This window comes from Heterodontus francisci, unplaced genomic scaffold, assembly GCF_036365525.1.
Source record: "Heterodontus francisci isolate sHetFra1 unplaced genomic scaffold, sHetFra1.hap1 HAP1_SCAFFOLD_113, whole genome shotgun sequence".
NCBI lineage: Eukaryota > Metazoa > Chordata > Chondrichthyes > Heterodontiformes > Heterodontidae > Heterodontus > Heterodontus francisci.
The window spans coordinates 4,966,854-5,038,942 of record NW_027141007.1 but is presented as its reverse complement, the minus strand read 5'-3'; the positions used below and the strand labels follow the sequence as shown (position 1 = coordinate 5,038,942).

At 45.9% G+C, this 72,089-nt stretch overlaps 1 protein-coding gene across 1 annotated transcript; it reads left to right on the top strand.

Moving 5' to 3' along the window:
* The first annotated feature begins 11,474 nt into the window (after positions 1-11,474).
* On the top strand, positions 11,475-48,897 carry LOC137361812 (probable G-protein coupled receptor 139). Its single transcript, XM_068026424.1, has 2 exons — positions 11,475-11,613; positions 47,972-48,897. The coding sequence occupies exons 1-2, from the start codon at positions 11,475-11,477 to the stop codon at positions 48,895-48,897; spliced, it is 1,065 nt and encodes a 354-aa protein (XP_067882525.1).
* The last annotated feature ends 23,192 nt before the right edge of the window (positions 48,898-72,089 follow it).

The window sequence follows — 72,089 nt, the reverse complement described above, 5'->3', positions numbered from 1 at the left end:
ATGGCCTCAATGCTCTAATTAGTCCCATTCCCCTCTAAGTTCCCATATTCCTACAACTCTTTTGCCTGAAAGACTTTTCTTCAATTCCCTTGAAAAAGTAACTGTTTGAAAAGGCACTGTTTGAAAATTAGGGGTCACCCTTTTCGGATAGAGATGAGGAGACTTTATTTTTTCCTCAGATGGTTGTGTGATTTTGGAAATCTCTGCCGTAGAAGGTGGTGGAGGGGCTATCAGTGTATATTTTTAACGTGGAGGTAGATATATTTTTGTGAGGCAAGAGAATCCAAGTTTATCGTTGGTAGATGGGGGTGCGGAATTCGAAACACAAACAGATCAGCCATCATATTATTAAATGGTGGAGCAGGCTTGACGGGCTGAATGGCCTACTTCTGCTCCTAATTCATATGATCCTGTAGTCGTTCTCTGTGTTTATCTACTCTGGCAATGATTTTCGGCTCTACAGCGCCACTGGGCCCACCGCCATGTAAGTGTGGATCCATAAAATGATACGATCTGAGCTGCCGGTCACTTCAAGTGTTCCATGCTGGACAGGGCTCTAGCTCCCGTTCACCAAGCATTTGCTGGTAGCGTGAGGAGGGGCCTGAATATGGCGTCTATTAGCCATTCCAGCAGCTGTACGTCTTTGAAACATGGACTGTCCACGGTACGCCTGTGTCAGTCACTCTCAGCTTAATATATATTCTGCAGCACGAGGAAGCCCCTCTAGTGTTATTTGAAAGGACCAGGCATCAAACTTACAGGTAAGGGTTTTTTGACTTACTTTTGTCAAGTTAGTGGAGGTGCTTTGGATGGTTTTCTGGAGGTTGTGTTGTGAGACATTCAAGGAGGACAGAGGATTTGGTGACCCAACTTTGGACTAGGTATGGGGACTGTGGTTGCTGTGTCTCTGGGTGTGTAACAAATGGAGAAGAGTCGGCAGAGAAGGGAAGCTCTGTAAAGAGGGAGGATGAGGGGGCTCTGTCCTAGCCACCCCCTGTTTTCCAAGAGCACTTTTCCTACCTACACCTATCCCAGGAGCAGTGTGTGAGGTGACTCTGATTCAATAAGGAGGTGGTCACAGAGCTGTGCCACCTCCTGTAACACAACCTGGAGCCTCACACCAGGGTGAGGACGGAGCTGTCAGTGGCTGTTAAGGTCACAGTTTAATTGAACTTCTATGTATCTGGATCTTTCCAGACAAGAGGAGGAGACGTATCCAACATCGAGTCACAGAGACTGATAGAGCCATTTACGATGTAGAAGGAGGCCATTCATCCCATCATGTCCATGCTGGCTCTCCATGGAGCAATCCAGTCAGTCCCACTCCGCCACTCAATCCCTGTAGCAAATTCGTTCCCTTCAGGTGCCCGCCAGCTTTCATTTGAAATCAATGATTGTCTCTTCTTCCAACACACTTGTGGGCAGTGAGTTCCAGATCATTAACACACGCTGCATAAAGAAAAATGTTCTTCCTCATATTCCCCCTGCATCTCTTGTCCAAAACCTTCAATCCTTGCCCCGAGTCCTTCTTCCATCAGTTAATGGGAACAGTTTTTCATTGTCTAAATTATCTAAACCTGTCATAATCTTGTAACCTAACCTTGGAACTGAAATCCTCCATCCTTGGAACCATTCTGTATAATGTCCTCTTCACCATTACAAGGACCTTCACAACCTTTCTGAAGTGTGGTGACCAGAATTGGACAAACTTGTCCAGCTGAGACCTAACCAGAGATTTTTAAACGCTCATCATAACTTCTCTGCTATTGAATTCAATGCCTCACTTTATGAAATACAAGATTATATGTGTTTTACTATCCAATCTCTCAATATGTCCAGTCACCTTTAAAGATGGATACACATGCACCACAGGTCTCTCTGTTCCTGCACACTGTGTAGAACTGTGTTAATAAGCCTATATTGCCTTCCTATCCTGTCTGTCAAAATGCCTCACCTCACACTTGTCTCACACTTCCATCTTCCACTTGTCTGCTCATTCTACTCACTATCTATGACCTGTCGCAAGTGGTTCTGAACATCCTCACTGTTTGTCACAGCTTCACGTTAGGTATCAGAGGCGGATTTTGAAATTCTACTCTGTATTCCAAGATCCAAGTCATGTATACACCGCAAAATTAAACAGTGGCCCAGCACTGACCCTGGGGGAACACCCACTGTCTAACATCCTCCAGTTTGAAAAACTGTCATTTACTATTACACACTGTTTTCTCTATGTAAACCTTCGTTTTATCCAATTGGACACTGACCCTCCCGTTCCATTTGACTCAATGTTGGTAATTAACCTTTTATGTGGTACTTCATCAAACACATTCTTCAAACCAATCTAGACAACATCCATCACATTCCCTTCATCAACCTTCTCTGTTACATCATCAAAAGTGCAGTTAGATTAGTCAAGCATGACTTCCCTTTTGTAAATCTATGCTGGCTATCCTGAATTAACTCAAACCTCTCCAAATGTCTGCTGTTTTATCCATTAATTATTGTTCTGAAACCTTTTCCCACCACTGATGTTGGACTAACTGGCCTGTAGTTGTGAGGACTGTGTACTGTCCATTGATGTATCCGCTAGGTGAGACAGGCCATCTATGTTGGGTGAAGTTAATACATCATTTTCTCCCTCAGCGGGGTGAAGCAGGATAAGGGGACCACTGGCTTTGTCAGGATAGCCGCATTCCTGATGGTCGAGGTGTCTCTACGGTGTCCCCATGTCAACGGGTAGAGGTACAGGAACTGAAAGAACTCTCAGTCCATTAATGTACAGTTGGTGTGTGAGCATGCCCAGTACATCATGTTGGTGAATGTCCACTATCCTGGCAGCAGCCACCATACCTTCATTCTGAAGCAGTCAGCCGGTCCCAACACATCGTGCCCCCATGCAGAACCAGATTTTGTCTCCTCGGAGACAAATGTAACACCCCCCCCTCCCACCGCACCCCCTCCAGACACAGCTCATGTTTCTACTCCCCCAAACCTCCTCCCACCGCCAACCAACTTCACACAATTAATATGTGTATAACGTGAACAGTGAAGTCCCCAGGAACATGGTGGAAGAGACCACTGATGTGATGAAGCAATGCTTCCACTGTCCGAACTGCCCGGGAGGAGCCCTCCAGTACACACTGGAGCAGGTGTCCAAGCTCATGGTGCTCTGCTGCACCCTTCATATCATCACCATCATGAGGACACAGGCACCAGGAATCCGGAGCACACATCAGGAGGAGGAGGAGGGGGCAGGGAGGATATGTCCTGGATGCCTTCGACCCAGAAAGACCGTATGAGAGTCCCGGCTAATATTCTGTTTCCCATAGGACAACTTCCCTTTCCCACGTTGGATTCCCCATTCTCCACCAATACACCCATCTGAGACGCCCCATCACAGCGTCCCGTTGGTCACCATCCTGCAATAAAAAAACACCAACAAAAACCTTTTTCACTAACATCTTTATCCAACAGCACATCCAATTATACAAACAAAACTGAACTATTCACCCTTGTGCATTCCCTTAGTGCCTGTCTTGTGGGTTCCCTCGACTTGCCTAGTGCTCCTACACAGTGTTTCCCCAGTGACTGTAGCATGGCTGGTGGAAGGCTGCTGACTTTCACTGGGGGAGACTGCATATGGCCTTGCAGGACGTCCTCGAGCAGCTCTGGGCCTTGAGGGCTTGGATTCGGACTGCACCACGTCGAATTGGGCAGCAGCCTGGACTGGCTGATGGGTAACAGCAAGGACACTGGTGGAGTGACAGTGAAGGGAGAGCAAATACTGCAGGTTCCCGCTCCACGGAGACACTGTCACTCTCACGGGGCGACACCTCAGCATTCCTAGTAATCTACTGGATCACAGATTGCTGGACTGCTGTGAGAGCCTGCAAACCCCTTTGAACACTGAGATCCACAGCCATGATGACAGCAGTCTGATCCTGCATGGCAGGAAACATGGATCTCATGACTTCAGTCTGAGCTTCCACATCAGCACTGAGACGTCATATAATTCTGGTCTCTTGAACATCCCGTGTTTAACTACTCTACCATTGGCGGCCGTGCCTTTAGCTGCCGAGGACCTAAGCTCTGGAAGAGAAGAGCAGAACTTCTTCAAGGTAGGCAAATCCTGGAAGAGAAGTGACAGTGAATTAAACACTAAAATAAAAGCAAAATACTGCGGTTGCTGGAAATCAGAAATGAGAAAACAAAATGCTGGAAATACTCAGCAGGTCTGTTGCATCTGTGTAGAGAGAAACAGAGTTAACGTTTCAGATCTATGACACCTCATCAGAACTGGAAAACGTTAGAAATGTAACAGATTGTCATTTAATCTCTCCCCACTCCGTCCCATCACAGTCCTTCCTTCGTGTTGTTCGTTCCCCTTCCCCTCTTTCACTTGCACAAAGACTGTTACATTTCTAACGTTTACCAGTTCAATTGACTATTTCCTGTCATATGCTAATAATATTGTATTTCTGGCTTTACTTATTCTAAACTCTCTTAAGGTTCCGCTTCCCCCACCCCGCATCGCAACTCTTATCAATGAACACACACGTTTGATCCAGTGTAAACTCTCTCTGTCTCCAAATCCATTTTGGCAGGAATATTAAAAACCAAGCATGTTATCTGAATGGTGATGTATTGAAGATCTCTGAGATCCAGAAGGATATGTGTATCCTGGTGCATGAATTGTATCAGGTTAGTGTGCAGGTTCAGCAAGAAATCAGGAAAGCGAATAGAATATTATCATTTATTGCGAGCAGAATAGAACATAAAAGTAGGTGTTTATATTTCAGTTATACAGGTCATTGATGAGACCTCATCTGGAGTGTTCTGTACAGTATTGGTCTCCTTATTTAAGAAAGGATGTAAATGGGTTGGAAGAAGTTCAGAGAAGTTTTACTAGACTAATACCTGGAATGGGCGGGTTTGTCTTATGTTGAAAAGCTGGACAGGCTTGTCTTATATCAGCTGGAGTTTACAAAAGTAAGAGGCGACAAGATTGAAGAACATAAGACTCTGAGTGTGGGACAGAGCAAGTGAGGGAGACAGAGAGAGAAACAGGGAGACAGAGAGAGAGAGAGAGAGAGAGAGAGAGAGAGAGAGAGAGAGAGAGCTCAGCTCATCTGCTGCTAAAACCCTCATCCATGTCTATGTTACCTCGAGACTTGACTATTCCAACACACACCTAGCTGGTCTCCCACATTCTACGATCTGTAACCTTCTGATCATCCAAAACCCTGCTGCCATCTTCTAATTTACACTAAATTCTGTTCACCCAACATCCCTGTGCTCACTGACCAACATTGGCTCTTGGTGCAGTAACGCCTCAATTTTAATTTTCTCACTCATGTGATCAAATCCCTCGATGTCCTCGCCCCTCTGATTATCCCAATCCCCTGTCCATCATCAATATTCCTGAAACTTGTTCACAGAACATAGAACAGTACAGCACAGTACAGGCCTTTCGGCCGACGATGTTGTGCCGAAGCTTTAATGTTGTGCCTAACCTTTAACCTACTCGAAGATTAAACTAACTACCTACCCTTCATTCCACTATCATCCATGTACCTATTCAAGAGTCGCTTAAATGTCCCTAATGTATCTGCTTCTACTACCACCGCTCGCAGCGCAATCCACGCACATTCTGTGTAAAGAACCTACCTCTGACATCTCCCCGAAACCTTCCTCCAATCACCTGAAAATTATGCCCACTGGTGATAGCACTTTCCACCCTGGGAAGAAGTCTCTGGCTATCCACTCTATCTATGCCTCACATCATCTTGTACCCCTCTATCAAGTCACCTCTCATCCTTCTTCGCTCTAATAAGAAAAGCCCTAGCTGCCTCAATCTTTCTTCGTAAGACATGCCCTCCAGTCCAGGCAGCATCCTGCTAAATCTCCTCTGCACCCGCTCTAAAGCTTCCACATGCTTCCTATAATGAGACGACCAGAACTAAACACAATATTCCAAGTGTGGTCGAACCAGGGCCCGATAGAGCTGCAGCATAACCTCGCGGCTCTTAAACTCAATCCCCCTGTTATGAAAGCCATACGCCTTCTTACCACCCTATCAGGTTGGGTGGCAACTTTGAGCGATCAATGGACTTGGACACCAAGATCCCTCTGTTCCTCCACACTACCAAGAATCCTGTCTTTAAACCTGTATTCTGCATTCAAATTCGACCTTCCAAAATGAATCCCTTTACACTTTTCCAGGTTGAACTCCATCTGCCACTTCTCAGCCCAGCTCTGCATCCTGTCAATGTCCCGTTGCAACCGACAACAGTCTTCCACACTATCCACAACTCCAGCAACCTTCGTGTCATCGGCAAACTTGCTAACCCAGCCTTCCACTTCCTCATCCAAGTCATTTATACAAATCAAAAAGAGCAGAGGTCCCAGAACAGATCCCTGCTGAACACCACTGGTCACCGAGCTCCATGCTGAATACTTTCCATCTACTACCACCCTCTGTCTTCCATGGGCCAGTCAATGTTATATCCAGACAGCCAACTTTCCCTGTATCGGATTCCTCCTCACTTTCTGAATGAGCCTACCATGGGGAACCTTATCAAACGCCTTGCTAAAATCCATATACACCACATCCACTGCTCTTCCTTCAGCAATGTGTTTTGTCACATCTTCAAAGAATTCAATAAGGCTTGTGAGGCATGACCTGCTCCTCACAAAGCCATGCTGACTGTTTCTAATCAAACGATGCTTTTCCAAATAATCATAAATCCTGTCTCTCAGAATCCTCTCCAATAATCTGCCCACTACCGATGTAAGACTGACTGGTCTATAATTCCCAGGGTTATCCCTATTCCCTTTCTTGAACAAGGGAACAACATTTCCCACCCTACAATCATCCGATATTACTCCAGTGGACAGTGAAGACTCAAAGATCATCGCCAGAGGCGCAGCAATCTCTTCCCTCGCTTCCCGTAATATCCTTGGGTATATCCCGTCTGGCCCCGGGGACTTATCTGTCCTCATATCATTCAGAATTTCCAGTACATCCTCCCACTTAACCTCAACCTGTTTGAGCATTTCAGCCTGTTCCACTCTGTCCTCACAAACGACCAGGTTCCTCTCACTAGTGAATACTGAAGCAAAGTATTCATTTAGGTACTCCCCTACCTCCTTCGACTCCAAACACAAGTTCCCTCCATTATCCCTGATCGGCCCTACCCTCACTCTGGCCATCCTCTTGTTCCTCACATACGTGTAGAACGCCTTGGGATTTTCCTTAATCTTACCCGCCAAGACTTTTTCATGCCCCCTTCTCGCTCTCCTAAGTCCATTCTTCAGTTCCTTCCTGGCTACCTTGTAACCCTCTAGAGCCCTGTCTGATCCTTTCTTCCTCAACCTTAAGTAATCTTCCTTCTTCCTCTTGACTAGCTGTTCCACATCTCTTGTCATCCAAGGTTCCTTCACCCTACCATCCCTTCCTTGCCTCATCGGGACAAACCTATCCAGCAGTCGCAGCAAGTGCTCTCTGAATAACCTCCACATTTCTGTCGTGCATTTCCCTGAGAACATCTGTTCCCATTTTATGCTTCCCAGTTCCTGCCTAATAGCATTGTAATTCCCCCTTCCCCAATTAAAAATTTTCCCATCCCGTCTGCTCCTGTCCCTCTCCATGACTGCAGTAAAGGTCAGGGAGTTGTGGGCACTATCACCGAAATGCTCTCCCACCGAGAGATCTGCCACCTGGCCTAGTTCGTTGCCAAGCACCAAATCCAACATCGCCTCCCCTCTAGTCGGCCTATCTACATATTGAGTCAGGAAACCTTCCTGGACACACCTGACAAAAACTGCTCCATCCAAACTATTTGCAATAAGGAGGTTCCAATGAATATTAGAGAAGCTGAAGTCACCCATTACAACAGCCCTGTTACTTCTGCACCTTTCCAAAATCTGCCTCCCAATCTGTTCCTCCGTGTCTCTGTTGCTGTTGGGGGGTCTATAGAAAACTCCCAACAAAGTGACAGCTCCTTTCCTGTTTCTGACTTCCACCCATACTGGTTCAGTAGACAAACCCTCCTCGACGACCTCCCTTTCTGCAGCTGTACTACTATCCCTGATTAGCAATGCCACTCCCCCACCTTTTTTACTTCCCTCCCTATTCCTCTTGAAACATCTAAATCCCGGAACATCCAACATCGATTCCTGACCCTGTGATATCCACGTCTCTGCAATGGCCACAACATCGTAGCTCCTGTACTGATCCATGCTTTAAATTCATCACACTTATTCCTGACACTTCTTGCGTTAAAATAGACACACTTCAACCCATCATACAGGCTGCAACTTTGTCGTGTCAAGTGTCTAACCTTCCTCACAGACTCGCTGCACTCGGTATCTGCCTGTTCAACAGCTATTCCATCCACTGATCCGTGGCTCCGGTTCCCATCCCCCTGCCAAACTAGTTTAGACCCTCCCGAAGAGCGCTAGCAAACCTCCCGCCCAGGATATTGGTGCCCCTCCAGTTCAGATGCAACCCGTCCTTCTTGTACAGGTCCCACCTTCCCCAGAATGTATCCCAATGATCCACATATCTGAAGCCCGCCCTCCAACACCTTCATCTTAAAGTATTTTTCTTATTCTCTTTTTGAAGTGAGTTTCTTTCCCTCTGTCTCTCTCCCTAACCACACATTTCATCTCTCCAGCTCCACTGGTGCTGTGCAAGTTTGGATCCATAAAATGGTGTGAGCTGCACAGCCGGTCACATCCAGCACATTGTACAGGACACCCAGGCTGGCCGGGGTGTTAGCGTGGGTGTAACGTGTGTGTGTCTGTAGTGTGAGGACGGGTCTGATCATGGTGTCAATCAGCCATTTCAGCAACTGTGATGTACTTCTTTGAAACTTGGTCTGTGATGTTCACTGACCACCTGTGTTAGTCACTCTCAGCTGAACATACATTCAGTAGCACGAAGAACCCCCTCTCGTGTTATTTAAAGGGCGAGGGATCCAACCTACAGGGTGAGGGGCTTTTGACTTCCTTCAGCTATTATAAAGTTAGTGGTGGTCCTGTGGATGGTGTCGTGGAGGTAGTGCTGTGAGCTGCTGCAGACATTCAGGGTCGACAGAGGATTTGGTGACCCAACTCTGGACGAGGTATGCGGACTGTAGTTACAGTGTCTCTGTGTCTGTAAGATGACCAACAAATGGAGCAGAGGCTGCAGAGAGGGGAAGCTCTGTAAAGGGGGAGGAGGAGGGGACTCTGCCCTACCCACCCCGGCTTTTCCAAGAGCGAAAAGGGCAGGTGTCCCTGGGGAACACCACTGTCTACTGCCATCGAGTCTGAACAGCAACCTTTCACCACTTCTCTCTGTTTACTGTTCCTTAGCCAATGTTATAACCACACTGTCACCATCCCTTTAATCCATAGGGTTCAGTTTTCCTAACCTGTCTATTGAATGTCACTTGATCAAACACCTTTTGAAAGTCCATATATATAACTTCAATCACACCACCCTCATCAACCCTCTCCATTGTTTAATCTAAGAACTCCATCAAGTTTACCTCACCACCACCTCTCTCCACTCCTCCACTTTTGTGAAATTATCAGACTGCTTCTCCGACATCCAGTACTGGATGAGCAGAAATTTCCTCCAATTAAATATTGGGAAGACAGAAACCATTGTTTTCACTCCCCACTCCAACTCTGTTCCCTTGCTATTGATTCCATCCCTCTCCCTGATGACAGTCTGAGATTCAGACAGTCTGTTTATAACCTTAGTGTCACATTTGACCACAAAATGAGCTTGAACCTCATTTTCGGGATATCATTACAACCGCCTACTTCTACCTCAGTAATATCGCCCGACTTCACCCCTGTATCAGTCCATCTACTGCTGAAACCTCATTGATGCCTTCGTCACCTCTAGATGTGATTATTCCAACTCACTCCTGGCTGATCTCCCACATTCTACTCTTTGTAAACTTGAGGTCACCCAAAACTCTGCTGACCATGTCTTAGCTCACATCAAGTCCCGTTCATATCTCACTGACCGACAGTGGCTCCCAGTCAAGCAATGTCTTGATTTTAAAATTCTCATCCTCGTTTTAATATCCCGCCATGGTCTCTCCCCCACGCACCCCCATATATCTGTTATCTCCTCCACCTCCACAACCCACTGCGATATATGTGCTCTTTTAATTTCAGCCTCTTGTGCAGCCCTGATTTTAATCACTGCACCACTGGCGTCCGGGCTTTCAGCTGCCTCGGCCCAAAGTTCTGGAATATCCTCACTGCACCTTTTTCTTTTTTCATTCGTTCATGGGATGTGGGTGTCACTAACAAGGCCAGCATTTGTTGCCCATCCCTAATTGCCCTTGATAACTGAGTGACTTGCTGGGACATATCATAAGTCAGTTTAGAGTCAACCACATTGTTGTGGGTCTTGAGTCACATGGAGGCCAGACCATATAAGGATGGCAGATTTTCATTGCTGAAGAACATCAGTCAGCCAGGCTGTGTTTTTTTTAACGATGATCAATCATAGTTTCATGGCACCATTGCTGAGAATAGCTTTCAAATGCAGATTTGTATTAATTGAATTTTATAACTTATTGTATTTTAAATTGTACCAGCTGCCACGGTGGGATTTGAACCCATGTCCTCAGAGAATTAGCCTGAGTCTCGGTATGACAATTTAGGTAGTATTACCACTACGCTACGGTCACCGCCTTTCCGTCTCGCTTTCCTCCTTTTAGGTACTCAGTAAAACCTATCTCTTTGTTCAAGCTGTTGGCCATCTGACCTAATATCTCCTGTTATGTCTCAGTGTCATACTTTGCTTCATAATGATCCTGTGAAGTGCCTTGGGATGTTTTATAACATTAAAAGCACTATATAAATATAAGTTGTTGTTGAAGTTTGCCAGACATGCTTTGTCATTACCATATCCCTACTGCTGTCTATTTATTATTCCATGTTTTTCAAAGCAATGAATATATTTGTCCTGGGTTATGAAATTTCCCCATCAGTGACATTAAACTGTCTGGTCAGTAAATACAGTGTCTACTCCATCTCTCCTTTCTTCAAATAGGGTGTAACATTTACAACCCTCCAGACCTCTGTCACGACTCCCATATCCAAGGAGGATTGCAAGACTCTGTCCAGTGCCTCTGCTATTCCCAGCTTTCCTTCCCTCAGCATCTCTCATACAGACCGGATAAATGTTCTACGTTATTGTGGTACAAAAAGTGCTGGACTGAAAGGGGTTAACTGAACCTGTTTGTTCAGTGACTGTAATTCATGTCAGTCTCCACGGACCCTAATTATTTCACTGGAGGGTTTCCATCGTCGATCAATAAGGGACTCCTTTCAATGACTTATCACATAGTGTCATTGGGAGTATCACATCACTCCCGGCAGTAAAAGGGATCAACAGCTCCAGACAGAGGGAGAGGATAGATCAGAATCTGAGAACAATGGATTGGAATGTTACAACAATGGACAGGAGTTTCATCTGGCAATTTGACGCTCTTTCCACATATTATGACTGGTACTCATTCGACGATCGAATCTGTTTTGCTCTTCAGATTATTCAATATATTTACCATCCCATCCTCGCTATTGTTGGTGTTCCTGGTACGAATCTTTATCCAGCTATTAATTCTATAAACCGTATTTAACTGCCTTACTGCTCTTGTCATTTTCCCATCCAGCTTTGTTGTTGTTACTCCTGGTGAGTCTTTGATGCAGGCTGTAAACTATACGAAGCATTGCTAATTTTTTTACGGGTCATTTAATTATTTTCTCTCTTGCTGTTGCTTCTTTTGATGTTCCTGGTAAGTCCCTGCATAGAGCTATAAGATCGTTGTTGTGCCTAATCTGCACTTACTCTTAAAGAATTCACAGAAGCGGACTGGTGGAAGGTATATCAATGTTTATTCGCGCATTAAATCATCAGATACAAGCACTCACTCCTTGCACGTTATACTACCCGTCAAGACACGAGGTGATCAGTCCCGGAATAGCAGCTGCCCTTCTGTTCTCTGAGTCCTTGACACAGGGAACTTTCTTGAGTGTTCTTCCCCGGGGTTCTCGTGGTGTCACCAGTTTCAGCCATTGTCTACTGTGAGTCTAACCATACCTCGTGTCCATAGCAACTCCTTTATCTGGTTTGTACAAAGATACTGTCTGGTAGAATCTCTCTCTTGTTTCAGCCTGTTTTTTCTGTACTGTGTACAATTCCTTGGCCATCTGTTTGCTGTGTTCCTTTCTATCCAACCCCCCCATGTTTCAAATCGTTGTGTATTGTTGTGTGACGAGCCCCTTTGTTTCAACTAAGTTCTTACATGTTCTTACTGAGACTACAGCCACCCCCCCTCCCGCCCCCCTTTGATCCTGCAGGGCCTGCCCAGCGGATCACACTCTCACGTCTCTTAGGTAGTACACTTGTGCAATTGCAATTTCATTGTTAACACAAGATCACAAGCAGTGTAATGTTAAAGAAAGCACAATTTGAACATCATTGTTACATAATTAACCACTTGTGTGATCATAATACAGTCGCAATTTAATTTGTAGAATACATTTGTCATTCATTAATTCATTTCAAGTATGTACCAATAGTTATGCAACTACCCTCGTGTTACATATTTAATTGTCTATCTTTTTATAGAACAAGTTTGAATACTGATTGCCTTTAAGGTAGCTGTCCAACCTGCATTCATATGTCCTCTCATTCTTTAATCAATTTCTTAAGTTTCCAAATTAAGTATGTCACATATATCACCATGATACCCGAAACAACTATCAGGACATGGGAGATAATTCTAAACCAGGGGTATATCTGCACGTTTGACCCCCAGTTCCATAAGCCCTCCCACCAGGTGGAATCATTTATCTCATCAATCTCATCTTGTATTATCTTCCACTGTTGTTCCAGATTGTAGTACACGACAGCAATGGTTTCTAGTTGCTGCCTCTCTTGACCCAAACGTATGGGCAATGGCTGAATAGTATATTCATATTCCCGGAGGTAATTTATCAAGTCATCCTTAATACTTTCTGTCACAGTTATCGTTTCTGTCTTTCTTTTATGTATTCTACAAATCCATCTTCTCTACTCTAGTTGGTATTTGTGGATAGAAAAGAAACATACTGTTTCTCACCAGACAAATCTGGTTATGTCCATACTGGTACTCCTTCATCGTGGTGGTTAAGCAATATCTCCCCTTTGCCTTATAGGCCACATGGGTTAACCCTGGCAATGCCTTCCTAGTTTCCATGGTGCAATTTACAGTGGTAATAAATCCACACTTTTATTCTGCTGTTTTATATGTATGTATATATATATATATATATACATACATACATATAAAACAGCAGAATAAAAGTGTGGATTTATTACCACTGTAAATTGTACCATGGAAACTAAGAAGGCATTGCCAGGGTTAACATATGACCACCTGGTTTTCCAGACTACACTTATACAAGCTTGTCCCAATTATCTCCTTTCCAATTTTCACAACATAGGGCAATATATCATCGTATTTTCTTTAATCCTTTCCCCTTTCCTCGCTCCATCTAAAATTCTCAGTAGTAATAGGACAGATGGAAAAGGTTTGTCATCTGTTGACACAAAACCTCTCGCTTCCCACAGAGGTAGGAACTCGGTCAAACTGTTACACTCGTACATACTGTCAGAATTTATATCAACCAGTGGGGGAAGCATGTGTGGTTGTCTCACCACAAAGTGACTGCAACTAGTTCTGCACGCTGCACACTTAAACTCGCCAGTAACTATAAGGCAATGTCTTTATTAGGATTTCCATTGTGATCCTGTACATGTAATCCGCACTTTGCCTGCCTAATCCCATCCTCCACTGTCGAGGAACCGTCAACAAAAGTGTTGAGCGCTGGTTTGATTTCTGCTTTCTTCCTTTGTACACCACCGCCCCGCAATGATTTTGACACAAAATGTCCCTTGAGAGCCTTTTCTGTCAAAACCTGACACTCATGGTGTGCAGCCTTGGAGATTAAATTGTCTGCAAAGCATGTCAAAGTATTTTCCTTTTTTGCTGAAATGTCTCTACCTTGCAAGAACAAAATCCACCGAGCAATACGATTCTGACTACCATTACCGTCCTTCAGTCGTCCATCCACTAACAACTGGAAGGGCGTGTGTTCAGTTAGGATAGTCACAGGGCTCAGGCTGACAATATAACATTACCGTCCTTCAACCGTCCATCCACTAACAACTGGAAGAGTGTGTGTTCAGTTAGGATAGTAACGGGGCTCAGGCTGACAATATAACATTACCTTCCTTCAGCCGTCCATCCAGTAACAACTGGAAGGGTGTGTGTTCAGTTAGGATAGTAACAGGGCTCAGGCTGACAATATAACATTACCGTCCTTCAACCGTCCATCCACTAACAACTGGAAGGGTGTGTGTTCAGTTAGGATAGTAACAGGGCTCAGGCTGACAATATAACATTACCGTCCTTCAACCGTCCATCCACTAACAACTGGAAGGGTGTGTGCTCAGTTAGGATAGTAACGGGGCTGAGGCTGACAATATAACATTACCGTCCTTCAGTCATCCATCCAGTAACAACTGGAAGGGTGTGTGTTCAGTTAGGATAGTAACGGGGCTGATGCTGACAATATAACATTACCGTCCTTCAACCGTCCATCCAGTAACAACTGAAAAGGTGTGTGTTCAGTTAGGATTGTAACAGGGCTGAGGCTGACAATATAACATTACCGTCCTTCAGTTGTTCATCCACTAACAACTGGAAGGGTGTGTGTTCAGTTAGGATTGTAACAGGGCTGAGGCTGACAATATAACATTACCGTCCTTCAACCGTCCATCCAGTAACAACTGGAAGGGTGTGTGTTCAGTTAGGATAGTAACGGGGCTGAGGCTGACAATGTAACATTACCGTCCTTCAGTCGTCCATCCACTAACAAGTGGAAGGGCGTATATTCTTTTAGGATAGTAACGGGGCTGAGGCTGACAATATAACATTACCGTCCTTCAGTCGTTCATCCACTAACAACTGGAAGGGCGTGTGTTCAGTTAGGATAGTAACAGTGCTGAGGCTGACAATATAACATTACCGTCGTTCAACCGTCCATCCACCAACAACTGGAAGGGCGTGTGTTCAGTTAGGATAGTAACGGGGCTGAGGCTGACAATGTATGTGAAATTTTGAATCACCCAGAAGACGGCCAGCAAATGTATGTCACACACTGTGAAGGCCCTTTCTCCTGACGTTAACAAGCGAGATGCGTACACCACTAGGCAGAATCAGCCATGTTTCTTCTGAAGCAATACCGCTTCAGTATTCAGGTGGTATCTGTGATAGCGACCTGGAGGGAAAAAGGTAGAGGTGGGTTCGGCACCTGTAGCACCTGAGCTATGGCCAGCACCTGTATTAATTCTGTAACCACTGACGTACCCTCTGGTGTCTATACCCACTCAGAATTATGTTTCAGGAGATCATATAAAGGGACGGCCTTTAAGGCAACTCCATCAATATGGTCCCTGCAATAACCAACGAAGCCCAGAAATGATCTCAGAGCCTTAATATCTTGCAGTAGGGGGAGTTTGAGGATTGTCTGTTCTCGCATCTGCTCTATCTCATGCTTTCTCTGTGTTATCACCATTTCCAAATAGGAAATCTTTTCTTTCCTTAGCTGTGCCTTTTTAGGTCTAACTGTCACTCCGACCTTCCAGAGGAGATGAAGGAACTCCTCCAGTAGCTCTAGCTGCTCCTCCTTACTCTCCGGTTGGAGCAGTAGCTCATCCGCATATTGTATCAAACATTCTGATCGGGCAAAAGGAATTAACCCCTGTGCCAACTGCTGGCGGAATATCAACAGACTATTATGTAATCCCTCGGAGAGACACATCCAGGTGTACTGTTGTCCCTGGAACGTAAACACAAATTTATTTTGACACTCTCGTGCCAGTGGTATTGACCAGAACCCATTGCTAATGTCCAACACATTAAACCACTTAGACTGCCACTGTTTTTTTTTTGTTTTCTAAAACCTTGATTGTCCACTTAAATGTCAGATAAATTTCCCTTTGAATGCTTAAAGTAAACACTCATATCAATTAAATTGTGTTTATCGATTCCAATTACTTATGCCCAGACTTGGTGATATTGCATTTTTTTACATTAAAGGCAGAAGTACTTGCAACTATCTTTCCTTCTCAATCATTTTGATCATTGATAAAGAGGTTGTGACGTTTGTTCCCTGCAATTAAATTATTAAATTCTTACAGCTACTGGATCTCTTGTGTTGGCATCAGTTCTCATTTGGCCTTGGAACCTACCATCATCTGCTTAAAAAAAACAGAAAAAATCCATTGTGGCTCTGCCCCTGAGCCCATTGGGTCAATTTGTCCAATTTTATCTGCTAATTAAGTAATTTGAAATGTAATAATGTCCTATGTATATATATATTACTCTCAGTGATGCAAAAATGGTGTGGTCGATTCAATGGAAAAAACATCAGCTGCAGCAGGGTCATCTTTTTTTACTCGTCTGCAAGGGGGTGGGGCAAAATATTTTCCGCTGCGTCACTTTACATAATCTTTTTTTCTGATCGAAAAGAACTACACTCCATTTAAACTGTTTTTGTCAATTCCTTAGGGTTTGGAAACAACAAAATCGTTAGTAACATTATCAACTTCAAAGGAAAGCATTTCCATCAGGAAAGACAGCATTTTAGATTAAACTCCAATTGTTTCCAAGCTTTTAGCATCTTTATTAAGAGGTTTCTAATCCAAGGATTTTTGTAATATATAACAAAGATGACTGCAAACTCCAATTCACGGCAATAAACTTTTAAAAATCAAAACTGCCAATGTTGTGTGAGCGAGTCCTATGTCTGGAAATAAAGACTCCCTCAAAACTTGACACAATAAACTTGAAAGTTCATTGTGGCCACAAATGAAATTCCAGTTTTCTCAACTTAACAGGTCAGTTAACCTTAATAGTACCAACTTAATTCAGACTTATTAACTCATAATGCTCACTAACTACGCACAGAGCAGAATAGCACGTGTGTTTTTTAAGATCGGTAAATTACGTCATATAAAATAAAAATAAAACTTTAACTTAAAGTATAATTTAGTTTTATACCCCACTCCTGGGAGCACAATTTTAAACTGAAATGACGACACCCAACGGCCACTTTCACAGCCATTCAATTCCAAATATAGAGAAATGATTCCTGGAATGGGTTATGAATACAAAGTAACACAATCTCTATCAATTTCCCTATCTCGATGCCAATGAACACACGCAGGTTCAAATGCTTCACAACCAAAACATGACTCAAGGTTCCCACAAAATATACACGTGTAAAAATAGAACAAGTAACAGATTCAGGCTTTCAACATTAAGTCCAGACAGCAAAGAGTTGACAACGGTCCGTTCAACAGAACGCAAGCCGCACATTCCAAGGACATTAATTTCAAGGAACAAAGAACAAAGTACAGTACAGCACAGGAACAGGTCATTCGGCCCTCCAAGCCTGCGCCGATCTTGATGCCAGTCTAAATTAAAACCTTCTGCAGTTCTGGGGACCGTATCCCTCTATTCCCATCCTATTCATGTATTTGTCAAGATGCCTCTTAAACGTCGCTCTCGTACCTGCTTCCACCACCTCCCCCGGCAGCAAGTCCCAGGCAGTCACCACCCCTGTGTAAAGAACTTGCATCGCACATCCCTTCTAAACTTTTCCCCTTGCACATTAAACCTATGTCCCCTAGTAACTGACTCTTCCACCCTGGGAGAAAGCTTCTGACGACCCACTCTGTCCATGCCACTCATAGCTTTGTAAACCTCGAGCATGTCGCCGCTCCACCTCCGTCGTTCCAGTGAAAACAATCCGAGTATTTCCAACCTCTCCTCGTAGCTAATACGCGCCATACCAGGCAACATCCTGGTAAACCTTTTCTGTACCCTCTCCAAAGCATCCACATTCTTTTGGTAGTGTGGCGACCAGAATTCTACGCAATATTCTAAGTGTGACCTAACTAAGGTTTTGTACAGCTGCAGCATGACTTGCCAATTTTTATACTCTACGCCCCGACCGATGTAGACAAGCATGCCGAATTCCTTCTTCACTACCTTATCCACCTACGTTGCCACTTTCAGTGACCTGTGGACCTGTACGCCCAGATCTCTCTGCCTGTCAATACTCCTAAGGTTTCTATAATTTACTGTGTACTTCCCAACTGTATTAGGCCTTCCAAAATGCATTTCCTCATATTTCTTCGGATTAAACTCTACCTGCCATTTCTCCTCCCAAGTCTACAACCGATCTATATCCTGCTGTATCCTGTGACAATTTTCATCGCTATCCGCAACTCCGTCAACCTTTGTGTCATCCGCAAACTTACTAATCAGACCAGCTACATTTTCCTCCAAATCATTTATATATACTACAAACAGCAAAGGTCCCAGCACTAATCCCTGTGGAACAACACTAGTCACAGCCCTCCATTCAGAATAGCACCCTTCCAATGCTACCCTCTGTCTTCTGTGACCGAGCCAGTTCTGTATCCATCTTGCCAGCTCACCTCTGATCCCGTGTGACTTCACCTTTTGTATCAGTCTGCCATGAGGGACCTTGTCAAAGGCTTTACTGAAGTACATGTAGACAACATACACTGCCCTTCCTTCATCAATCATCGTCGTCACTTCCTCACTAAACTCAGTCAAGTTAGTGAGACACGACCTCCCCTTCACAAGACCATGCTGCTTCTCGCTAATAAGTCCATTTGTTTCCAAATGGGAGTAAATCCTGCCCCGAAGAATCCTCTCCAGCTATTTCCTTACCACTGACGTAAGGCTCACCGGCCTGTAATTTCCTGGATTATCCTTGCTACCCTTCTTAATCAAAGGAATATCATTGGCTATTCTCCAGTCCTCTGGGACCTCGTCTGTAGCCAATGAGGATACAAAATTTCTGTCAAGGCCCCAGCAATTTCCTCCCTTGCATCGTTCAGTATTCTGGGGTAGATTCCATCAGGTCCTGGGGACTTATCTACCTTAATCTTTTCCAAGACGCCCAACACCTCCTCCTTTAAGATATCGACATGACCCAGTCTATCTACGCACCCTTCCCTATAGTCATCATCCACCAAGACCTTCTCTTGGGTGAATACTGAGGCAAAGTATTCATTTTGTACCTCACCCATTTCCTCTGGCTCCACGCATAGATTCCCTCCTATGTCCTTGAGTGGGCCAACCCTTTCCCTGGCGGCCCTCTTGTTCTTTGTATACGGATAAAAAGCCTTGGGACTTTCCTTAATCCTGTTTGCCAACGACTTTTCATAACCTCCTTTAGCCGTCCTGACTCCTTGCTTAAGTTCCTTCCTACTTTCTTTATTTTCCTCAAGGGCTTCGTCTGTTCCCAGCCTTCTAGCTCTTATGAAGGCTTCCTTTTTTTTGACTAGGCTCACAAAATCTCACATTATCCAAGGTTCCTGACACTTGCCAAACTTATCCTTCATCCTCACAGGAACATGCCGGTCCTGGATTCTGATCAACTGACGTTTGAAAGACTCCCACATGTCAGATGCTGATATACCCTCAAACAGCCGCCCCCCAATATAAATTCTTCAGTTCCTGCCTAATATTGTTATAATTAGCCTTCCCCCAATTTAGCACCTTCACCCGAGGACTACTCTTATCCTTATCTACAAGTACCTTAAACCTTATGGTATTATGATTACTGATCCTGAAATACTCCCCTACAGAGACTTGGATCAACTGGCCGGGCTCTTTCCCCAATACCAGGTCCAGTACAGTCCCATCCTAGTTGGACGATCTGCATATTGTTTGATGAAGCCTTCCTGGATGTCCCTTCCACATTCTGCCCCATCCAAGCCCCTAGCACTAAGTGAGTCCGGTCAATATAGGGAAAGTTGAAATTATCCACAACAACAACACTGTTGCCTTTACATCTTTGCAAAGTATGTCTACCTACGTGCTCCTCTATCGCCTGCTGGCTGTTGGGAGGCCTGTTGTAAATCCCCAAAATCGTGAATGCACTCTTCCTATTCCTGAGCTCTTCCCATATTGTCTCGCTGCATGACCCCTCCGAGGTGTCCTCCGCAGTACAGCTGTGATATTCTCCTTCACCGGTAATGCAACTCCCCCACCCCTTTTACATCCCCCTCTATCCCGCCTGAAGCTTCTAAGTCCAGGAAAATGTATCTGCCAATCCTGGCCTTCCCTCAACCAAGTCTCTGTAATAGGAAAAACATCATAGTTCCAAGTACTAATCCAAGCTCTAAGTTCATCTGCCTTACCTGTTATACTTCTCGCATTGAAACAAATGCACTTCAGACCACCAGTCCCGCTGTGCTCAGCATCATCTCTTCCTGCTTGCTCTTCCTCTCGGTCTTACTGGCCTTACTCATTAGTTTCCCTCAGTTATTTCACCTGCTGACCTACTGCGCTGGTTCCCACCCCCCGCAACACTTGTTGAAACCATGCCGAGTAACGCAGATTTGTTCCTCCACGTCCTTCCCACTAGCTCGTGACATATAGACAACAAGGAGCAATGTAACTGCAACCTTTTTGCTCCTTCGCTCCAGCCATTTAGATTCTGTCCCTTACCCACTCCCTCCTACCCCCACCCAGGACATTCTCTCTCTCCAGCACTAAAATATTCTCCTTAATCAATATCTCCACCCCTATCGCTATTCTTCCTTCTATCTTTCCTGAATACCTCGTATCCAGGAATATTTAACACCCAGTCCTGCATTTCTTTGAGCCAGGTCTCTGTTAGAGCCACAACACCATATTTACACATGGCAATCTGCGCATGTACCTCACCAGTCTTATTCACCACACTCCATGCTTTCACATACATGCACATTAACCTTCATGTAAATGTTATTACTTTCTCCCATTTTCAGACCCCACCTAATACGTTTCTAAACCCTACTATAGTGCTATCCAACTCTTCCCGTATTCTGTGTACCTTGGAACTCCTCTCTGTTGTTTACTCCTGGTTCCCACACCCCTGCCAATTTAGTTTAAACCCTCCCCAATAGCACTAACAAATCGCCCCACAAGGTAATTAGTACAGCTCTGTTCAGGTGTAAATCGTCCAGCCTGTACAGATCACACATTCTACATAACTGGTCCCAGTGTCCAGGAATCTAAACCTCCCCGCTTCTGCAGAATCCTTCCAGCCACACATCCATCTGTACTATCCACCTATGTCTCTACTCACTCGCATGGTGTACTGAGAGTAATCTGGAGATTATGACATTGAAGTCCTGACTGCAGGACAACCTCACTCTTTCTGCCTCTGTCGTTGCTTCTGATGTGGACCACGACTGCTGGCTGTTCACCCTCCACCTTCAGGATGCTCCGCAGCCACTGGAGTGATATCCTTGACCCTGACCCCAGGGAGGGAACACACCATCCTGTATACACATCTGCGGTTTCAGAAACCATTGTCTGTTCCCGTGACTATCGAGTTTCCAATCACTATCAACATTCCAGTCTTTCCTGTAACCCCCTCTCCCCCCACCCCACCAGTACAGCTGAGACAGCCCTTGTACCATGGCCTTGCCTGTGGCTGCAGTCCCCAGATGATCCATCAGTATTGAATACTGGTTGGAGAATGAGATGCCCTCAGGAGTCTCCTGTGCTACCTGCTGATTCTTCTTGACGTGCTCTCCACAAATTACTCACCCTCACATATACACTACAGTGACATCCATGGCCCCGCCATCTGCAGCTTGGAAATCATCCCAGACAGCAGGATTAGGGGGAGGTGGGAGTTGGGAAGGGACATAAGGCAGGAACATAACATCATTCTGAATGCTTTCTGTGTTGCCGGATGCTACGAGCTCTGTCACAGCCTGTCCCATGATGTGGAGAACCATCTCTTCCCTCAGGCTCAGGGGCGAAGGAATGCCTGTTCCTCGCTGGTTCACTGCTGCTCCCTGTGATTAGGGGCCACCTTGTCCTGTAAGAGAGAGGGCAAAATGTCAGTGATTGTGTTGCACTGTGTTTGTGTGATGTGCCTGCCATAATCCCATTTGCCAGCACTTGGCCCATAGCCTTAAATGTTATAACTTGCCAAGTGCTCATCCAGGTACTTTTTAAAGGATGTGAGGCAACCCGCCTCGACCACCCTCCCAGGCAGTGCATTCCAGACCGTCACCACCCTCTGGGTAAACTGTTCTTCCTCAAATCCCCCTTCAACCTCCCGCCCCTCACCTTAAACATCTGAGCCCTCGTAACTGACCGTTCAACTAGGGGGAACTGCCGCTCCCTATCCGCCCTGTCCATGCCTCTCATAATATTTCACAACTCGATCAGGTCACCCCTCAGTCTTCTCAGCTCCAGCGTAAACAACACAAGCCTATCCAACCTCTCTTCGTAGCTTAAATGTTCCATCCCAGGCAACATCCTGGTGAATCGCCTCTGCACCCCCTCCAGTGCAATCACATCCTTCCTATGATGTGGCGACCAGAATTGCACACAGTACTCCAGCTGTGGCCTTACCAATGTTCTGTACAACTCCAACATGACCTCCCTGCTTTTGTAATCTGTGCCTCGATTGATAAAGGCTATTGTCCCATATGCCTTTTTCATCACCCTATTAACCTGCCCTTCTGCCTTCAGAGATCTATGGATAAACACGCCAAGGTCACTTTGTTCCTCGCAACTTCCCAGTGTCAGGCCATTCATTGAATACTTCCGTTTCACATTACTCCTTCCAAAGTGTATCATCTCACACTTTTCAGCGTTAAATTCCATCTGCCACTTTTCTGCCCATTTGACCATCCCGTCTATATCTCCTTGTAACCTAAGACACTCCACCTCACTGTTAACCACTCGGCCAATCTTTGTGTCATCCGCGAACTTGCTGATTCTACCCCAAACATAGTCATCTATGTCGTTCATATAAATGACAAACAATAGGTGACCCAGCACAGATCCCTGTGGTACGCCACTGGACACTGGCTTCCCGTAACTAAAACAGCCATCTGTCATCACTCTCTGTCTCCTACAGCTAAGCCAATTTTGAATCCACCTTATCAAGTTACCCTGTATCCCATGTGCATTTGCTTTCTTGATAAGTCTCCCATGTGGGACATTGTCAAAGGCTTTGCTGAAATCCATGTTAACTACATCAACTGCACAACCCATATTTATACAAGTAGTAACATGCTGAAAAAAATCAGTCAAATTTGTGAAGCATGACCTCCCTCTGACAAAGCCATGCTGACTATTCCTAATCAAATGTTGCCTCTCCTTCAGAATTGTCTCCAATAGTTTCTCTGCCACTGACGTGAGACCCACTGGTCTGTAGCTCCCTGGGTTATCTCTTTTACCCTTCTTATATAGTGGGACCACCTTAGCTGTTCTTTTCAGTCCTCTGGCACCTCCCCCTTGGCCAGACAGGAATTAGAAATTTGGGTCAGAGCCCCTGCGATTTCCATACTCGCCTCCCACAGTATCCGGGGACACAAATTGTCTGGACCTGGAGACTTGTCCACCTTTGAGCCTGCCTAAACCTCCAACACATTGTCACTCCCTTTGACAATTTGCTCAAGAACCTCCAAGTCTCTCTCTTTGAGTTCCATATCTACATCCACATTCTCATGGGTGAAGACAGATGTGAAGTATTCGTTCAACACCCTACAATATCGTCTGGCTCCACCCACATATTTCCCCTTTGGTCCTACTCTTTCCCTTGTTATCCTTTTCCCATTGTAATGCTTAAGAATATCTTGGGATGTTACCTACTTTTACCAAACAGAGCTTTCTCATACCCCCTCTTTGCTCTCCGAATTGCTTTCTTAAGCTGCATCCTACACTTTCTGTACTCCACTAATGCTTCCGTTGATTTGCTCTCCTTGTATTTGCTAAAAGCCTCTCTTTTCCTTCTCGTCGTACCCTAAATATTTCTGGTCATCCATAGTTCTCTGGGCATGTTTCTCCTACCTATTGCCATAGAGGGAACATGTTGGGCCTGTACCCTCCCCATTTCCTTTTTGAATGCCCCCCACTGCTCTTCTGTCGATTTCCCAACAAGTCTAGCTTGGCCAAATCCTGCCTTATTTTAATAAAATTCGCTCTCCCCCAATCCAAAACATTTTTTGCAACTTGTCTATTTCTTTCTCCATAACAAGCTTAAATTGTACCATGTTGTGGTCGCTATCACCAAAATGCTCCCCAACCAATACGTCAACCTCCTGTCCAGCTTCATTCCCCAGAATTAGGTCCAGCACGGCACACTCCCTTGTGGGATCCTCTACATATTGGGCCAAAACGTTCTTCTGTATACATTTTAAGAACTCCACTCCATCTAAGCCCTTAACACGATGACTATCCCAATTATTGTCGGGAAAGTTGAAATCAACTAATAATTAATACCCTATTATTATTTTTTACACAGTTCTGCAAATTTTAACATATTTTCTCCTCAATTTCCCGCTGACTATCTGGGTGTATTTAATAAACACCTAGCAATATGGCTGTCCCTTTTTTATTCCAAAACTGCACCCATAAAGCTTCATTTGATGTCCTGTCCAGGATATCATCTCTCCTTACTGCAGTAACGGACTCCTTAACTACAGTGTGTAGAGGGACAGGGAAGTGTCAATAGAGGAAGGCAGAGAGTGGGAGGAGTGGTGGCAAACAGAATGAGAGCGACAGAGAGTTAAAAAGGCAGGGGGAGAGAGTGAGAGATAGAGATGCAGAAATGGAGAGGCAGGCAGGGAGGAAGGGACAGAGACACAAAGATAGACAGAATGAAAGAGAGGGGGACAGAGATCGTGACAGAATGAGATACGGGCAGACACTTAGCGAACGAACGGTAGAGAAACAATGAGAGACAGGTATATATCGAGATAGATGGATAGAGAGACAGATATAGAGAGGGAGAATTTCGAGAGTCAGCGTGGGAGAGGGTGTGAAAGAGAGAAGCAGCGAGTAAGATAGTAAGAGGATGAGAGAGGGAGAGACAGAAGGAGAGTGAGATGGGAAATAGAGGTATACAGAAAATGGGGAGAAAAATAAAAAAGTAGGGGATAGAGAGAAATGAAGAATGAGAAGGGAAGATACACAATGTGAGAACAATAGGCAGAGTAAGAGAGATAGGAATGGAAAAAGAGAAAGGTAGAGATTGAGACAGAGAGAGAAACAGAGAGAGAGAGGGCGGGAGAGAGAGAGCTCAGCTCATCTGCTGATGAAACTTTCATCCATTCCTTTGTTACCTGGAGACTTGACTATTCTCACACACTCCTGGCTCGTCTTCCACATTCTACACTCTGTGTCCTTGTACTCACCCAACACTCTGCTGCCATCTTCTAATTTACACCTAACTCTGTTCACCTAACATCCCTGTGCTCACAGACCTATATTTGCTCTTGATCCAGTAATACCTCAATTTTAATATTAAATAAAAGCAAGAAACGCTGGAAATAGTCAGCAGGTCTGGCAGCATCTGTGGAGAGAGAAGCAGAGTGAACGTTTCCGGTCAGTGACACTTCTTTGGAACGGGCAGAGCTCATAAATGTAGAAGACTTTAAGCAAGTAAAGTGGGGGTGCGGCAAGAGATAACAAAAAAGAAGGTGTTGATAGGACAAAGTCACAGAATAGCTGACCAGTAGGTCATGGAGCAACGCAAACAATATGTTAATAGTGTTCTGAAAGACAAAGCATTAGTACAGATAGGCTGTTAATGTATAGAAAACTGAAAAGCCACAAGCACAAATTTAAAAAAAAATCACAGTGGGTAAGCTCAGAAGAGACAAACTGAACAAATTAAACTTAAATAAAAGCAAAAAATAAAAGAAATAAAGAACACAGATATCTAAAAATAACTAAAAATAAAAGTAAAATGGGGGGACCCTCATGCTCTAAAATTATTGAACTCAATGTTTGTCCGGCAGGCTGCAGTCTGCCTAATCAATAAATGAGATGCTGTTCCTCGTGCTTGCATTGATGTTCACTGGAACACTGCAGCAATACCAGGACAGAGAGGTGAGCGTGAGAGCAGTTGGAGGTTTGGCAGGGTGGGGTTGGGTGGGCGTGGGGGGTACGTTGGTGTTGAAATGGCAAGCAACTGGAAGTTCGGGGCCATGCTTTCGGACTGAGCGGAGGTGTTCTGCAAAGTGATCACTCAGTTTGCATTTGGTCTCCCCAATGCCGAGTAGACCACATTGTGAGCAGCAAATACAGTATACTTCATTGAAAGAAGTACAACTAAATTGCTGCTTCACCTGAAAGGAGTGTTTGGGGACTTAGATAGTGAGGACTGAGGAGGTAGATGGGCAGATATTGCACCTCCTGCAGGAGAAGGTGCTGTGGCGGTAATGGAGGAGTGGGCCAGGGTGTCCCGGAGTGAACGATCCCTTCGGGATGCTGGGAAGGGAATCTTACCCTCCCTTCGTGGAACAACATCTCATTTCCCGATTAGGCACGCTGCAGCCTGCCGGACTGAACATTGAGTTCAATAATTTCAGAGCATGACGGGCCCCCCATTTTACTTTAACCTTTTTTTTTTTGTTTTTTTCTTTTATATTTTGCGTTTATTTTATTTTAGTTTGTTCTGTTTGTTTCTACCGTGCCTCTCCACTGTGATTTTTTTTTAAATTTGTGCTTGTGGCTGTTCAGTTCTCATTCCATTAACACCCTCTCTGTACTAATGCTTTGTCTTTCAACACACCATTAACATATTGTTTTCTTTTGCTCCATGACCTTCTGGTCAGCTATTTTGTGATCTTGTCCTATCAGCACCTTCTCTTCTGTTATGTCTTGCCCAGCCCCCGCTTTACTTGCTTAAAGTCCTGTACATTTCTTATATCTGCCAGTTCGGAAGAAGTGTCACTTACTAGAAACATTAACTCTGCTTCTCTCTCCACAGATGCTGCCAGACCTGCTGAGTGTTTCCACCGTTTCTTGTTTTTTATTTCAGATTTACAGCATCTGCAGTATTTTGCTTCAATTTCAATATTCTCTCTCGTGTGATTAATTCCCTCCATGGTCTCGCCCCTCTGATTATCTCAATCGACTGTCCATTTCCAATATTCCCGAAACTTGTTCATCATAAAGTCTTTTTCTAATTCCCTTTCTTAAAGTGAGTTTCTTTCCCTCTGATTCTCTCCCTGAGCACAGATTTCATCTGACAACTCTACTGGTACTGTGGAAGATTGGATCCATAAAATGGTGTGGGCTGCACTTCTGGTCACATACAGCACATTATGCAGGACACCCAGGCTGGCTGGGGAGCTAGCTGGGGAGCTAGCGTGGGTGCAACGTGTGTGTGTGTGTGTGTGCATCGTGAGGAGGGGATCTAAATATGGTGTCAATCAGCCATTCCAGCAGCTTTGATGTACGTCTTTGAAACTTGGTCCGCCTATGTCCACTGACATCCTGTGTTAGTCTCTCTCAGCTGAACATACATTCAGCAACACGAGGAACCCCCTCTAGTGTTATTTAAAAGAACCAGGCATCCAACTTGCAGGTGAGGGACATTTGACTTAGTTCTGCTATTATAAGGTTCTTGGCGGTGCTGTGGATGGTTTTCTGGAGGTTGTGTTGTGACATGCTGCAGACATTCAGGGAGGACAGAAGATTTGGTGACCCAACTCTGGACGAGGTATGGGGACTGCAGTTACAGTGTCTCTGGGTCTGTAACATGACCAACAAATGGAGCAGAGGCTGCTGAGAGGGGAAGCTCTGTAAAGGGGGAGCAGGAAAGGTCTCTGCCCTACCAATCCCGGTTTCACAAGAGCAAATAAGAGCAGTGGTCCCAACACAGATCCCTGTGGAACACCACTTGATACTCCCATTGAATCTAAATAACAACCTTTCCCCACTTTTCTCTGTTTTCTGTTCCTTATATCCACACTGTCACTGTCCCTTTAATTCATAGAGTTCAATTTTCCTAACCTGTCTCTTGAATACCACTTGATCAAACACATTTTAAAGTCCATATATGTAACTTCAATCACACCACCCTCATCAACCCTCCCCATTGTTTTATCAAAGAACACCATCAAGTTTACCTCACCACCACTTCTCTCCACTCCTCCACTGTTGTTAAATTATCAGACTGCTTATCCGACTTCCAGTACTAGATGGGCAAAAACTTCCTCCAATTAAGTATTGGGAAGAGTGAAACCATTGTTTTCATTCCCCACTCCAACTCTGTTCCCTTGCTGTTGATTCCATTCCTGCTGAATCTCCATCTCCAACTATTATCTTGAATACCATCACTCACGGTATTACAGTTCTTGTCATTTACTCTCTCATCTTTGCTGCTGCTGTCTCTGATTCCAGCTAGGAGATCTGTAAACCCTGTTTCACTGAAATAATGCTCTGGAATGTAATTTTGGGAAGACTGAAGCCAGTATCATTGGCCTACATCACAAAATCCTTCCCCTAACTATGAACACATTGCCCTCCCTGGCCTAGGTCTGAGTTTGAACCAGAATGTTTACAATCTCTGCGTTCTATTTATACCGCAGCTCAGTTCATCTCCATATTCTCCCCATCACCAACCTTGCCTACTACCACCTTCGTTATATCAGCCGTCTTCACCTCTGCCTCAGCCGATCTGTTGCATAAAACTCATCCGTGCCTTTGTTCATCCTGGTCTGATTAACCAATACTCACAGTGCACCTGCTCGGCATGGTGATCAGTATCCTCGGATGGTTTACCCATATTCGGACTCTACCAACTCGGCATGGCGATCGGTATCCCGAGCAGGCTGACACATATCCCAATGTACCAGCTCAGCATGGTGGTAATTAACCTGGGCTGGTCGACCCATATTCATAGCACACCCGCTCGGCATGCTATTCAGCATCCCCGGGTGGTTGACCATATTCGGTCTGTGTCAGCTCCGCATGGTGATCATTATCTTGGGATGGTTGACTCATATTCACACTGTACATTCTCGCCATGACGATCGGTATCCTGGACTGGTTGACCCATATTCACACCGTCCCCACTCGCATTGTTAAACAACATCCTGGGCTCCTTGACCCATATTCGCACTGTACAAGCTCGGCCTGTTGATCAGTATACTGGGCTGGTTGACCCACAATCACACTGTACCAGCTCGACGCGGCGATCAGTATGCTGGGCGGTTTGACCCATATTCACACTGTAGCAGATTGGCATGGCGATCAGTATCCTGGGCTGGTTGACCCATATTCGGACTGTACCAGCTCGGCATGGCGATCAGCATTCTGGGTTGGTTGAACCATATTCACATTGCACCACTGAGTTCCGAAGAAGAGCCACTGACCCGAAACGTTAACTCTGCTTCTCTTTTCACAGATGCTGCCAGACCTGCTGAGTGGTTCCTGCATTTCTTGTTTTGATTTCACATTGTACCAGCTCGGCATGGTCCATGGTATCCTTGGTGGGGTGACCCATATTCTCACACTCCCAGTTCGGCATGGCGATCAGTATCTTGGGCTGGTTAGTCCACATTCACACTTTTACATCTTGGCATGGAATGTGTATCCAGGGCTGGGTGCCTTTTATTCGAATTGCAACAACTCGGCATGGCGATCAGTATTATGGGCTGGTGGACCCATAGTCACACCGTACCCGCTTCGCATGCCAATTAGCATCCCGGGGTGGTTGACCCATATTCACACTGCAGCAGCTCGGCAGATTGAGCTGTATCCCAGGCTCCTTGGCCCACATTCGGACTGCACCAGCTTGGCATGGTGATCAGTATCCTGGGTTGGTTGACACATATTCATACTGTACAAGCTTGGCATGTCGACCTGGGCTTGTTAATACAGAACATAGAACAGTACAGCACAGTACAGGCCCTTCGGCCCGCGATGTTGTGCCGAACCTTTAACCTACTCGAAGATCAAACTAACAACCTACCCTTCATTCCACTATCATCCATGTACCTATTCAAGAGTCGCTTAAATGTCCCTAATGTATCTGCTTCGACTACCACCGCTCGCAGCGCATTCCACGCACCCACCACTCTCTGTGCATTTAGAAACTACCTCTGACATCTCCCCGAAACCTTCCTCCAATCACCTTAAAATTATGCCCCCTGGTGATAGCCCTTTCCACCCTGGGAAAAAGTCTCTGGCTATCAACTCTATCTATGCCTCTCATCATCTTGAAACCCTCTATCAAGTCACCTCTCATCCTTCTTCGCTCCAATGATTGATCAATATTCACCCCCGACCCGCTGGGCATGCTAATCAGCATTCTGGCGTGATTGACCCATATTCACACTGTACCAGCTCGGCATGTTGATGAGTATCCTGTCTTCCTTGACCCATATTCGGACGGTATCAGCTCGGCATGGCGATCAGCAGACTGGGCTGGTAGGCCCACAGTCACACTGTACCAGCTCGGCATGTTGTTCATGATCCTGGGACTGTTGAAACATATTCACATTGCACCAGCTCAGCATGGTCAATATTATCCCGGGCTGGTTGATCCATATTCACAATGTACCAGCTCGGCATGGTAATCAGTATCCTGGGCGGGCTGACTCATATTCTCATAGTCACAGTTGGCCATGGCGATCAGTATTAGAATTAGAACATTACAGCGCAAAACAGGCCCTTCGGCCCTCGATGTTGCGCCGACCTGTGAAACCATCTGATCTACACTATTCCATTTTCATCCATATGTCTATCCAATGACCACTTAAATGCCCTTATAGTTGGCGAGTCTACTACTGTTGCAGGCAGGGCGTTCCACGCCCTTACTACTCTCTGAGTAAAGAAATTACCTCTGACATCTGTCCTATATCTATCACCGCTCAACTTAAAGCTATGTCCCCTCCTGCTTGCCATCACCATCCGAGGAAAAAGACTCTCACTATCCACCCGATCTAACCCTCTGATTATCTTATATGTCTCTATTAAGTCACCTCTCCTCCTCCTTCTCTCCAACGAAAACAACCTCAAGTCCCTCAGCCTTTCCTCATAAGACCTTCCCTCCATACCAGGCAACATCCTAGTAAATCTCCTCTGCAGCCTTTCCATAGCTTCTACATCCTTCCTATAATGCGGTGACCAGAACTGCACGCAATACTCCAGGTGCGGTCTCACCAGAGTTTTGTACAGCTGCAGCATGACCTCGTGGCTCCGAAACTCGATCCCTCTACTAATAAAAGCTAACACACCATATGCCTTCTTAACAGCCCTATTAACCTGGGTAGCAACCTTCAGGGACTTATGCACCTGGACATCAAGATCTCTCTGTTCATCTACACTACCAAGAATCTTCCCATTTGCCCAGTACTCTGCATTCCTGTTATTCCTTCCAAAGTGAATCACCTCACACTTTTACGCATCAAACTCCATTTGCCATCTCTCAGCCCAGCTCTGCAGCCTATCTATGTCCCTCGGTACCCTACAACATCCTTCGGCACTATTCACAACTCCACCGACCTTAGTGTCATCCGCAAATTTACTAACCCACCCTTCGACACACTCTTCCAGGTCATTTATAAAAATGACAAACAGCAGTGGCCCCAAAACAGATCCTTGCGGTACACCACTATTAACTAAACTCCTGGATGAACATTTGCCATCAACCACCACCCTGTGTCTTCTTTCAGCTAGCCAATTTCTGATCCAAAGCTCTAAATCACCTTCAACCCCATGCTTCCGTATTTTCTGCAATAGCCTACCATGGGGAACCTTATCAAACGCCTTACTGAAATCCAAATACACCACATCCACTGCTTTACCCTCATCCATCTGTTTGGTCACCTTCTCGAAAAACTCAATAAGGTTTGTGAGGCACGACCTACCCATCACAAAACCGTGCTGAGTATCGCTAATGAAATTACTCTTGTCAAGATGATTATAAATCCTGTCTCTTATAACCTTTTCCAACATTTTACTCACAACCGAAGTAAGGCTCACAGGTCTATAATTACCAGGGCTGTCTCTACTCCCCTTCTTGAACAAGGGGACAACATTTGCAATCCTCCAGTCTTCCAGCACTATTCCTGTCGACAATGACGACATAAAGATCAAGGACAAAGGCTCTGCAATCTCCTCCCTAGCTTCCCAGAGAATCCTAGGATAAATCCCATCTGGCCCAGGGGTATTATCTATTTTCACACTTTCCAAAATTGCTAACACCTCCTCCTTGTGAACCTCAATCCCATCTGGCCTACTAGCCTGAATCTCAGTATTCTCCTAGACAACATTTTCTTTCTCTACTGTAAATACTGACGCAAAATATTCATTTAACACTTCCCCTACCTCCTCTGGTTCCACACACAACTTCCCACTACGATCCTTGATTGGCCCTAATCTAACTCTCGTCATTCTTTTATTCCTAATATACCTACAGAAAGCCTTAGGGTTTTTTTTTTTTAGAATTAGAACATTACAGCGCAGTACAGGCCCTTCGGCCCTCGATGTTGCGCCGACCTGTGAAACCATCTGACCTACACTATTCCATTTTCATCCATGTGTCTATCCAATGTCCACTTAAATGCCCTTAAAGTTGCCGAATCTACCACTGCTGCAGGCAGGGCGTTCCACGCCCTTACTACTCTCTGAGTCAAGAAACTACCTCTCACATCTGTCCTATATCTATCACCCCTCAACTTGAAGCTTTGTCCCCTCGTGTTTGCCATCACCATCCGAGGAAAAAGACGCTCACTATCCACCCTATCTAACCCTCTGATTATCTTATATGTCTCTATTAAGTCATCTCTCCTCCTCCTTCTCTCCACCGAAAACAACCTCAAGTCCCTCAGCCTTTCCTCGTAAGACCTTCCCTCCATACCAGGCAACATCCTAGTAAATCTCCTCTGCACCCTTTCCAAAGCTTCCACATCCTTCCGATAATGCGGTGACCAGAGCTGCACGCAATACTCCAGGTGCGGTCTCACCAGAGTTTTGTACAGCTGCAGCATGACCTCGTGGCTCCGAAACTCGACCCCCGTACTAATAAAAGCTAACACATCATATGCCTTCTTAACAGCCCTATTAACCTGGTTAGCAACCTTCAGGGACTTATGCACCTGGACACCAAGAGCTCTCTGTTCATCTACACTACCAAGAATCTTCCCATTAGCCCAGTACTCTGCATTCCAATTACTCCTTCCAAAGTGAATCACCTCACACTTTTTCGCATTAAACTCCATTTGCCATCTCTCAGCCCAGCTCTGCAGCCTATCTATGTCTCTCTGTACCCTACAACATCCTTCGGCACTATCCACAACTCCAACGAGCTTAGTGTCATCTGCAAATTTACTAACCCACCCTTCTACACCCTCTTCCAGGTCATTTATAAAAATGACAAACAGTGGTTTTCCCAGATCCTATCCGCCAATGACTTCTCGTGACCTCTCCTTGCTCTTCTTAGCTCTCCCTTTAGATTCTTCATGGCGAGCTTGTAACTCTCAAGCGCCCTAACTGAGCCTTCACGTCTCATCCTAACATAAGCCTTCTTCTTCCTCTTGACAAGCGCTTCAACTTCTTTCGTAAACCACGGCTCCCTCGCTCGACAACTTCGTCCCTGCCTGACAGGTACATACTTATCAAGGACACGCAGTAGCTGCTCCTTGAATAAGCTCCACATTTCGATTGTGCCCATCCCCTGCAGTTTCCTTCTCCATCCTACGCATCCTAAATCTTGCCTAATCGCATCATAATGTCCTTTCCCCCAGCTATAATTCTTGCCCTGCGGTATATACCTGTCCCTGCCCATCGCTAAGGTAAACCTAACCAAATTGTGATCACTATCACCAAAGTGCTCACCTACATCTAAATCTAACACCTGGCCGGGTTCATTACCCAGTACCAAATCCAATGTGGCATCACCTCTGGTTGGCCTGTCTACATACTGTGTCAGAAAACCCTGTAAACACTGGACAAAAATTGACCCATCTAAAGTACTCGAACTATAGTATTTCCAGTCGATATTTGGCAAGTTAAAGTTCCCCATAACAACTACCCTGTTACTCTCGCCCCTGTCGAGAATCATCTTCGCTATCCTTTCCTCTATATCTCTGGAACTATTTGGAGGTCCATAAAAGTCTCCCAACAGGGTGACCTCACCTCTCCTGTTTCTAACCTCGTCCCATACTACCTCAGTAGACGAGTCCTCAAACGTCCTTTCTGTCGTGTAATGCTCTCCTTGATTAACAATGCCACGTGCCCCCCCCCCCCCCCCCTCTTTTACCATCTTCTCTGTTCTTACTGAAACATCTAAATCCCGGAACCTGCGACATCCATTCCTGCCCCTGCTCTCCCCATGTCTCTGAAATGGCCACTGCATCGAGATCCCAGGTACCAACCCATGCTGCAAGCTCACCCACCTTATTCCGGATGCTCCTGGCGTTGAAGTAGACACACTTTAAACCAGGTTCTTTCTTGCCAGTGCCCTCTTGCCTCCTTGTAACCTTATCCCTGACCTCACTACTCTCAACATCCTGTACACTGGCACTACATTTCAGGTTCCCATTCCCCTGCTGAATTAGTTTAAACCCCCCTGGAAGAGCACTTGCAAATCTCCCCCCCCCCCCCACCCCCGGCCAGGATATTGGTACCCCTCTGGTTCAGGTGAAGACCATCCTGTGTGTAGAGGTCCCACCTACCCCAAGAAGAGCCCCAATTATCCAGGAAACCAAAACCCTCCCTCCTGCACCATCCCTGCAGCCACGTGTTCAACTCCTCTCTCTCCCTATTCCTCGCTTCGCTATCACGTGGCACGGGCAACAACCCAGAGATAACAACTCTGTTTGTTCTTGCTCGAAGCTTCCACCCTAGCTCCCTGAATTTCTGTCTTAAATCCCCATTTCTCTTCCTACCTATGTCGTTGGTGCCTATGTGGTCCACGACTTGGGGCAGCTCCCCCTCCCCCTTAAGGATCCCAAAAACACGATCCGATACATCACGAACCCTGGCACCTGGGAGGCAACATACCAACCGTGAGTCTCTCTCGTTCCCACAGAACCTCCTATCTGTTTCCCTAACTGTGGAGTCCCCAATGACTAATGCTATGCTCCTCTTCCACTTCCCTTCTGAGCAACAGGGGAAGACTCTGTGCCAGATACCTGTACCCCATTGCGTACCCCTGGTAAGTCGTCCCCCGCAACAGTATCCAAAACGGTATACCTGTTGTTGAGGGAAACTGCCACAGGGGATCCCTGAACTGCCTGCTGGTTCCCTCTCCTTCCCCTGACGGTAACCCATCTACCTACTTCTTTTACCTGAGGTGTGACTACCTTCCCATAACTCCTCTCAATAACCCCTTCCGCCTCCCGAATGATCCGAAGTTCATCCATCTCCAGCTCCAGTTCCCTGACGCGGTTCACGAGGAGCTCGAGTTGGGTGCACTTCCCGCAGATGCAGTCAGCAGGGACACTCTTGGTGACCATTACCTCCCACATTCTGCAGGAGGAACATACAACTGCCTTAACTTCCATTTCCTCTATTCTAAATTCCCAACAAATCTACTGAAAAAACAAAAAAAAAGTCAAAACTTGTTAGGTTAGCAATCCAACGGACAGAAATTGTCAAATAAAAAGCTTACCTTATCAACACAACAGAGTCCTTTTTTTTTGGTTAGAGGAGGAGGGTGGGTGGGAGGCACTACACGTGTAGTGTCTCGGGTAAAGCCACCACCCAAATATATAGTTTGTACTTACCCAGCAGTCCCCTGGTCCTCCGAAAACAAAAGGGAATTAACTTTTAAACTTCCACTGAAATTGACTTCCCAGCGGTCAGCTCGCTCTCGCACCTCCGCTACTGTCAAGCTGCAGTCACCAAAACTAAACGAAAGAGATTTTAAACCATCCAAATATATAGTTTTTACTTACCCAGCAGTCCCCGGGTCCTCCGAAAACAAAAGGAAATTAACTTTTAAACTTCCACTGAAATTGACTTCTCAGCTGTCAGCTCGCTCTCACACCTCTGCTACTGTCAAGCTGCAGTCACCAAAACTAATCGGAAGAGATTTTAAACCACCCAAATATATAGTTTGTACTTACTCAGCAATCCCCTGGTCCTCCGAAAACAAAAGGGAATTAACTTTTAAACTTCCACTGAAATTGACTTCCCAGCTCTAAGCACGCTCTCGCACCTTCGCTACTGTCAAGCTGCAGTCAAAAAAAGTAAAAGAAAGAGATTTTAAACCATCCAAATATATAGTTTTTACTTACCCAGCAGACCCCTGGTCCTCCGAAAACAAAAGGGAATTAACTTATAAACTTCCACTGAAATTGACTTCCCAGCTGTAAGCTCGCTCTCGCACCTCCGCTACTGTCAAGGTGCAGTCACCAAAACTAAACGAACGAGATTTTAAACCACCCAAATATATAGTTTTTACTTCCCCAGCAGTCCCCTGGTCCTCCGAAAACAAAAGTATCTTGGGATGATTAGTCCACATTCACACTTTACCAACTCGGCATGGAATCTGTATCCAGAGCTGGTTGACACATATTCAAATTGCACCAGTTTGGCAAGGCAATTAGTAACCTGGGATTGTTTGCCCATTTTCGGACTGTACCTGCTCGGCAGGGTGATCCTAATCCAAGGCTGATGACCCATATTCGGACTGTACCAACTCGGCATGGCGCTCAGTATCCTGGGCCTTTTGACCCATATTCACATTGTACCAGCTCAGCATGGTGATCAGTATCTTGGGCTGGTTGATCCACAGCTTATTTATTGTCATCTCTTTCAATTTTGTCTTCCAGTGAGCTCTGGATTTGTGTGCCCTACCTTTCCCCTTCGAGGGCACTTACCTTGACCGTGCCTGAAAAATCTCTCATTTGAAGCAGCCAGTTGTCCAGCTACCTTTTTTGTTGTAAATCTTTGATTCCAAATTATTCGGCACAGATCCATTTTTTTTGTGGGATGTGGGCGTCAGTGACTATGCCAGCATTTATTGCCCATACCGAAATGCCCTTGAACAGAGTGTCTTGCCCGGCCATTTCAGATGGCATTTAAGAATCTAACTCCATTGAAGTTGGACTTCTCCCAGTTAATTATTCTTACTCTGGATTGTTCATTGTCCTTGTCCATAGTCAGCCTAAACTTTATGATGCAATGATCACCGTCCCCTAAGAGTTGTCCTGCTAATACTTGATCCACTTGGCCCACCTCATTCCCAAGGACCAGGTCCAGCAGTGTTTCCTTTCCCATTGGACTGAAAACATAATACTGTAGAATTTCTTCCTGAACACACTTCAGGAACTTTTGCCCCTCTCTGCCCTTAGTACTACTATATCCCAATCCGTATTTGGATAATGAATGTTCCCCATTGTAACTACTCTATAATTCCTGCATCTTTCCCTAACTTCATCCAAATTTGTTTCTTCACGTCCTTCCCACTTGCGGATGGCCTATAGACAACACCGATCAATGTAACCGCACCTTTTTTGTTCCTTAGCTCCAGGTAAATTGATTCAGTCCTCGAACACTCTGGGATATCCTCTCACTCCAGCACTACAATGCTCTACTTCATCAATACTGCCACCCTTCCCCCTGTTTCCCTTGCCTATCTTTCCTGAATACCTTGGTTCCAGGATTATTTAACACCCAGTTCTGCCCTTCTTTGAGCCAGTTCTCTGTATAGCCACAAGATCATATTTCCACAGGGCAATCTGCGCCTGTACCTCATCAGTCTTATTAACCACACGCCATGCATTTACATACATGCTCAACAAGCCTATTTCAGACTTTATTGTTTTCTCCGTTACTCTGACCTCACTTGATAAGTTATTATTCAGTACTATAGTGCTATCGATCTCTCCCAGTATTCTATGCATCTTGGTATTCCTCGCGGGTATTTCGTGCTAGTTCCCTGTCAAGTTAGTTTAAACCTTCCCCAATAGCACCAACAAATCATCCCACAAGGTAATTAGACCCAGTTATATTTAGATCCCAGATTCTACGGAACTGAACCCAGTGTCCCAGCACTGTAAATCCCTCCCTCCTGCAACAGCATACCAGCCATGCATTCCTCTTTCTTTTAGTACTTGCGTGGTGCTGGTAGCAATCCATAGATTGCTACTTTTGAGGTGCTGCTTGCGAACTTCTTTACCAGCTCGCTGAATTCGGATTGCAGGACCACAGCCCTCTTTCTGCCTATGTTGTTCACACCGATGTGGACCGCGACTCCTGTCGGATTACCCTCCGCCTTCAGGATGCTCTACAGCCGCTCAGTGATATCCTTGACCCTGACACCGGGGAGGCACACACCATCCTGGATACACATCTGCAGCCTCATAAACCCTTGTCTGTTCCCGTGACTATCGAATCTCCTATCACTATCAGCATTCCAGTCTTCCGTGCACCTGCCAGTACAGCTGAGACAGCCCTGGTACCATGGCCTTGTCTCTGGTTGCCGTCCCAAAATGAACCATCACTTTCCTCAGTGTGAGATGCACACAGGGGTCTCCTGTGCTACCTGCCAGATTCTTTTTTTGAACTGTCTGGTGATCACCCATTCACTCTCTCCCTGCATACGCTTAAGCTGTGGGGAGACTACATCAATAAACGTGCTATCCACAAATCACTCAACCTCACGTCCCCGCCACAGTGACGTCCATGGTCCCACCATCTACAGCTTGTACATCATCCCAGACAGCAGGATGAGGGGGAGTAAGAAGGGACATAAGCCAGTAACATAGCATCATCCTGAATGCTCTCGGTGATGCCGGATGCTACGGGCTCTGTCACAGCCGGTCCCATGATGTAGAGAACCATCTCCTCCCTCAGGCTCAGGGGATGAAGGTATGCCTGTCCCTCGCCAGTTCACTACTGATCCCTGTGATTACGGGCTACCATGTCCTGTAAGAGAGAGGGCAGAATGTCAGTGATTGAGTTGCACTGTGTTTTGGTGATGTGCCTACCATAGCTGAATAGCTGGAGGTATGTGGAGGCAGTGAGAGGTGGGTGTGAAGCTGGTATCAGTGGAAGGTGTGTGAAGGTGAGTTGGAGTAGGTGAATGTTCGATGTGAGTCCTGAGTGTTTGGGATTGCTGATGGGTGATTGATGGGAGTGTGGTACATTGAGCAGTGTGAGAGGTTGGTGGTGTTGGGGATAGGAGATGCGATGTGGAGATGAATTCACTGACATTAACCACCCGTGTGAACTCATTAAAATCCTTCTGGCACTGCTGGCATGTCCTCGGGACCAGACTTCTTGCATTGACCTCCCTGGCCACCTGTTCCAATTCCCTTCACACTTTCTATTTCCCTTTCCCTCTTTCACACTTTCTCATTCTCATTCTCTGTCTTTTCACTCTTTGTCTCTTGCTCATAGAATCAGAGTTAATGCAACACAGAAGGCAGCTATTCTGCCGATTGTGTCAGTGCTGTCTCTTTGAAAGAACTACCTAATTCATTCCTCCCCTGTCCTCTTTCCCCAGAGTTCTGCAGTTTTCATTTTCATTTCAAATATTTGTTAAATTCCATTTTGAAAGATATTATTGAATCTGCTTCCACCATGTATTCAGACCGTGAATTCCAGATTCCAACAACTCATGGTGTCAGAACATTCTCTTCATTTTACCTCTGCCGTTTTGTCAATTACCTTCAATCGGTGTCTTCTTAATACTGAACGTTCTGACACTGGAAACAGTTTCACATTAATGACCCTATCAATACACTTCATGATTTTAAATTCTATATTACAACGCCCCTTACCATTCATTACTCTAAAGAGAGCAATCCCAGCTTTCCAATCTCTCCACTTAACTGAATTCTAAGATCACTGGTACTATATGATTAAAGTTCTGCTGTTCCATGTGTCATGTTCTGGGATATACCATAGTTTTTTTTATATAGATTTAGCATAACTTCCCAGTTTCAATTTCTATGCCTCTATTTATGAAGCCCAGGATCACTCACATATCTTTTGTTTACTGCTTTGTTAACCTGTTGTGCGACCTTCAATTATTTACACATAAACTCCTCAGGTCTCTCTGTTCTTGCACTCCCTTTACAGTTGTCACATGTATCTTGCGTTGTCTCTCCACATACATCCTTCTAAAACGTATTACCTCATACATCTGCTGTGACAATTAAAATTTGAGAAGGTTCAAGCCATTGTTTTCAGTCCACGCTCCAAATTTCGTTCCCTAGCTACCTACTCCATCCCTCTCCCTGGCAACTGTGTGAGACTAAACCAGACTGTTCGCACCTTGTTGTAATATTTGACCCCAAGATGACCCTCCAACCACATCTGCACACCTTCACTAAAACAGCCTATCTGCACCTATAAAATCATAGAAAATCATAGAATGATTACAACACAGAAAGAGGCCACTTGGCGCATTGTGTCTCTGCGGCCAAATAACGGTCCCCCATCCGAATCCCACGTTCCAGCACTTAGTCCGTAGTCCTGCAAATTACGGTACTTGAGGTGCATCAAGACACCTTTAAAATGAATTCAGCTTTTCGGCCTCAACTACCCTTTCAGCCGGTGAGTTCCGGACCCCCACCACACTATGGGTGATTTTATTCCCTCATCTCCCTTCTAATTTTTCTACCAATCACTTTAAATCTATGCCCTCTCATCACTAATCTCTCTACTAAGGTGAAAACACCCTTCATCTTCACTCAATCCTGGTCCCTCCACATTTTGTACATTTCAATCATATCTCCCCTCAGCCTTCGATGTTCCAAGGAGAACAACCCCAGCCTATTTCAATCTTTCCGCGTCGCTGCATTTTTTCCCGACCGGGCAACATCCTCATAAATCTCCTCGGTTCCCTCTGCAGTACAATTACATCATTTCCGTAATGAGGTGACCAGAACTGCACACAGTACTTAAGTTCTAGCCTAACTATTGTTTAATACAGTTCCAGCATAACATCCCTGCCCTTATATGCTATACGTCGCCTAATAAGGGAAAGGATTTCATATGCTTTCTTAACCACCTTATCAACCTTTCCTGCGACCTTCAAGGATCAGTGAACATTTACTCCAATGTCCTTCACTTCCTCAACACTTCTCAGTATTTTCCCATTAATCATGTTTTCCTTTGTCTTATTTGACCTCCACAAATGCATCTCCTCACACTGCTCCAAGTTGAATTCCATTCGCCACTTTCTAACCATCGGACCAGACCATCAATATCTGCCTGCAGCCTACAGCTATCCTCCTCGCTCTCTACCACACGGCCAATCTTTGTGTCGTCTACAAACGTCTTGATCATGTCCCCTACATTTACGTCCAATTCGTTAATCTATATCACAAGAAGCAGGGGACCCAGTACTGAGCCCAACGGAATGCCACTGGAAACATCCGTCCTGTCATAAAAACACCCATGACCAATTACCCTTTGTTTCCTGCCACTGAGCCAATTTTGTACCCACCTTTCCCTGGATTCCAGGGGATTCTATTTTGTTAACCAGTCTTCCCAGTGGACCCTTGTCAAAAGCCTTGCTAAAATCCATGTAGACCATATCAACTGTACCAACCTCAATCCATGTAGACCATATCAACTGTACCAACCTCATCTATCTTTCTTGTTACTTCTTCAAACAATTCATGCAAGTTCGTCAGACACAATCTTCCCTTAACAAATCCATGCTAACTGTCCTTATTTAATCCATACATTTCGAAGTGACTGTTTATCCTGTCTCTCAGAATTGATTCCAATTATTTTCCCACCACGCGGCGAAACTGACTGGCGTTAATTATTCGGTCTATCCCTCGCTCCCTCTTTAAACAGAAGGACAATGTTAGCAGTTCTCCAGTCCTTTGGCTCCACACCTGTATCCAGTGAGGACTGGAAAATGATGGTCAGACCCTCTGTTATTTCCTGTCCTGCTTCTTTTAATTACCTCGGGTATATTTCATCCGGATCTGGTCATTCATCAACCTTCAAGGACAGTAATCTCATTAATACGTATTCTTTCCCTATGTTGAGAACATCCAATACTCCACTCACTCTTCCTCCTTGTATACAGTATCTGCATCGTCCCCCTCCTTTGTGAAGACAGACGCAAAGTATTCAATAAGAACGAAAACAACATCTTCCTCTCTTACAGATAGGTTACCTTTTTGGTCTATTATGGGCCCTACTCTCCCCTTGGTTATCCGCTTACTATTAATGTATTGAAAAAGAATCCTTGGGTTCGCCTTGATTTTGCTTGCCAGTGTTCTTTCATGCTCTCTCTTTGCTTTCCTAATTTTCTTTTTGATTTCATCCCTCTACTTTCTATACTCTCGGTTTTCTGTTGTATTGAGATCTTGGTGTCGGACATAAGCTTTCCTTTGCTGCCTCATCTTACCCTGTAGGCTCCTTGTCATCCCTGGAGCTGTAGCTTTGGCCGTCTCACCTTTATTTTTTCTTTGTGGGATCATGTTTCTCTGAACCTCATGGATCTTCCCTTTGAATGCCTCCCACTGTTCTGACACTGATTTACCCTTCAAGTAGCTGTTTCCAGTTCCCTTTCGCTCAATTACTGCTCAGTTTAGTAAAATTGGCCTTGCCCTAACTGAGAACCCTAACTCCTGTTATATCTCTGTTCTTTTCAATAATTCTGTTAAAACTGACTGAATTATGATCACTACCACAAAAAGCTCTCCGACTGACACTCCTTCCTCCTGCCCACCTTCATTTCCAAATACTAAGTCTAAATCTGCGCCCTCTCTTGCAAGACTTGCCACATACTGAGCAATAAAGCTCTCCTGAAAACGGGCCAAAGAAGTTCTCCATAACATCGCCTGACTTCACCACGTCTCGACTCCTCTGCTTAAAACCCTCATTAATTCTTTCGTTACCTCTAGACTTGACCGTTCCAATGCCCTCCTGCTGATCTCCCGCATTCTACTGTCTGCAAACTTCAGGTCATCGAAAACTCTGCTGCTGATGTGCTAACTCACAGTAACTCCCATGTGCCCGCTGAACTACATTGCCTATAGATTAAGAAATGCCTTGATTTTACAAATCTCATCCTTGTTTTCAAATGCCTGCAAAGTCTCAGCACTCCCTGGGCTGCATTTTATGGCCCCCTGTGAGTTGAGGTCGGGGGCGGGGGCCCAGAGAATGGCGATAAGTGGTGGGGACAGAGGGCCTGACGTTACCCCATTACCAAGTCATCTTGCCAGGATCTGGGATAGGCCAGCAATGACCTTCCTGCCAAGAAGCCAATGGATGCCCTTAAGTAGCCTCTTAAGTGTCTCTTCCCGCCACCACTAGGATCTCACCAGCAGCGAGCTAAATCTGCCACGTGGAGAGTCCACCTAGTAAAACGAGTTTCCCTCCCTGCAGGCTTGTGGAGTCTCCCTCCTCCATGGGCAATCTGTGACCCACGGAGGGCACCGGCTGGCAAACGATGAATCTCCCCAGAATCCACTCCCACTTGGCTTGATGACCACCCATCCAATCCCGCTCGGCAGGGCCTTCCAGACTGGCCCTAGTGACCAGACACACACACACACACACTCACACACACACAGATCAAACACCAGGCACTGAGGTAGAGAGATAAATAAACACACAGGCACTCCGATCAGACACCAGGCTCTGAGCCAGATAGATATACAAACACACGCACACACAGACAGAGATGCAGAAGCACATACACACACACACACACACAGGCACACACACACCGTATAGATCCCAGGCACTGAGCCAGACGGATATATAAACACATACACAGAAGCACAGGCAGAGACACACACACACACACGCGCACAAATACACACTCTCGGAATGACCGCAGGCACTGAGCCAGGCCGATATACAAACACACGGACACAAATGCAGACAGACACACACACATGCACATACACAGATGTAAACATACTCACACACTCACACACACACACATAACAAACCCCAGGCACTGAGCCAGACACATATACAAACACATACACACAAACACAGACAGCCAGACATACATACACTCCGGTTAGACCCCAGGCATAGAGCGAGACAGATACAGACACTTGCACGAGCACACACACACACACACACACACACACCATAGTCCAGGCCCCTGAGATATATACACACACACACAGGACAAGACAAACAATGAGACACACACACACAGAAACAGACACACACAGAAACACACACACACAGCACAACCCAGGCCCTGATACAAACCCACACACAGACACACACAGAGGCATTTGCAAGCAGACACACACACACACACACACAGATACACGAAGATACAAAGCACAACCCAGGTTCTCAGACACATATACGAGCAAACACACATACGAGCACGCACACGCACACACACAGACAGACACACACACACACACCCACGCACAACACAGGGCACAGCACAGCCCAGGCTCTCAGCCACACGCACACACAGCACAACAGAAGCACTGAGACACAAACACCTATACACACACTCCCACATACAAACACCTGCACCCACACACATACACAAAAGCAGCACAACCCAGGACCTGAGACACAAGCACACACATAAAAATAAACAGACATATCACAACGCAAGCACTAAGACACACACACACACACACACACACAACGCAACCCACACAAACCCACACACACAAGACACAGACAGCAAAACACAGGCCCTGCAATGCATACACTCAGGCATAGAGCCACAAATAGACACACAAAAAAGCCAGGCCACGAGATAAACAAACACACCTGAAGACAGACTCACACAAACACACACACAGACAAAGACGCTCAGCACAACCCAGGCCCCGTGACAACCACACATACACAGACCTGCAGACACAGTCATACAAACACACGCACGCAAACACACAAAGGCACACACACACAGAACAAAACACAGGCCCCAAGAGACACACACTCTCACACGCATACATACACACACATAAAGACACACACAGACACACACACACATAGAGACACACACAGTACAAGCCAGGCTCTGAGAGACAATACACACAAACACACCACAGCACAACGCAGGCCTGAGACACAGAAATGAACACAGGCACAAGGACACACGCAGACACACACCACAGCTTATGCCCTGGTCAAACACACGCACACATGCACACACACAACACAACGCAGGTCTGAGAAGCACAAAGACACTCACACAGACAGACAAACAACACACAGAGACAGACAGTACAATTGTGATCCTGATACGGAAACACACAGCAAAGCACAACACAGGCCCTGAGACACTAGGCACACACCACACGTACACACAGACAAAGACACATACACAAACACACACATATATACACACACAAGAAAACACAAACGCACTTAAAAACACACACACAAAAACTCACAAATGCGGAAAAAGACACACACACAAGAACACACACACACACATACACACTCACCCACACAAATACAGATACAAACACACGCAAGCACACATACACAGACACACACACACACGCAGCACAGCCCAAGCCCTGAGACACACATAAGAAGGCAAAGCTCAACAGAACTACTGAGAAACACACACTCAGAACACAGCACTACCCAGGAACTGAGACATAAAACATATACACACATGCACACACGGGTGTGCACACATGAGGCATGAGACACACAAAGCCACACAAACAAGCACACGCAAACACAAGCACACACAGACACACACACACACATATATACAAGCTCACGCAAGCATACCTTCACGGACACACGCACACAGCACATTCCCAGGCCCCGAGACACACAGACAGAGTCAACACAAGCACTGAGGCACACAGACACATGTGTGCATGCAAACACACACACATACACGAAGGCACAAAGCACAACGCAGGCCCTGAGACATTCAGACACACACATATACAGACACGCACCCACACACCCACACACATACCAACACCTACTCACACACAAACACAGATACACACACACGCAAACACACAGACACATACAGTCCTTGCCCTGAGATGCTCACACACACACACACGCACACACACTCACAGACACACACCCTCATGCACACACAGCGTAACACAGGCCCTGAGACACACACACGCACGAGATCACATCACATGCACTGAGCCAGGCGTAGAAACAAACACACACACACAGGTTACAAATCAGGCACTGAGGAACACGAACAGACAGACACACACACACACACACACACACACACACACACACGCACACATACACACACACACACCCACACCCACAGCGACACAGGTCATAGCCCAGGCACTGAGCCATGCACAGACGCAAACACATACACATGCACACACACACATCAGCACACATCAACACAGGCACTAATTGAAACACGCACACACACACAAACACACACAAACACATAAGCACACATCACTACTGGCACTGATTGAAATACACACGCACACACAAACACAGAAACAAAAATAGACACACAGCACAAGCCAGGCCATGACATAAACTGACACCCACACACACACACATCACACACCAGCCATAGAAGCAAATATACACACACACATACACAGACAGATACACAATCACATTCACATACACACACCGATACCCGCACACAACCACATATACAAACACACGGAAACATACGCACACAGGCACAAACACACACACAGCAAAACCCTGGCCCTGAGACACACACAGGCACACACATTCATGAAGACAGACAGCACAACCCAGGCCATGAGAGACACACAGAAACACACACACACATACAAACACAAGAGACACACACACGCAAACACACACACACTCACACACGCACAGAAACATACTCACACAGGCACACCCGCAGAGCAAAACCCAGGCACTGAGACACACACACTCACACAGCAAAGCACAACGGAAGCACTAAGAAACACGCATGCACATGCACACGCACAGCCCATATTCTGATACACACACACGCGCACAAATACCGATACAAACACACTCAAACACACCCACACAGGTACACACACACAGCACAATCCAGGTCCTGAGACATCCACATACATACACGAAGATGCAAAGCACAATGCAGGCACTGAGACACTCAGACACACATACACAGCACATGCACACATACGCACTCAGACACAAACACTCATTCCCACACATCACATCACACCCCAGGCAGAGAACCAGACACAGACACACACAAACACACACACAAGCATCACAGCCCAGGCCCTGAAACACACAGAGACACATCCGCACACACACACACGCAGAAAAACACAGATACAAGCACATCCACACACAGATGCACTCTCTCTCTCTGACACACACACACACATGCCGTCTCTCTCTCTCAGACACACACACAAAAATCATAGCCAAGGCACTGAGACACACACACACACACACACTGTCTCTCTCACACACGCACACTCACACTGTCTCTCTCTGTCTCACACATACACGATATACACACGCAGCCACACTCACACAGACATCACAGCCCGGACAGTGAGCCAGATACATAGACACACATGACGCACGCAGATCACACCACAAACCCTGGGGTGACACTGAACCAGACAGACAGACGCACACACACAGGTCACATCCCAGCACTGAGCCAGAGACACACACACATACACACACACATCACATCACTCCACAGGCATTGAGACAGAATCACTCAGTCAGTTCAACATTTACCTTTCTATACAAGAGCAAAGTGCTGCAGATGCTGGAAATCTGGAATAAAAACAGAAAATGCTGGAAATATTCAGCAGGTCTGGCAGCATCTGTGGAGAGAGAAACAGAGATAATGTTTCAGGCCAGTGACTCTTTTTCTGAACTGGGAGTGATTAGAGATGGAACAGCTTTTAAACCAGATGGGCAAAGGAGGGATGGGGAGGATTATGATTAACACTCGGTTTAACAATTTTGAGGATCATCCATTTGTTATTTAATTGCTCCCGTCTTCCATTGTATCACAAACCTCCCATTTGTCCTTTCAGGCCCAATCATTTCAATACGTCACTGGATACATGAACACATTTATAGATCTGAATAAGTCCTGAATCAAACTGGCAATTTTGCTCCCAGACTGATGTATAATTTCCGTTTATTTCCCTTCCTCACAGTTAACTTGCTGACGATTGGGAGCCTGTCTCGGGGAAAGTGTGGTCTCTCCAAATGTGTCACTCGCTACCTGGTTGCCATGGCAGTGGCGGATCTGCTTTTCATTATCCTCGACCTGATATTGAGGCTCATTCCCATTGTTTATGGGGAACAGTTTCGTTTCCTCTATTACATCCGTGTGTGTAATATCCACGCTGTCCTGCTTTACGCAGCCACAGACTGTTCTGTCTGGTTCACCGTCACTTTCACCATTGATCGATTTGTGGCCATTTGTTGCCAGAATCTGAGAAGCAAATATTGCAACGAGAAAACGTTAGCTGTGGTTCTGGGAACAGTGACTGTGCTGAGCTGTTTTAAGAACATCTTCTGGTATTTTATGCTCACAGGTCAGTATTGGCTGGCGAACGCTCCCTGGTTTTGTGATGTAGCAAAGGGTGTTCCGGAATCTCATGTCTGGGGCTCAATCGAGCTCCTCCACAACATTCCAACACCAGGGCTTCCATTTGTGGTGATTCTGCTGCTCAATGCTCTCACTGTCAGACACATTTTAGTGAGCAGCCGAGGCCGACGGAGACTCCGAGCTCACTGCAGTGGGGAGAGAATCAGAGACCCAGAGATGGAGAGTCGAAGGAAATCCATCATTTTACTGTTGGTTATCTCGGGGAATTTCATTCTATTATGGACAATGTTAATGGTGTATTCGATATGGTGGCGGAAGTTGAATTTGGGGAATCGGTCTATTTATCTGATGTGGTCATCGAGATCTGTTTCTCTCCCTCAGTTTCTGCTGGAATTGGCCTTCATGCTGCAGCTCCTGAGTTGCTGCACAAATACTGGAATTTACGCTGTGACCCAGACACAATTCAGAGAGCAGTTGAAGAATGTGCTGAAATGTCCCTTTACTACAATTGTTAAATTCATACATTGATGACAGGAACTGAATCACTGGCTATTTACAGCAGATGGGGGGCGGGGGCTGTCACAATGGAGACAAAGCAGGGACGGGGACTGTCACCATGGAGATAGAGCAGGGTGGGGCCTGTCACTATGGAGACTGAGAGGGGCGGAGCCTGTATCCAAGGGTGATGGAGGAGTAGGGGCTGGGCCTGCTTCCAGGGTGATGGGTAGTGGAAGGCGGGAGTGCGGGGTCTGTTTCCCATGGTGACAGGGAGCGGAGGTGGGGTGTGTTTCCACGGTGACGGGGCGTGGGTGTGGGGCTCGTATCCAGGGGGATGGGGAGTGGTCCAGGGGCTTGGTTCCATAATTTTGGGGAGTTGTGGTGGGGAGCTGTTACCTCAGTGACGGGGAGTGGGGGCAGAGCCTGTTTCTAGGGTAACGGGGAGTGGGGGCAGTGTCTGTTATTTATTATCGTTTATAATGTTTATAATTCTTTATAAATCTTAACAACAATTTGTAAACGTTTATAATCTTTCACAAATCTTAATAACCCATATGAACATTTGTAAATCCTTCTAATCATTTATAATCTTTATAATCCTCTATAACACTTTAAAATCCTTAATAATCCTTTGGAATTGTTAATAATCTTTATAAAACGTTCGTAAACTTTATAACACTCTATGATTGTGTTTAAACCTGTATAATCGTTTGTAACTGTTTATAATAGATCATAACCCTTGATAACCCTTTATTACCCTTTCTCAACCTTTCTATTCATTTATAACCCGTTACATCTCAGACATTCACTGCCATGGACAGAAAATACTGAAAATGATCACTGTGGATTGCTTTCATTTCAAACAGGATACAGTGTAAATCATTTAAAATGGCTGCAAAGCACATCATTTAAAATGGTCACAGTGTATATCAGTTAAAATGGCTGCAAAGCATATCATTTAAAATGGTCACAGTACATCTCATTTAAAACTGCCACAGAACATGTCATTTACAATGTCCGCAGAGACTATCATTTAAAATGGCTACAGAGCATGGAATTTAAAATGGCCGTAAGCATGTCATTTAAAATGGCCATTGTGCATATCATTTAAAATGTCCACAGTGCATATCATTTAAAATGGCCTCAAAGCATATCATTTGAAATAGCCGCAGAGCATGTCATTTAAAATTTCTGCAGTGCATACCATTTAAATGGCCACAGTGCATATCATTTAAAATGACCACCGAGCATGTCAGTTAAAAGTTCTGCAGTGCATACCAGTTAAAATGGCCACAGTGCACATCATTTAAAATGGCCACATAGCATGTCAGTTAAAATGTCCACAGTGCATACCAATTATAATGGCCACAGTGCATACCACTTAAAATATCCACAGAGCATGTCAGTTAAAATGCCCGCAGTGCATATCATTTAAAATGGCCGCAGAGCATGCCAGTTAAAATGATCACAATGCATATCATTTAAAATTGCCGCACTGCATAGAACCATAGAAAAGGTATGGTACAGAAGCCCGTCGTGTCCGAACCAGCTAACAAAACTAGCCGCCGAATCTAATCCCACTTTCCAGCACTTGGTCCATAACCTTGCAGGTTACAGGACTTCAGGTGTATGTCAAGGTACCTTTTAAATGAGATGAAGGTTTCTGCCTCTATCACTCTTCCTGGCAATGAATGGCAGGCACCCACCACCCACTGGGTGAAAATATTTATCCTCATGTCCCCTCTAATCCTTCTACCAATCACCTTAAATCTGTGACTCCTGGTTAATTGACCACTCCGCGAGGGGTAACAGGTCCTTCCATGACTTTTCTGTCTACTCAGCCCCTTATAATTTTGAACACCTCAATTAAGTCAGCGCTCAGCCTCCTCTGTTCTAAGGAAAACAACCCTAGCCTGTCCAATTTTTCCTTATAGCTGCAACTTTCGAGCACTGGCACACTCTTCTAAATTTGCTCTCTACTCACTCCAGAGCAATTATGATCTTCCTGTAATGTCGTGACCAGAACTGTATGCAAAACTCCAGCTGTGTTTTACACAATTCCAGCATGACGTCCCTACCTTTGTATCCTATACATCAGCCGGTAAAGGAAAGCAATTCCACATTCCTTCTTCACCACTCTATCTATCTGTCTTCCCACCCTCGGGGATCTGTGTACATACAGTTCTTCTATCCCTCTGAATATTCTCCCGTTTGTTGTGTATTCCCTCGCTTTATTTGCCCTTCCCAAATGCATTACCACACACTTCTCTGGATTGAATTCCATTTCTGACTGTTCTGCCCACTCAGCCAAACCATTGACATCTTCCTGGACTCTACACGTATCCTGTTCAATATCAACTACACGGCCAATTTTTTTGTCATCAGAAATTTTCCCAATCATGCCTCTCACATTAAAGTCCAAATAATTAGTATATACCACAAACAGCACGGGATCCAACACTGAGCCCTGCAGAGCGTCATTGGGAACCAGTTTACATTTATAAAAACATACGTTGACTGCTACCCTTTGTTTCCTGTCACTGCGCCTGAGGCCTGAAGAATGAGGGAGACCAGCGGTGTTTAAAAAGAGCAGCGATAGAGGGAAGGAAGGAGACTGAGTGAGACCAGCAGTGTTTAAAAAGAGCAGCGACATCGAGAAAGAAGGAGACTGAGTGAGGCCAGCGGTGGTTAAAAAGTGCAGCGACAGCGAGAAAGAAGGTGACTGAGTGAGACCACCGGTGTTTAAAAAGAGCAGCGAGAGCGCGAATGAGTTTTGAAAGGGAAGCCAACAGTGACATCACAGGAGAGCTGCAAGGTGAATAGCAGCTGTTAGAATATCTGAAAAAAATAAGGGGTAAGTTTTTTTGTTGAAAATAAAAGGTCTGAAGGTAAGGTGAGTACTACTAAACTGTTTTTTTTTAAAGAATTTTAGATTGAAGTGGGTAGAACAAGGCCGCTAGTATAATTTATTTATTTGGAGACACAGCACTGAAACAGGCCCAACGGCCCACCGAGTCTGTGCCAACCAACAGCCACCCATTTATACCAATCCTATATTAACCCCATATTCACGACCACATCCCCACCATTCTCCTACCACCTACCTATACTAGGGGCAATTTACAATGGTCAATTTACCTATTAACCTTCAAGTTTTTGGCTGTGAGAGGAATCCAGAGCACCCGTTGGAAGCCCACGCAGACACAGGGAAATCTTGCAAACTCGGCACAGACAGTACCCAGAACTGAACCCGGGTCAATGGAGCTGTGAGGCTGCGGTGCTAACCACTGCACCACTGTGCCACCCTTGTCTTCTTGGCCTTCTTGTCTCGAGAGACAATGGGCATGCATCTGTAGGTGGTCAGTGGATTGCGAAGCAGCGCCTGGAGTGGCTATAAAGTCCAATTAGAGAGTGACAGACTCTTACACAGGTGCTGCAGATAAAATTGGTTGTCGGGGCTGTTAGACAGTTGGCTGTCCCCTGCGCTTCTGTATTTTTTCCTGCCAACTGCTAAGTCTCTTCGACTCGACACACATTAGCCCCACCTTTATGGCTGCCCACTAGCTCTGGCAATCGTTGGCAACTGACTCCCATGACTTGTGATCAATGTCACAGGACTTCATGTCGCGTTTGCAGACGTCTTTAAAGCAGAGACAAGGACGGCCGGTGGGTCTGATACCAGTGACGAGCTCGCTGTACAATGTGTCCTTGGGGATCCTGCCATCTTCCATGTGGCTCACAAAGCCAAGCCATCTCAAGTGCCGCTGGCTCAGTAGGGTGTACATGCTGGGGATGTTGACTGCCTCCAAGGCTTCTGTGTTGGAGATACGGTCCTGCTACCTGATGCCAAGTATTCTCTGGAGGCAGGGAAGATGATATGAATTGAGACGTCGCTGTTGGCTGACATATGTTGTCCAGGCCTCGCTGCCATAGAGCAAGGTACTGAGGACATAGGCTTGATGCACTCGGACTTTTGAATTCTGTGTCAGTGCACCATTTTCCCACAATCTCTTGGCCAGTCTGCACATAGCAGTGGAAGCCTTTCCCATGCACTTGTTGATTTCTGCATCGAGAGACAGGTTACTGGTAATAGTTGAGCCCAGGTTGGTGAAATCTTAAAACACTTCCAAAGCGTGGTCGGCAATTTTGATGGATGAAGCATTTCTGACGTCATGTCCCATGATGTTTGTTTCCTTGAGGCTGATGGTTAGGCCAAATTCATTGCAGGCAGCCGCAATCCTGTGGATGAGTCACTGCAGACACTCTTCAGTGTGAGATGTTAATGCAGCATCGTCCGTTGCTACATAAGTTTCTAAATTCACTTGAAAAAGCCCTTCAAAACACTCCTGCAAAGGATGCAGAGACCAAGTGGGCCCGCATCAGAGATGCCATCTATGACTCAGCAATGACCACCGATGGCAAACGTGTGAAGCGGAATGCAGACTGGTTTCAATCACACTTTGAAGAGCTGGAACCTGTCATAGCCACGAAGCGCATTGCACTGCTGAACGACAAGAAACCCCCCAGCGAGCTAACATCCACAGCACTTAAAGCAGCCAGAAGCGCTGCACAAAGAACAGCTAGGCGCTGCGCAAATGACTACTGGCTACACCTATGCAGCCTTATTCAGCTGGCCTCTGACACCGGAAACATCAAAGGAATGTGTGATGGCATTAAGAGAACTTTTGGGCCAAACGTCAAGAAGATGGCTCCCCTCAAATCTAAATCAGGGGACACAATCACTGGCCAATGCAAGAAAATGGACCGCTGGGTTGAGCACTACCAGTAGTCCAGGGGAAATGTTGTCAACCAGACCGCCCTCAATGCAGCCCAATCTCTACCAGTCATGGATCTGCTGGACGTACAACCATCAAAATCGGAACTCAGTGATGCCATTGATTCTCGATCCAGCGGAAAATCCCGTGGGAAAGGCGGCAGTATCCCTGAAATTATCAAGAGAGCCAAGCCTGCTATACTTTCAGCACTGTATGAACTGCTTTGCCTGTTCTGGGACGCGGGAACTGTACCACAGGACATGCGCGATGCCAATATCATCACCCTCCATAAGAACAAGGATGACTGAGGTGACTGCAACAACCACCGTGGAATCTCCCTGCTCAGAATAGTGGGGATAGTCTTTGCTCGAGTCGCTTTAAATAGGCTCCAGAAGCTGGCTGAACGTGTCTACCCTGAGGCACAGTGTGGCTTTCGAGTAGAGAGGTCCACCACTGACATGCTGTTCTCCCTTCGCCAGCTGCAGGAGAAATGCCGTGAACAACAGATGTCCCTCGACGTTGCTTTCATTTATCTCACCAAAGCCTTTGAACTCGTCAGCAGACGTGGTCTCTTCAGACTACTGGAAGAGATCATCACCTCATTCCATGACAATATGAAAGGCACAATTCAGCATAGCGGCGCCTCATCAGACCCCTTTCCTATCCTGAGTGGCGTGAAACAGGGCTGTGTTCTCGCACTTACACTGTTTGGGATCTTCTTCTCCCTGCTGCTCTCACAAGTGTTCAAGTCTTCAGAAGAAGGAATTTTCCTCCCCACAACATCAGGTTGTTCAACATTGCCCGTCTAAGAGGGAAGGCCAAAGTACGGAAAGTCCTCATCAGAGAACTCCTCTTCGTTGGCGATGCTGTGTTAGTATAATTAGTATTTTTTTTAAATTCAGGGAGTAACAAATTAACCTAAGGGTAAGTCATTCCAGGAGAGCTGAGCCCCGTGATATACTCCTCCTGCGCTATGTGGGAAATCAGGGACGCTTCCAGTGTCCCTGAAGACCATGTGTGCAGTACTGTATCCATCTGCAGCTGCTGAATACCCGCATTACGGTGCTAGATCTGCAGGTGGATTCACTGTGGAGTATCCGACATACTGAGGACGTCGTGAATAGCACCTGTAGTGAGGTGGTCATACCGCAAGCAATGGCTGCTCAGGCAGAAAAGAGATGGGTGAGCACCAGACGGACTAGTAGGCGCAGGCAGGCAGTGCAGGAGTCCCCTGTGGCCATCCCCCTCTCCAACAGATATACCGCTTTGGATACCGTTGGGGGGGGCTGGTGTTGGGGGATGACCTCCCAGGGGAAAGCAGCAACAGCCAAGATCGTGGCACCACGGAGGTCCCTGCTGCATAGCAGGGGAGAAAAAGGGTTGGAAGAGCTATCGTGATAGGGGTTGCTATCGTAAGTGATCCATATAGGCGTTCCTGTGGCCGCAAACGCGACTCCAAATGGTATGTTGCCTCCCTGGTGCTAGGGTCAAGGATGACTCGGTGCGGCTGCAGGACTTTCTGAAAAGGGAGGGTGAGCAGTCAGAGGTCGTGTCCCATATTGGTACTAACGACATTTTTTCCCCCGTGTGATTGGGAAAAATTTTTCGTTCCTTTTTCATTTATCGAAGTTAAGATTAAGTTAAGATTAAGATCAAAAATGTCAGGAGGTCTCAGAGCCGTGTTATGCTCCCCTTGCTCAATGTGGGAGCTCACAGACACGGCTGATGTCCCTGACTCCTTCACGTGCTGGAAGTGCGTCCAGCTGCAGCTCTTGTTAGACCACATGATGGCTCTGGAGCTGCGGGTGGATTCACTTTGGAGCATTCGCCATACTGAGGAGGTCGTGGATAGCACGTTTAGCGAATTGGTCACACCGCAGATTAGGATTGTTGAGGGAGAAAGGAAATGGGTGACCAAAAGGCAGAGAAAGAGCAGGAAGGCAGCGCAGGTGTCCCCTGCGGTCATCTCCCTCCAAAGCAGGTGTACCGTTTTGGATACTGTTGGGGGAGATGGCTCACCAGGCGAAGGCAGCAGTAGCCAGGTTCATGGCACCGTGGCTGGCTCTGCTGTTCAGAAGGGCGGGAAAAGGAGTGGAAGGGCTACAGTCAAAGGGGATTCGATTATAAGGGGAGTAGATAGGCGGTTGTGTGGTCGAAAACGAGACTCCCGAATGGTATGTTGCCTCCCAGGTGCACGGGTCAGGGATGTCTCAGATCGGCTGCAGAACATTCTGAAGGGGGAGGGTGAACAGCCAGTTGTCGTTGTGCACATAGGCACCAATGATATAGGTAAAAAACGGGATGAGGTCCGACAAGCAGAATTTAGGGAGTTAGGAGCCAAGTTAAAAAGTAGGACCTCAGAGGTAGTAATCTCAGGATGGCTAGCAGTGACACGTGCTAGTCAGTGTAGAAATGAAAAAAATAGTCAGGATGAATACGTGGCTTGAGAGATGGTGCAGGAGGGAGGGGTTCAGATTTTTGGGACTTTGGGACGGGTTCTGGGGGAGGTGGGACAATTGCAAATTGGACAGTCTACACCTGGGCCGGACTGGAACCAATGTCCTTGGAGGTGCTTTTGCTAACGCTGTTGGGAGGGTTTAAACTAAAGTGGCAGGGGGATGGGAACCAAATGAGGAGGTCAGTAGACAGTTAGAAGGCAGTAACTAAAGACTGCAAGGAACTAGATAATGAAGTCAGCGTTACTAAGGGGAAGAGTAGGCAGGGAGCAGATGATGAACGCAAAGGAACTGGCGGTCTGCTTTGCATTTGTTTTAATGCAAGAAGTGTAGTAGGTAAGGCAGATGAACATAGGGCTTGAATTAGTAGCTGGGAGTATGATGTTATTGCTATTACTGAGACTTGGTTGAAGGAAGGGCAAGATTGGCAACTAAATATCCCAGAATATCGATTCTTCAGTCGGGATAGAGAGGGAAGTAAAAGGGGTGGAAGAGTTGCATTACTGGTCAAAGAGGATATCACAGCTGTGCTGAAGGAGGGCACGATGGAGTACTCGAGCAGTGAGGCAATATGGGCAAAACTCAGAAATAGGAAGGGTGCGGTAACAATGTTGGGGCTGTACTACAGGCCTCCCAACAGCGAGCGTGAGATATAGGTACAAATATGTAAACAGATTATGGAAAGATGTAGGAGCAACAGGGTGGTGGTGATAGGAGATTTTAATTTTCCCAACATTGACTGGGTTTCACATAGTGTTAGAGGTGTAGATGGAGCAGAATTTGTAAGGAGCATCCAGGAGGGTTTATATAGAGCAGTATGTAAATAGTCCAACTCGGGAAGGGGCCATACTGGACCTGGAGTTGGGGAATGAGCCCGGCCAGGTGGTTGAAGTTTCAGTAGGGGACTACTTTGGGAATAGTGATCACAATTCCTGAAGTTTTAGAATACTCATGGGCAAACACGAGAGTGGTCCGAAAGGAAGAGTACTTAATTGGGGGAAGGACAACGGTACCAAAATTCGGGAGGAGCTGGGGAATGTAGATTGGGAGCAGCTGTTTGAAGATAAATCCACAATTGATATGTGAGAGGCTTTTAAAGAGAGGTTGATTAGCGTTCAGGAGAGACATGTTCCTGTGAAAATGAGGGGTAGAAATGGCAAGATTAGGGAACCATGGATGACAGGTGAAATTGTGAAACTAGCTAAGAGGAAAAAAGAAGCATACATAAGGTCGAGGCGGCTGAAGAGAGACGAAACCTTGGAAGAATATCGGGAATGTAGGACCAATCTGAAACGAGGAATTAAGAGGGCTAAAAGGGGTCATGAAATATCTTTAGCAAACAGGGTTAAGGAAAATCCCAAAGCCTTTTATTCATATATAAGGAGCAAGAGGGTAACTTGAGAAAGGATTGGCCCACTCAAGGACAAAGGAGGAAAATTATGCGTGGAGTGAGAGAAAATGGGTGAGATTCTAAACGAATACTTTGCATCGGTATTCACCGAGGAGAGGGACATGACGGATGTTGAGGTTAGGGATAGATGTTTGCTTACTCTAGGTCAAGTCGGCATAAGGAGGGAGGAAGTGTTGGATATTCTGAAAGGCATTAAGGTGGCCAAGTCCCCAGGTCCGGATGGGATCCATCCCAGGTTACTGAGGGAAGCGAGAGAGCAAATAGCTGGAGATTTAACAGATATCTTTGCAGCATCCTTAAACACGGGTGAGGTCCCGGAGGACTGGAGAATTGCTAATGTTGTCCCCTTGTTTAAGAAGGGTAGCAGGGATAATCCAGGTAATTATAGATCGGTGAGCCTGACGTCAGTGGTGGGGAAACTGCTGGAGAAGATACTGAGGGATAGGATCTAATCCCATTTGGATGAAAATGGGCTTATCAGTGATAGGCAACATGGTTTTGTGCAGGGAAGCTCATGTCTTACCAAATTAATAGAATTATTTGAGGAAGTGACAATGTTGATTAATGAGGGAAGGGTTGTAGATGTCATATCCATGGACTAAGGAGGTTCCAATCAATATTAGGGAAGTTGAAGTCACCCATGACAACAACCCTGTTACTTCTGCACCTTTCCAAAATCTGCCTTCCAATCTGTTCCTCCGTGTCTCTGTTGCTATTGGGGGGTCTTTAGAAAACTCCAATAAAATGACTGCTCCTTTCCTGTTTCTGACTTCCACCCATAATGACTCAGTAGACAAACCCTCCTCGACGACCTCCCTTTCTGCAGCTGCGATACTGCCCCTGATTAGCAATGCCACTCCCCCACCCCTTTTACCTCCCTCCCTATTCATTTTGAAACATCTAAATCCCGGAACATCTAACATCCATTCCTGCCCCTGTGATATCTAAGTCTCTGTAATGGCCGCAACATCGTCGCTCCAAGTACTGATCCATGCTCTAAGTTCATCACCCTTATTCCTGACACTTCTTGCGTTAGAATAGACACACTTCAATCCATCATACTGGCTGTAGCTTTGGCCTGTCAACTGTCTAACCTTCCTCACAGACTCTCTGCACTCTGTATCTACCTGTTCAACAGCTACCCCATCCACTGATCCGTAGCTCCGGTTCCCATCCCCCTGCCAAGCTAGTCTAAGCCCTCCCGAAGAGCTCTAGCAAACTTCGCGCCCAGGATATTGGTGCCGCTCCAGTTCAGATGCAACCCGTCCTTCCTGTACAGGTCTCACCTTCCCCAGAAGGTATACCAATGATCCACATATCTGAAGCCCTCCCTCCGACACCAGCTCTGAGTCCACGTGTTCAGCTGCACTCGCTCTCTGTTTCTCGTCTCACTAGCACGTGGCACCGGTATCAATCCTGAGATTACTATCCTGCTCGTCCTGCCTTTTAGCTTCCAACCTAACTCCCTATTTTCGCTTTTCTGGCCCTCATCCCTTTTCCTAGCTATGTCATTGGTACCGATGTGTACCAAGACTTCTGGCTGCTCCACCTCCCCCTTAAGAATCCTGTAGACTCGATCCGAGACATCCCTGACCCTGGCACCCGGGAGGCAACATACCATCCGGGAGTCTCGTTCGCGACCACAGAATCTCCTGTCTGTTCTTCTAAGCATTGAATCTCCTATCACTATCGCTCTCCTATTCTCCCCCCTTCCCTTCTGTGCCACAAAGCCAAGCTCAGTGCCAGAGACCTGGCCGCTGTGGCTTTCCCCTGGTAGGTCGTCCCCCCCAACCGTATACAAAACGGTACACTTACTATTGAGGGGGAACGGCCACAGGGGATCCCTGCACTGTGCACCCTTTCCCTCCCGTGACGGTCACCCAGCTACCTATATCCTGTGACTTAGGTGTCAGTACTTCCCTATAACTGCTCGCTATCTCCCCCTCAGCCGCCTGAATGATCCGTTGTTCATCCAGGTCCAGCTCCCGTTCCCTAACGAGGTCTGTGAGGAGCTGGAGTTGGTTGCACTTCTCACAGGTGAAGTCAGCAGGGACACAAGTGGTGACCCTTACCTCCCAAATCCTGCAAGATGATCATGTAACTGCCCTAGCTTCCATCCCCTCTGCTCTATATTGATACAGAGATTAAGTGATAAAAAATAAAGGAAAACCTTACCGTACCAAACCCTCCACACAAGAATCCTTTTTTTTTGGTCTGTACCCTCTCCAAAGCCTCCACGTCCTTCTGGTAGTGTGGCGACCAGAACTGCTAGCAATATTCTAAATGTGGCCTAATTAAATTTCTGTACAGCTGCAGCATGACTGGTCAATTTTTATACTCTCTGCCCAGACCGATGAAGGCAAGCATGCTGTCTGCCATCTTGACTACGTTATCTACCTGCATTGCCAGTTTCAGTGACCTGTGGACCTGTACACCCAAAGCTCTTTGCCTGTTAATACTCCGAAGGGTTCTGCCATTTACTGTATACTTCCCACCTGCATTAGACCTTTCAAAATGCATTACCTCACATTCGTCCGGATGTGGGCGGCACAGTGGTGCGGTGGTTAGCACCGCAGTCTCACAGCTCCAGGGACCCGGGTTCCATTTTGGGTAAGGCCTGTGTGGAGTTTGCAAGTTCTCCCTGTGTCTGCGTGGGTTTTCGCCGGGTGCTCCGATTTCCTCCCACATCCAAAGACTTGCAGGTGATAGGTAAATTGGCCATAGTGTAGAGAGGTGATAGGGGATATGAGATTACTGTAGGGTTCGTATAAATGGGTGGTTGTTGGTCGGCACAGACTCGGTGGGCCGAAGGGCCTGTTTCAGTGCTTTATCTCTAAATAAATAAATAAAAAAATGAACTCCATTTGCCATTTCCCCGCCCAAGTCTCCAACCGATCTATATCCTGCTGTATCCTGTGACAATCCTCATCACTGTCTGCAACTCCACCAACCTTTGTGTCGTCCGCAAATTTACTGATCAGACCAGCTACATTTTCCTCCAAATCTTTTATATACACTACAACGAGCAAAGGTTCCAGCACTGATCCCCGCGGAACACCACTAGTCACATACCTCTATTCAGAAAAGCACCCTTCCACTGTAACCCTCCGTCTTCTGTGACCGAGCCAGTTCTGTATTCATCTTGGCAGCTCACCTCTGATCCCGTGTGACTTCACCTATTGTACCAGTCTGCCATGAGGGACCTTGTCAAAGTCTTTACTGAAGTCCATTAGATAACATCCACTGCCCTTCCTTCATCAATCATCTTTGTCACTTCCTCAAAAAGCACAATCAAATTGGTGAGATACGAACTCCCCTTCACAAAACTATGCTGCCTCTCGCTAATAAGTTCTGTTGTTTCCAAATGGGAGTAAATCCTGTCCCGAAGAATCCTCTCTAATAATTTCCCTGCCACTGACGCAAAGCTCACCGGCCTATGATTTCCCAGATTATCCTTGCTACCCTTCTTGAACAGAGGAACAACTCTGGCTATTCTCCAGTCCTCTGGGACCTCACCTGCAGTCAATGTGTGTGTGCGTGTGTGTGTGTGTGAGAGAGAGAGAGTTTGTGTGTCTGTTGTGTGTGGCTCAGTTCCTGGGGTGTGATGTGTATGTCTGCATGCGTGAGTACGTGTGAGATCTCGTCTGTGTGTCTGCGTCTGTGTGTGTGTGTGTGTGTGTGTGTGTTTGCGTGTATGTCTGGCTCAGTGACTGGGGTGTGATGTCTGTTTGTGTCTGTCTCCAGGTGTGTGTGTGTGTGTTTGTGTGTGTGTGTGTGTGCGCGTATTCGTGTGTGTGTGTGCTTCTATGCGTCTGGCTTAGTGCCTCGGCTGTGTATCTGTGCGTGTCTAGTGTGTGCATGTGCACATGTGTTTGTGTATGTGTGTCTGTGTGTTTGCGTCTGATAGTATATTATATTAGGGAAATGTTACCAGGTGAACAGTTCAAGTGTGGTGAGCGTGCTCCCCTGATGGTTTAATACATACGGCACATGTCACCATGTGAACAGAATAAGTGTGGTGTGTGTGTGTTCGCCTGATGTTTTAATACATACGGGACATGTTACCAGGTGAACAGCATATGCGAGGCGAGTATGTTCCCCTGATGATTTATTACACAAGGAACATGTTACCAGTTGAACAGTATACGTGAGGCGAGTGAGTTCCTCGGATGGATTAATAAACACGGGACATGTTACGAGGAGAACATTATATGTGATGTGAAGGTGTTCCCCGGATGGTTGGATACACATGGGACATGTTCCCAGGTGAACAGTATAATTGGGATGACGCTGTTCCCCTGTTGGTTTAATACACACGCGACATCTTACCACGTGGATGGCATAAGTGAGGCGAGTGACTTGCTTGATGGTTTTTTTTCACACGTGGCCTTTTAGCATGTGAACAGCATAGGTGAGGCGAGTGCATTCCCCTGATTGTTTAATAAACACGGGACATGTTACCAGGTGAGCTGCGTCAGTGAGGAGATTGTGTTTCCCTTACGTTTTAATGCACGTGGGATGTGCTACCAGGTGAATAGTATAAGTGAGTGCAGTGTGTTACCTTTCTTGTTTATTAGACACGAGACGTATCAGCAGGTGAACAGCATAAGTGAGGCGAATGTGTTCCCGTGATGTTTTAACACACAAGGGGCATGTTACCAGGTGAACAGTGTAAGTGAGGAGAGAGTGTTCCCCTGATGGTTTCATATAAACGGCACATGTTACCAGGTGAAGAGTATAAGTGAGGCGAGTGGGTTCCCCTGGTGAATTAATACACACGCGACATGTTACCATGTCAACAGTTTAAGGGAGTTGAGTGTGTTCTGCCGATGCTTTAATGCACACTGGACATGTTCCCAGGTGAACAGTCTAAATGAGGCGAGTTTGCTCCCCTGCTGCTTTCAAACAGACGGGACGTGTTACCAGTTTAAAAGTGTAAGTGGGGCGAGTGTGTTCCTTTGCTGGTTTTATACACACTGGACGTGTTTGCAGGTGAGCAGCAGACGTGAGGCGAGTGTGGTCCCCTGATGTCTTTATACACATGGGTCATATTACCATGTAAACAGTATAAGTGCGGTGAGTGGGTTCCCATGGTGGCTTAATACACACGTGGCATGTTACATGGTGAACGTTATAAGGGAGATCAGTGTGTTCCCCTGATGCTTTAATAAACACGGGACGTGTTACCAGTGAGCAGTACAAATGAGGCGAGTGTGTTCCCCTGATGGCTTAACACACGTGACATGTTACCAGATGAACAGCATAAGTATGGCAAGTGCATTCCCCTTATGGCTTATTGCACACGGGACATGTTACCATGTAAACAGTAGAAGTGAGGCGGGTGTGTTTGGCCGATTGTTGAATACACACGGGACATGTTACCAGGTGAATAGTAAAATTGAGGCGGGTGTGCTCCTTTGATTCTTTAATACAAAACTGCCATCTTACCAGGTGAACAGTATAAGTGAGGAGAGTGTGTCCCCTTGATGGTTTGATACACACGGGACATCTTACCAGGTGAACAGTATATGGGAGGTGAGTGTGTTCTGATGATGCTTTAATGCACACTGGCAGGTGAGCAGTTTAAGTGAGGCGACCGTGTTCTCGTTATGATTTAATACACTCGGCATATGTTACCAGGTGAACAGTAACAGTGAGGCGAGTGTGTTCCCCTGATGGTTTAATACAGTTGGGACATCTTGCCAAGTGAACAGTGTAAGTGAGACGATGTAAGTCCTTTGATGCTTTAATACACATTTGACATGTTACCATGTCGAAAGTATAAGTGAGGCGAGTGCTTTCCTCTGATGGTTTAAAACACACGGGACATGTTACTAGGTGAGCAGCGTAAGTGAGGAGACTGTGTTTCCCTGACGTTGTAGTGCACGGGGATGTGCTACCAAGTGAATAGTATAAGTGAGTGCAGTGTGTTCCCTTCCTTGTTTATTACACACGAGACATACCAGCAGGTGAACAGCATAAGTGAGGCGAATGTGTTCCCGTGATCGTTTAACACACAAGAGGCAGGTTACCAGGTTAACAGTATAAGTGAGGAGAGAGTGTTCCCCTGATGGTTTCAGATACACGGCACATGTTGCCAGATGAAGAGTATAAGGGAGGCGAGTGTGTTCTGCTGATGGTTTAATGCACACTGGACATGTTGCTAGGTGAACAGTATATGTGAGGCGAGCGTGTTCCGTGATGGTTAAATACGCACGGAACATGTTACCATGTCACCAATATAAGTGAGGCAAGTTATCCCCTTCTATTAAATGCACACGGGTCATGTTACCAGGTGAACAGTGTAAGTGAGGCGTGTGTGTTCCCAAGATGGCTTAATACACACGGGAAATCTGACGAGGTGAACGATCTTAGTGCGGCAAGTGTGTTCCCCTGATGGTTTAATACAGACAGGACGTATTACCAGGCAAAAAATACAAGTGAGCCGAGTGCGTTCCCCTGATGGTTTAATGCACACGGGATTTATTAACAGAAGATTAGTTTAAGTGAGGGGATTATGTTCCCCTGATGGTTCAGTACACACGGAACATGTTTCCATTTGAACAGTATAAGTGAGGCACGTGTGTTCCCCAGCTAGTTTAATACACACGCAAAGTCGTACCAGGTGAACAGTAGACGTGAGGCGAGTTTGTTCCCCTGATGGTTTAAAACAGACGGGACGTGTTATCAGTTTAAAAGTATAAATGGGGCGAGCGTGTTCCCTTGCTGGTATAATGCACACTGGACGTGTTTTTAGGTGAGCAGCAGACGTGAGGTGAGCGTGGTCCCCTGATTGCTTTATACACATGGCTCATGTTACCAGGTGAACTGTATAAGTGCGGTGAGTGTGTTCCCATGGTGGCTTAATACACACGTGGCATGTTACAAGGTGAACATTATAAGGAGGTTCAGTGTGTTCCCCTGATGCTTCAATAAACACGGGATGTGTTGGCAGTGAGCAGTACAAGTGAGGCGAGTGCATTCCCCTGATGGTTTAACACACGTTACATGTTACCAGGTGAAAATCATAAGTTTGGCTTGTGTATTCCCCTTATGGTTATTGCACACGGGACATGTTACCAGATGAACAGTAGTAGTGAGGCAGATGAGGTTCGATGATGGTTTAAAACACACGGGACATGTTACCAGGTGAATAGTAAAAGTGAGGTGGGTGTGCTCCCCTGATTGTTAAGTACAACTGGGACATGTTACCATGTGAACAGTAGAAGTGGAGCGTGTGTGTTCCCCTGATGCATTAAGACACACGGGACATTTTACCAGGTGAACAGTATAAGTGATGCGAGTGCGTTTCCCTGATGGTTTAATATACACAGGACATGGTAGCAGGTGAACAGTGTAAGTGAGGCGATTGAAGTGCCTGGATGGTTTAACACACACTGGACATGTTACCGTTGAACAGTATAAGTGAAGCGAACGTTTTCCCTTGATGGTTTAATACACAGGTGATATGTTACCATGTCAAAAGTATAAGTGAGGCGAGTGTTTTCCTCTGATGGTTTAAAACACACGGGGCATGTTACCACGTGAACATTATCGATGTGATAAGTTTGTTCCCCTGATGGATTAATGCAGATGGGACATGCTGCCAGGTGAACAGTATAAGCGAGGTCACTTTGTTCCCCTAATTGTGTAACACACACGGGACACGTTACTATGTCAACAACATAAGCAAGGCATGTGTTCCCCTGATGTTGAATACACACGGGACCTATTACCAGGTGAACAGTATACGTTAGGGGAGTGAGTTCCGTGGATGGTTTAATTCACAGGGGCCATTTTACCAGGTGAACTGTATAAGTGTGGTGAGCGCGTTCCCCTGATGGTTTCATAAACACGGGACATTTTAGCAGGTGAACAGCTTATGTGAGGCGAGTGTGTTCCCCTGGTGAGTTAATACACACGGTACATGTTAACAGGTGAACAGTACCAGTGAGGCGAGAGTATTCGCCTGATAGTTTAATACACACGGGATGTGTTACCAGGTGAAAAGTATAAGTTAGGGGAGTGCGTTCACCTAATGGTTTAATGCACCCAGGACTTTTTAACAGATGAACAGTCTAAGTGAGGGGAGTGTGTTCCCTTGATGATTTGTTACACGCGGGCCTTTTTAGCAGGTGAATAGCATACGTGAGGCGAGTGTGTTTCCCTAATGGTTTAATACACAGGGGACATGCTACCAAGTGAATTCTATAAGTGAGGCGAGCGTGCTCTGCTGCTGGATTAATACACACTGTATATGTTACCAGGTGAACAGAACATGGGAGGTGAGTGCTTTCCCCGATATGTTAATGCACACTGGACATGTTATCAGGTGAAATGTACAAGTGAGGCGAATGTGTTCCCCTGATGTTTTAATACACACGGGACATGTTACCAGGTGAACAGTGTACGTGAGGTGAGGGTGTTCCACTGATGGTTTATTCGACACGGCACATGTTACCGGGAGAAGTTCATAAATGAGGCGAGAGTATTCCCCTGACGGATTAATACCCCCGGGACATGTTCCCAGGTGAACTGCATAAGTAAGGTCAGTTTGTTCCCATGATGGTGTAATACACACGGGACATGTTACCATGTCAACAATATAAATGAGGCGAGATTTACCCTGATGTTTAATACACACGGGACATGTTTCCAGGTGAACATTATAAGTGAGCCGATTGCAGTCCACTGATGTTTAGTACACACGGGACATGTTACCATGTAAACTGTGTAAGTGGGGCGAGTATGTTCCGCTGATGGTTTAAAATAGACGGGACGTGTTACCAGTTTAAAAGTGTAAGTGAGGGGAGTGTGTTCTTTTGCTGATTTAATACACACGGGACGTGTTTGCAGGTGAGCAGCAGACGTGAGGCGAGTGTGTTCCCCTGATGGCTTTATACACATGGGTCATGTTACCAGTGAGTAGTTCAAGTGAGGCAGTGTGTTCCCCTGATGGTTTAACACACGTGCCATGTTACCAGGTGAACAGTATAAGTATGGCGACTTTGTTCCCTTTATGGCTTTATGCACACGGGGCATGTTACCAGGTGAACAGTAGAAGTGAGGGGGGTGCGTTTGAATGATGGTTTAATACACACGGGACATGTTACCAGGTGAATAGTAAAAGTGAGGCGAATGTGTTCCCCTGATGCTTTATTACACACGGGACGTGTTACCAGCTGAACAGTATAAGTGAGGCAAGTGTGTTCCCGTGATGGTTTAATACATACGGAACATGGTACTGGGTGAACGGTATACGGAAGTACACTGCGCTCCCCTGTTGTTTTGATTCACTGGAGACATGTTATTAGGTGAACGGTATCTTGAGGCGACTGTGTTACCCTGATGCAATACTACGTGCGGGATATGGTGCCGGGTGAGCAGTATAAGTGATACGAGTGTATTCCCCTGGTGGTTTAATACACACGTGACCTATTACCAGGTGAACAGTATAAGTGAGGCGAATATTTTTCCCTGATGGTCTATTACTCACGGTTCGTGTTACCAGGTGAATAATTTAAGTTTGGAGACTGCGCTCTCCTGACGATTTCATACACTCGAAGCATGTTGCCAGGTGAACAGTATAACTGAGGCGACTGTGTTCTCCTGATGGGTTAATACATACGGGATATGATACCAAATGAACAGTATACGTGAGGCGTGTATGTTTCCCTGATTGTTTATTACACACCAGACATCGTAACCTAAGGCTTTCTTCCTCACTATCTGCAGCACCACCAATTTTCGTGTCATCTATGAACTTACTGATCATACCTCCTATATTCGCGTCTTTATTTATGTACATTACAAACAGCAAGGTCCCAGCACTGATTGCTGTGGGACACCACTTGTCACAGAATTCAAATCGCAAAAATAATCCTCGACCATTACCTTCTGCCTCCTGCCACTAAACCAATTTTGCATCCAATTTCCCAAATTGCCCTGGATTCCATGGGCTATTACCTTCTTAATCAATCTCCCATGTGGGACCTTATCAAAATCCTTACAGAAGTCCATGTGAACAACATCAACCGCCTTACCCTCATCAACACATCACTTACTCGAAATATTCAGCCAAGTTTGTTAGACATGATTTCACCATTACAAAGCCAGGCTGACTATCCTTGATTAACCCTACCTCTCCAAGTGGAGATTAATCCAGTCCCTCCGATTTTTTTCCAATAGTTTCACTACCACTGATGTTAGACTCACCGGCCTTTAATTACCTGGTGTATCGCTGCTACCCTTCTTGAATAATGGCACCAGATTATCTGTCCTCCAATCCTCTGGTACCTCTCCTGTAGCCAGAGAGGATTTGTAAATTTATGTCAGAGCCCCTGCTATCTCCTCCCTTGCCTCAGATCACAGCCTGAGATACATCTCATCTGAGCCTGGGTATTGACCTGCTTTTAAGCCATCTAAAAATGCTCACACCACCTCCGTTTCAATGCTAATTTGTTCGAGAATGCCACAATCCCCATTCTTGATCTGTACACATACATCGTCCTTCTCCATAATGAGCACAGATGTAAATTAACTATTTAAAACTTCATCTACGTCCTCCAGCTCCATACAGACATTGCCACTTTGGTCCCTAATGGGCTCTACTCTTTTGCTGGTTATCTTCTTGCCCTTAATATACTTATAAAACACCTTGGGATTTTCCTTTATCTTGTCTGCCAGTGATTTTTCATGCTCCTCTCCTCAATTTATACACCTCAGGGCTGTTTTCAGCCGCTGTATCTGCCATGAGCCTCCTTTTTCACCATATCTGAACCAACCCTTGTCACCCAGGGCTCCCGGAACTTGCTGGTCTTACCGTTCACCTTTATGGGAACATGTTGGCCCTGAGCTCTCACTGTTTCTTTTTTGAATGACTCCCACTGGTCTGATCTAGACTTTTCTACCAATAGCTGTTTCGAGTCCACTTTGGCCAGATCCTGTTTTATCATATTGAAATCGACCTTCCCCATTTCAGTACCTTTATTTCCGGTCCATCTTTGTCCTTTTCCGGAGCTTAAATCTTAAAGGTCGCTATCCCCGAAATGCTCTTCCACTGACACGTATACCACTTGTCCAGCTTCGTTCTCTAAGATTGAGTCCAGTACTGACACTTCCCTTGTAGGAGTTTCTACATGCTGGCTTAAAAAGCTATCCTGAACACACTTTAAGAATTCCTTTAAGCCTTTTGCACTAAGACTATCCCATTTAAAATTGGGGAAGTTGAAATCCCCGACTGTTATTACCCTATTTTTTTACACATCTCTGAGGTTTGCCTACACATCTGCTCCTCTATCTCACACTGACTATTTGGAAGCCAGCAGTACACTCCCAGCCAAGTGATTGTCCCCTTTTTTTGTCATTAGGTTCTACCCATATAGCCTCATTTGAGCAACCATCTCAGATATCATCCCTCCTTACTGCAGTAATTTACTCCTTGATCAACAGCGCAATGCCACCTCCTCTTTTACACGCCCGTCTTCCTGTCACGCCTGAAGATACAACATCCTGGAATAGTGAGCTGCCGATCCTGCTCTTCCCTCAACCATGTCCCTGTGAGTGCAACAGTATCATATTCCCATGTGTTAATCAACACTCTCAATTCACCTGTCTTACGTTTAAGACTCCTTGAGTTAAAATAGTTGCAATCGAGACTTGCGTTATTTGCTTGTACCATAACAGGTCCCTATTTTCTCTGCCTTCCTGACTGACTTAATTTCTCTCCTATATTTGGCTGTGCATCACCCCCTACTCTACTTCCACTCTGTAACCCATCCCTCTGTCTAATTCTCTTTTGAATACTTCAATTTTACCTGCCTCAACCACTTTCTCATCCAACGTATTCCAGACCCTAACCACTCCCTGCTTGAAAGAGTTTTTCCTCTTAACAAATACTTTAAATCTCTACGCTCTCGTTCACGAGTGGGAACAGTTTCTTCTTAAGCTACGTTATCCATACCCCTCATGGTTTTGAGTACCTCTATCAAATCTCCTCTTAGACTGCTCTTCTTCGAGGAAAACAGTGCTCACTTCTCCAATTAATGTTCTTAACTGAAATTCCTCACCTCTGGAACCATTTTTGTCCATCTCTTCTGTATTCTCTCCAATGCACTCACGTCTTTCCTTAAGTGCAGCGCCGAGAATTGGTCAGAATGCTCCAGCTGAGGCCGAATTAGTGTCTTATGCAAGTTCAATAAAACCTCCTTGCTCTTGAGCTCTATGCCCCAATTAATAAAGCCCAGGGTACTGGACGCTTTATTAACCGCTCTTTCAACCTGCCCTGCCACGTTTAATGAGTTATGCGCAAATACACCCATGTTCCTCTTCTCCTGCACGCCCTTTAAAATTGTTCCCTTTATTTTACATTGTCTCTCCATGTTCTTCCTAACAAAATTAATCACCTCACATTTCTTTGCATTGGACTTCATCTGCCGCCTTTCTGCCCATTCCACCAACTTGCCGATGTCCTTTAGAATTTTTACACAATCCTCCTCACAGTTCACAATGCTTCCAATTCCGTGGCCTGTACAACAAGGTCTAGGTCATTAATGTGTATCAGGAAAAGCAAGGGTCCCAACACTGATCGCTGGGGAACTCCACTGTAAACCTTCTTCCAATCTGAAAAGAAAATCCATCAACTAGTACTCTAGTTTCCTGTCACTCAGCCAAGACGGAAGACGGAAAAAGCACTGATTTCTGCTATCTTGAATGGTGGATCACTGTGCCTGTGACTGATGTAGTAGGCACATTGATGAAGCTGACAGTAACAGGGATTATTGCTAACCTCCACACTGGGCTACACTGTCTGTGATTGCTGCAAAAGGCACATTCGTGCGGCTGAGGAGGAGGTATGATCAGTAGGTTCACAGATGACACGAAAATTGGTGGTGTCGTAAATAGTGAAGAGGAAAGCCTTAGATTACAGGACAATAGGGATGGGCTGGTAAAATGAGCAGAGCAGTGGTAAATGGAATATAATCCTGAGAAGTATGAGGTGACACATCAAACGAGGACGAACAAAGGCAAGGGAATATGCAATTGATGGTCGGACCCTAGGAAGTACAGAGGGTCCGAAAGACCTTGGTGTAAATGTCCATTGATCACTGAAAGCAGCAACATATTTAGATAAGGTGGTGAGGAAGGCATATGGGATACCTGCCTTTATTACCATGGGGTATATATTTAATGCAAGGGGCAAGAGGTTTAGAGGGGATTTGAGTAAAAATATTTTCATGCAGATGATGGCTGGAATCTGGAACACACTGCCTAAAGGGGGGCTGGAGGCAGGAACACTCGCAACATTTAAGAAGTATTTAGATGTGCACTTGAAAAGCCATAGCATGCAAGACTGCAGGCCACGTGCTGGAAAATGGGATTAGAATAGATAGGTTCTTGATGGCGGCACCGATACGATGGGTCGAAGGGCCTGTTTCGGTGCTGAAAAACTCTATCACTCTATGACTCTATGACTGCAGAATTGGTTCCCGGTATCCTACAGCAGGGACTACTGTGCCTGTGACTGCTGCGATAGGGACGTTGCTGAGGCTGACAGTAATAATGATTCCACGCTGGGCCACGGTGTCTGTTTCTGCTGCAAAGGACACATTGATGGAGCTGAAAAAAGCGATTCCCGCTATTCTCCAGCAGGGGACACTATACCTGTGATAAAAACTGGCTGATAAAGAAGAATTATTCTGGCTATTCTCCAGCAAACGCCACTGTGCTTGTGACTGCTGCAATAGGGACATTGATGAGACTGACAGTAACAGTGACTCCCGCTATATAATGGCAGGGGCCACTGTGCCTGTGATGCTGCAACAGGGACATTAATGAGGCTCACAGGAGCAGTAATTCCCGCTGTCCTCTGAGCTGGGCCACTGAGCCCGGTGCTGATGCAACCGGGTGCTTTGGTGAGGCTTACAGTACCAACGATTCCCGTTAACCTCCCGGTGGGCCACTGTGTATGTGTCTACTGCAATAAGCACATTGGTGAGAATGGCATTAACAGTAATTCCCTCTCTACTCCAGGCTATGTGACTGCATCTGCGTTTGCTGCATGAGGCACATTGGTGAGGCTGACAATAAGATTAATTCCTGATATTCGCGAGGCCAAACCATTGTGCCTGTGACTGTTGGAACAGGTGCCGTAGTGAGGCTGGCATTAACAATGTTCGCTATTATCGTCTAGGACAGGTCAGTGTGCCTGTGACTGCTGCAATAGGGACAGTGCTCATGCTGTCAACAACGGTAATTCATGCTCTACTTCTGGCTTTACAATGATGTATATGACTGCTGCAATAGGCATATTGTGCAGGCTGACAGTAGCAATTAATCCTGCTGTCCTACAGCAGAGGCCACTGTGCGTGTCACTGCTGCAATTAGGCACATTGGTGTGGCAGACAGCAACAATGATGTCCGATGTCCTGCAGGCTGGCCCACTGCGCCTGTCACTGCTGCTGTAGGCACATTAGTCAAGCTGACAGCAACAGTGATTACCGATGTCCTCCAGGATGGGCCACTGTGACTGTGACTGCTGCAATAGGCACATTGGTGAGACTGGCATTAACAGTGATTCCT

Excerpts from the sequence above, each read along its gene's own strand:
- LOC137361812 (XM_068026424.1), top strand. The coding sequence starts at position 11,475 with ATGGACAGGAGTTTCATCTGGCAATTTGACGCTCTTTCCACATATTAT. Across the intron at positions 11,614-47,971 it reads CGCTATTGTTGGTGTTCCTG|TTAACTTGCTGACGATTGGG; the intron begins GTACGAATCTTT and ends CCTTCCTCACAG.